The 71295-nt window shown below is 49.8% G+C and overlaps 2 protein-coding genes and 1 long non-coding RNA gene across 5 annotated transcripts; all 3 read right to left on the bottom strand.

Annotated features, from left to right (window-relative positions):
* Positions 1-23220: 23220 nt before the first annotated feature.
* LOC109946032 (uncharacterized) lies at positions 23221-28619 on the bottom strand. Of its 3 annotated transcripts, none has more exons than XR_002269127.2 (6): positions 26829-28592; positions 26698-26736; positions 26425-26495; positions 23942-26333; positions 23679-23738; positions 23221-23578 (listed from the first exon to the last, which is right to left on the bottom strand). It is a non-coding gene; the product is annotated as an uncharacterized lncRNA (long non-coding RNA). The 3 variants fall into 3 exon arrangements; XR_002269130.2 differs by having other exon boundaries at positions 26698-26726; positions 26829-27426; XR_002269126.2 differs by lacking the exon at positions 26698-26736 and having other exon boundaries at positions 26829-28619.
* Positions 28620-28731: 112 nt separating this feature from the next.
* Positions 28732-32125, bottom strand: LOC109946031 (cinnamoyl-CoA reductase 1). Its single transcript, XM_020552572.1, has 5 exons — positions 31812-32125; positions 31516-31670; positions 31177-31365; positions 30611-30966; positions 28732-29215 (listed from the first exon to the last, which is right to left on the bottom strand). Exons 1-5 carry the CDS (start codon positions 32005-32007, stop codon positions 28972-28974), a joined length of 1140 nt encoding a protein of 379 aa, XP_020408161.1. The 5' UTR covers positions 32008-32125; the 3' UTR covers positions 28732-28971.
* Positions 32126-32349: 224 nt separating this feature from the next.
* LOC109945764 (probable LRR receptor-like serine/threonine-protein kinase At3g47570) lies at positions 32350-50106 on the bottom strand. Its single transcript, XM_020552114.1, has 2 exons — positions 49608-50106; positions 32350-32396 (listed from the first exon to the last, which is right to left on the bottom strand). The coding sequence occupies exons 1-2, from the start codon at positions 50098-50100 to the stop codon at positions 32350-32352; spliced, it is 540 nt and encodes a 179-aa protein (XP_020407703.1). The 5' UTR covers positions 50101-50106.
* Positions 50107-71295: the final 21189 nt, after the last annotated feature.

Below are 71295 nucleotides of genomic sequence, written 5' to 3'. Positions count from 1 at the left end.
ATGAATTGGCTGACAGTTTAGCATATAATAACATAAAGGTATAAAAGTTAATTTTGTATTTTGAAAATGAGTTGTTTTATTTGCTTGTGTTTAATCCCGTCCTCCTCTTGTAGGGCTTAATCCTTAGCAATGCCCTTAGAGCACAGAAAAACATTGAAGATGAAGGGTATACAATGGCTCTGAACAACCTTCGTTCGGAGGTAATTGAACTAAGGAACGAAGGTCTTGAGAAGGATAAGATATTAATTTCATTGGTAAACAAAATAAAAGAAGACGAAGCAAGTTCCAAAGTTCAAGCTGAGGCCCAAAAGAGTGAAATTGAAGACCTTCGGAGACAATTAGCTGAGGCCAAAGAAAAATGCGCTGTTGCTGAAGCTAATCGAGATGCCAGCGAATATTGGAAAAATTATGTAGAAAAGATAGTTGCAGAGCTTCGCGCATCCAAGGAAAGATGTTTTGAAAAATCTGTGGGGTGCGTGAAAAAAGATAAAAACTAGCATCGCCAACGTGGGCGCCTATTCAAACGAAGACAACTTCATACGAGGCGACCCTGAGGGCGTTATCGAGTGGATCAGTGGAGAAGCCGAAGCTTTTGAGGAAATTTTAAGTGATCGTGGGGACGTCTGCGCATTCTCTGGTGCGAGAGGAGTTGCAGCCATCTTAGAGAAGGCGGGCTGCGATCATGTTAAAACCTTGGCCCAGGCTGAAGCTGCTTTCTCCGTGGATGACACGAAGGATCCCTCGGCCAAAGCAAGTTTTATGGGCAGAAAATTTTTCACTGATATCTGGGAAAATGGCGGCCGAGAAATGGCTCACGAAATAATGAAGAAAAGTGAAAAAGATATTCATGAGGCTCGAGAAGCGGCGAAAAAAGCTGAAGAAGCTGCCGAACGCGAGAGACGGATATGTATCGTTTAATAGCTTCTAGCTTCGTCATTTGTTTTTGTGACTTCGAACTAATTGATGTTTTCTACCGCAGCTGAACTACCTGCTCCACCAGAGCCATTCGACCCACTAGCCGACCCATAAACGAAGAAAGCAATAGAAATCATTAATATGGCCGAAGCTATTGTCGACGAAGTTGTTACCAAACTGCTTAACGAAGTTGCAGAGAAAGTTCTAAAGGAAGAATAGTAGTTATTGTAAAAACATTTCTAGGATATTAATGTAACATTTGCTGAACTAAGTCTGTAATATTTGATGCTTATAATTTTGAATCTAATATGTAAATTGTTTGTAATTCAGTTCATTGCGATGCATGAAACTTTGTGTACATACCGTTTTTGAGCCTTCGGCGAAAAAACACCTTCCCTTCTTTTCATGCTTCGTAAAGAAGAGTGTTTATGCTTCGTGAGAATATTCATACTTCGTAAAGAACATCCAAGCTCAGTAAAAACATCAGCGCTTCGTAAACATTAGATCTCTTCTTCCATATCAGAGCTGATGAAGATGTACTTCTTAGCTTATTTTGTGCCTTGGCACCTTTTCATTTTTGTAAAGCATTCTCCGAAGATCGACTTCATTTCCAATTCGTGTCATTGGTGTGATATGATGTATGATGTGATGCTATGCGATATTGTTGGGGACTTGTTCTCAAATGCTATGAATTAAGAACATGGCAACATAAAATGTTAAAAGTCAATGCCCTTCGTCCGCCGAAGCATTATCTCCACAAGGATTTAATGAACTTCGGACGAAGGTCACGAACATAAAATTACGAAGGTTTCACCTTCGTAATTAAATTTATAAGGATAATACAAAGTAAAGTTAAACATGGAACATTAAAGTTAAATATATTGAGAATAAATGACATCATTCACATATCTTATTATATGAATTTAAGATATTTGAATACGACGTTTAGGTACATTTATACCTTTGCCTTGACAAGCAATAATTCCTGAGTGATGCGTTAGCAATTACAGGAATGCGTGAACAGTAAAGGAATACTGTTCACTATTTATAGGCACAGGACACAGCTCATGAGGAATTACAATTATGCCCCTCATAAAAGTTTACAACAATGACTCAGACCTTTGAAGGCTAAAAGGTCATTTTATCTCTAAGTCGGTTCGACCCTTCGTCTTTGGATATGCTGTAGTTCCGAAGCTTTGTGAACGGTGTCTTCGGCATCATGTTCAAGCAGGTTCAGCTGAAGCTGTTTCTTTTTGCAGGACCTTCGGCGACGAAGCATGGTCCCAACAGTAGCCCCTTCGCGGTGCTAGATCGTTTTTCGTAACGAGCTTGATCCGTGAAAAAAGTCTTTTAGGCTTCAGGAAGCCGAAGGTCCGAAAAACACCTTCCCTGAGCTCGTTGTCGAGAAACGATACAACTTTCGAGCGTGTAGCGGTCCCACCATGCAGGTTCACTGTTCTGATTTTTGCGGCCCACCGTTCAGCGGGTGCGAGCAACTGTTTGCCTGGTGTAAAAATCCTGACGACTCACCTTCTTACCTGCAGCGCTATATAAACAGACGGGTAGGTGTGAAGTTACCACAGCATTCATTGTTATTGCACTGTTTTGCTGCCAAAATTTTTAACCATAGCCGAAGCTTGATTTCCGCATTCAAACGAAGCTCCAATTTGGTGTTTGCTTCGTCAGAAAAATAGCTTCGGAAGAGAAGGTTATTATTTTCCAAGAAACTTTTCAAGAAATTCAAAATTAAATGGCCAGAGTGCGCTCTACTGCTAGAGTTGAGCGCGAGGGGGACGAAGCCGAAGGTGCGGAAACTGTTCCTATCTCTGAAGCAATGAAGCGATCTGGATTGATGACATCAGAAGACACCCCTGCTGCTGAAGCAGAACAAGCAGATATTGAGGAGGCTGGTACTGACGATGATTACAATATCGCAGTACCGAGCAAGCCTAGTCATCTAGACTTCGGGAAGTCGACTATCTCGAAGGCTGATTTCCCAAAGATGGTGAAGTCGGGCTACTTCAGCGAAGATGAGAAAAAGATGATTCGCTTTGGTGGAGAAGAAATTACCCCGAAGCCACAAAAAGATGAAATAGTGATTTTTAAGAGTTTCCTCAAAGCTGGTTTGAGATTTCCTTTGAATAGGATGATTGCCGATGTGCTGAAAAAATTTGGGATCTATTTTCACCAACTAACTCCTAACGCTATTGTTAGGCTTAGTGTTTATATTTGGGCTCTCCGAAGCCAAGCAGTGGAGCCATTTGCCGAAGGTTTCTGCCGAGTACACGAGCTACACTACCAAACTAAGGCCAGAAAGGATGGGCTACATGAAAATTTTAGTTGTTACAACTTTGCATATCGGAAAACTACAAAATTTCCTGTGATCAGCTATCGAAGCAAGTGGCCGGCAGGCTGGAAATCAGAATGGTTCTACGTCAAAGTTGATGACGACAAGGAGAAGCTTGTACAGAGTCCGCTTGAACTAATCTTCGGAGAAACCCGACCCCAGTGCAATATGACACCAGAAGGTCCAACCCAAACGGCGTTGGCTGAATTAAGAATTATTGCAGAGCACATTGGCACCAGGGATTTGGTGCAGGAATTTTTGGCTTTCAAAGTATTTCCAACTATGAAGGAATGGGCTATGCCGAAGCTTAAAGGAGAGAAGAAAGAGGGGGAGCTTGTCCGACTACCCTATCATTATAAATTCAAAAAATATTTTAAGGCACCCTGCCAAGAATGGCTCGATACAATCGAAATAATGAGTACTGAAATTCTTGGAAATTATTCTAAAAAAGAGGACCAATTGATGATAGTAGCCTTCGGTACCCGGCCGAAACGAAGGCTAAACAGAGTACTTGATGCTATAGGCTTTGAATATCCTGACTATGGGCGACTGGGCGGAGATGCTGGCGGTCCGAAGAGAAAAAGAATTGCCAGTGCCGTTGACGAAGAAAGTACCAAAGTGACAAAAAAGAAAAAGGAGATTTCTGAAAAGCTGAGTCCTCAAAAGTTGAGCCCCGAGCCGAAGGTGGCCGCTGCAAGAAAAAGGAAAACTGCATCTCCAGAACCAAAAACGTTGGTTCGAGAAGAAGACACTCCTGCAACACCTTCTGCTGCCGAAGTAGAAGAGATTATGAAGGTAATGACTGAACCCTTGCCTGTCAAGCTAAGTCCGCTGGCGCCGGAACTGACGAAGTTTTTTCAGAAGGACAAAGCAGCTTCGGCAGAAGAAAGTCCTGCACCACCGAAAAAACGAAGAATTATTCAAATAGCAGATGTGATTCATCAGACGCCGCCACCGGCGACAGTGTCAAAAATTGCTTTTGCCAAGACCGCTGAAGCCGAAGGCGCCGCAACCGAAGCTTCCAGAGCGGAAACTACCGAAGCTGAAACCGGCGACGCCGAAGCTGCTGGGGCCGAAGGTGGGACCACAGAAGGTTCAAATCTGGAAACCACCCTTGAAGTTATTGACAATATTCTCCTGAAAATGGCTGAGGAAGAAGCTGTTGTGGCTGCGGTAACCACGGCAACTGGAAAGGAAAAGGAGCAGATCGATGACACTTTAGAAGAAGAAAATTTTAACTTTCAAGATTTGCTTGGACAAGAGCTAACAGGCGCCGAAAAAGAAGAGTTGAAAAAATATGCCATATCTTGCGGGTATAAGCCAGGGGCTACGCTATTTGGTGGGGTCAACGAAGGGAAGTTAAGATGCCTTCGGAACCGCACCGAGGCCAAAGTTGTTAGAACCCTCTCCAAAAGCGTTGGCCTACCGAAACTAGAAGCTGACCTCTGCAGATATCAACGACACCATATCGCCGGAAGCCTGCTCTATGCTAACTTTAAGGTAACAAATTTTATTATTATTATTTTATTTATGTTTTAGGTCATTTACTGATGAAGATTGTTTTGGAAGAGTATACTATTGAGTAAGGTTCTAAAAATGCAACAAGATCTCGAAGAAGAGAAGACCAAAACTATCATCAAAGATTTGGAAGAAAAAGTTGAAGATTACGAAGCTGTTCTGAAAAAGGACTTCACCATCCAGGACCTTGAAATCATGACTAAAGAACACGAAGGTGCATTAGAAAAGAAAGACTTTGTTATTCAGTCTTTGGAAGGCTCCTTGGCTGAGATCCAAGCCGAGAATAACAATTTAAAGGATGAATTGCTCAAACAACTAGAAAAATTTGAGCAGGAGAAGAAACACCTTGAAGCAAGTCTTAAAACTGAGATGGAAAAGAATTCAAATTTGCGAAAATCCTTGAAGGAGCTTCAAGAGAAATGTCTAAGTTTCGGCAGCCGATGCATGCAACGGCTGAAGGATGTGTTTCATTCTATTGGAGCCAGCTCTGAAAAATTTACACCTTCAGCTGAAAACTTGCCCAGCACATTAGATTATATTGAAGGCGAGGTTGATGCTCTTGATGAAGTTATTGGTGGCCATGCTGACTTCTGCGCCCTGGTAGCTTCTCGGGGCACAGCTACCACTTTTCTGAAGGCTGGCTGCACGCATGGAAAGATTGTTAATAGGCCCAACTTCAGCTTATCATCATCAGATCTGATAGATATTCCAAGCCTAGCCCGAAGTATCGGGAATAGATTTATGACCCAGATTTGGGTAAATGGCGGGCGGAAAATGGCGGGTGACGAAGCTCGAAGTCACCTTAAGCCGGTAAGAAGCTTATATTTGTTACTTTTACCTTCTCCTTGAAATTTGCACCTTTCTTATTCTGCTCTTTAATATTCGTAGGATGACGAAGCTGAAGTATAACAAAGCTGAAGTATGACGAAGCTGAAGCTTGACAGTTGCTACAATATTTTTTCCTGCAAAAATTCTGGAGAGACTTTTGTAATATTATTACGGAAAAACTCATGTAAATTTGTACATACCTTGTAATATATTTTGTTTCCGCTATCCGTGTACAATCTGCTTTGTTGTGGATGAAACTTCTTTTTGAGCCGAAGGCGAAAAACACCTTCCCTTCTTTTCGTACATAACGAAGCATAAAAAATTTTCCTTTTTCGAAGTCTTTCCTCATTGCTGAAGCGCCTATATTTTTTGTGTGATATGATGATGATTCTATATATGTCTAAATGAATGTTTATGAATGCAAATGATATGATGAAATGTATTGTGGAGATGAATATTGGGAATGATTCAAATCTTTTCACTTTTCAGCTTCATTGTTTACTTTTCAATGTATCAGCGTTGACTTTTCGCTGTAAGCCTCCCTTAGGAGCTTCTTCGCCTTTTACTTTCAGCGGAATCAGCGTTGACTTTTCGCTGTAAGCCTCCCTTAGGAGCTTCTTCGCCTTTTACTTTCAGCGGAATCAGCGTTGACTTTTCGCTGTAAGCTCTGCATTCCCTTAGGAACGACTTTTGAGCTTCTCCCTGATTTCTTTTCTTTTCCTTTAGCATTTACATTTACATTTTTTGGGGGATATCACTTTTATAGAATCGAAGTAAGGAAAGAAAAATTACATGTTGTGGCCCCATTAAAAACCTTTCTCCCCCTTTGGAAAGGAAAAGGGTGCCACAAAAAAGAATAGAAAAAATTACATCAAATTAAACATAATATCGCCGAAGCTCATCCGCATTCCATGACCTAGGGATGTCGTTGTCGTCCATATCCTTCAATCTATAGGAACCGGGTCTTGACGAAGACACTACCAAAAAAGGTCCTTCCCACTTCAACTGTAACTTGCCCACTGTCTCAGGGTTAGCTACTCTTCGAAGCACCAGATGTCCTGGTTCAATGTTCTTCAGCTTAACCTTTCTGTCACGCCATTTTATTGTTTCGGCTTGATATTTATTGATGTTTTCCACAGCCTGAAGTCTGATCCCTTCTATAGCATCTTTTTCCACAGAGCAATCAGCTTCGTCTTCACCTTCTGCCGAAGTTACCGTTCTTATTAATCCTGCTTTGGCCTCTTCCGGGGTTATTGCTTCATCCCCAAACAATAGTTTGAAAGGTGTAAAACCTGTTGATCTTGACATGGTTGTGTTATGGCTCCACACCACTTTAATTAACTCGTCTGGCCACTTTCCCCTGGGCTGATTGAAGATTGACTTCATTATTCCTGTCATTATGATCCCGTTAGCTCGTTCGACAAGTCCATTTGACTCCGGATGTCGAACTGATGCAAAATGGATTTTCGTGCCAATTTGATCACAAAATTATCTGAAAGCTTCAGAATCAAACTGTGTCCCATTATCCACAGTAATGGCCTTCGTCACTCCGAAGCGACAAACAATATTTTGCCAGAAAATTTTTTGAATAGTAACCGAAGTTATTGTGGCTAGCGGCTTTGCCTCAATCCACTTGGAAAAATATTCCACTGCCACTACAACATATCTCAAGTTTCCCTGTGCTGGTGGTAATGGACCTAGTAAGTCAAGACCCCACCTTTGCAACGGCCAAGTGGGTTGTATTAATTGAGTTAAAGACGAAGGTTGTTTTTGATCTCTTGCACATTTCTGACAACCTTCGCACTTTTGGACTAAATCCGCTGCATCCGAAGCTGCCTTTGGCCAATAAAATCCTTGACGAAAAACTTTCCCAAGCAAAGGCCTAGATCCAATGTGAGATCCACACAGGCCTGCGTGTATTTCCTTCATTAATTCTATACCTTCGGATCTGGATAAACACTTGAGCAACGGGGAGCAGAACCCACGCTTGTACAACTCCCCTTCTATTATGACATATGGTCGAGCTCTTGCTTCTATTCTTTTGTTGTAAGCTTCGTCGTCTGAAAGAAAATTACCCTGAAGGAAAGAGATGATTTCAGTTCTCCAATCTTCACTATAGACAGGGGATATATTGAGGACCGCTCTTTCAAGAAGCTCGACCGAAGGTGCTTTTATTGTTTCGAAAAATACTTCCGAAGGTAAAGGCAGCCCCTGTGCTGCTGACTTGGCCAATAGATCAGCATATTCATTTTCTCCACGAGGAATATTTCTAACAGAGAATCCTTCAAAGGAAGCCTCGATCCTTCGGACTGTATCTAGATATTTTTCAAGCTTCGGATCTCTTGCTTTATAGCTCTTGTCAACATGACCAGAAATAACTTGGGAATCAGTTTTTAGAATGGCCCTTTTGATCCCCATTGCCTTTAACTTCCGAAGACCCAAGAGCAGGGCTTCGTATTCAGCAATATTGTTTGTACAACTGAAATCAAGTCTTGCCGCATAACAAGTTTTAACCTTGGAAGGTGAAACCAACACAGCAGCTGCTCCTGCTCCGAAGGTTCCCCAAGACCCATCGCAAAACACTGTCCATGCTTCGGCATCTTTATTCGTTTCTTCCTCCTGAGCCCCTGGCGTCCAGTCAGCAATGAAGTCTACCAACGCTTGAGACTGATTCGAAGATCTGTGGACATAATCAATACAAAATTCATTGAGCTCTGCAGCCCATTTTCCAATCCTTCCAGTAGCTTCTCGGTTTCTCATAATATCCTTCAAAGGTTGTGAAGAAGGAACAATTATGTTGTAAGCTTGAAAATAATGCCGAAGCTTCCCGGAGGCCATCAAAACAACATACAGTACTTTCTCCAATTCTGTATAATTTTTCTTTGATAAACTAAGAACTTCAGATACAAAATATATTGGGGCTTGCTTCTTGACTTGACCTTCAAGCTTCTCTTGGACAAGTGCTGCACTTACCGCTGAGTGCGAAGCTGCCACATATAATAACAAAGGAGCCCCTGGCGTTGGTGGAGTTAGTGTTGTTAGATCTATCAAATATTGCTTCAGTTCTTCGAAGGCTCTCTGCTGGACTGGTCCCCATTGAAAAACTTCAGCTGACTTCAGCACTTCGAAAAATGGTAAATTTCTCTCTGCTGATCTAGATATGAATCTGTTGAGAGATGCCAGTCTTCCTGTCAATCTTTGAGCCCCCTTCTTTGTACTTGGTGGTTCCATTCGAAGTATAGCTTCGATTTTGCTTGGATTAGCCTCAATTCCCTATGTTGAAACTAGGCAACCAAGAAATTTCCCCTTCTTCACTCCGAAGACACATTTTTCTGGATTCAGCTTTAAACCAGCCTGTCTGAAATTAGCGAAGGTCTCCTGCAGATCAGCAATGTGATTATCTTGCTTCGTGCTTTTTACAATGATATCATCAACATAAGTTAGCACATTCCTGCCTATCTGAGAATGGAGGACCTTCGCTGTCATTCTGCTGAAACTTCCTCCAGCATTCTTAAGCCCCTCGGGCATCCGAAGGTAACAATATGTTCCACTGGGGGTTATGAAGCTAGTTTTCGGTTCATCCTCCTTCTTCATCCAGATTTGGTGATAGCATGAATAGCAATCTAGTAGACTCATAAGCTCTGATGAAGCTGCTGCATCGACTAAGGAATCTATCCTTGGCAATGGAAACTCGTTCTTCGGACAGGCCTTATTGAGATCAGTAAAATCGATACACATTCTCCATTTACCATTGGCCTTCTTTACCATAACAGTGTTAGTCAACCATTCTAGGTATTTTACCTCTCTGATAACTCCGGCACTGAGGAGTCTTTTCACTTCATTCCGAGCACCTTCGGCCTTGTCATCAAACATCTTCCGAAGCCTCTGCTTTCTGGGTCTGAAGGATGGATCAACATTGAGCGAGTGTTCAATAACATCCCTGTTGACTCCGCAGAGATCATTAGCTGACCAAGAAAAAACATCTTTGTTGTTGAACAAAAACCTTATCAAGGTTTTCTCCTGCTCTTCGGACAGTTGAGATCCCAAGAGCACCTTCTTCTCTGCTATATCCTCACACAAGAGCATGGGCTTCGGCTGATCAGCCGAAGCAGCTTTTTCCCTTCTGAACTTGTATTGCTCACAAGCTTCAGCTCCATCTATATTATGGATTGCTTTTGAATCTGTCCAATTTCCTTCGGCCCTTCTGGCAGCTTCCTGACTTCCATGAATAGCAATGGGCCCTTGGTCCGAAGGTATCTTCATGCAAAGATAAGCTGGATGAAGAATTGCTTCGAAGGCATTGAGAGTACCACGACCAATGATTGCATTGTAAGGGTATTCCATGTCAACAATATCAAATACAATTTGTTCAGTCCTTGTGTTGTTAATGAATCCGAAGGTTACTGGCATTGTGATTTTTCCATGTGCTACGATCTGTCTTCCTCCGAAGCCACAAAGGGGATGTGTGGCATCATGGATTTTGTCCTCGGGCTCTTGCATCTGTCTGAAGGCCTTAGCAAATATGATATCAGCTGCGCTGCCTGTATCAACCAAAACATTATGGACCAGGAATCCTTTGATCATACAAGAGATAACCATAGCATCGTTGTGTGGGTAATCCTTGAGTTGAAGATCCTCTTGAGAGAAGGTAATTGGAATGTGAGACCATCTTGACTTGATGAAGGGTCCTTGCACCCCGACATGATGTACCCTTCTCTGTGCCTCTTTCTTCTGCTTCTTGTTGGCTGGCTCTGAGCATGAACCGCCTGTTATCGGGAGTACCAGCTTCGGAGCCGAAGCAGTTCCAGCTTGATTGTTGACCGAAGCCATCAGCTCAAAAAAGTGGAAGTGAGTTCACCGGAGGTGGGCGCCAATGTTGGGGACTTGTTCTCAAATGCTATGAATTAAGAACAAGGCAACATAAAATGTTAAATATCAATGCCCTTCGTCCGCCGAAGCATTATCTCCACAAGGATTTAATGAACTTCGGACGAAGGTCACGAACATAAAATTACGAAGGTTTCACCTTCGTAATTAAATTTATAAGGATAATACAAAGTAAAGTTAAACATGGAACATTAAAGATAAATATATTGAGAATAAATGACATCATTCACATATCTTATTATATGAATTTAAGATATTTGAATACGACGTTTAGGTACATTTATACCTTTGCCTTGACAAGCAATAATTCCCGAGTGATGCGTTAGCAATTACAGGAATGCGTGAACTAGTAAAGGAATATTGTTCACTATTTATAGGCATAGGACACAGCTCATGAGAAATTACAATTATGCCCCTCATAAAAGTTTACAACAATGACTCAGACCTTTAAAGGCTAAAAGGTCATTTTATCTCTAAGTCGGTTCGACCCTTCGTCTTCGGATATGCTGTAGTTCCGAAGCTTTGTGAACGGTGTCTTTGGCATCATGTTCAAGCAGGTTCAGCTGAAGCTGTTTCTTTTTGCAGGACCTTCGGCGACGAAGCATGGTCCCAACAGATATGATGCGATGATATGATGCAAATAATGATGCTAATGCCGAAGACACACACCCATACTAAAACACAATCTCTGCGTCCCCTTAGGAACGATCAAAATATCTTTGCCGCTTATTTTTCGTCTTCACCGCTTATTTTTCGGTGTAAGTTCTGCATCCCCTTAGGAATGTCTTTTGAACTTCTTCGTCTTTTATTTCGGCGGTATTCACGTTGACTTTTTGCGCTTCGCCTTATATTTTGGTGGTATTTGGCTCTGCATTCCCTTTGGAACGACTTTTGAGTAGAAAACTTACACTGTGCTCCCTTAGGAACGACTTTTTGTAGCTTCGGCAAACTTACGTTGTGCTCCTTAGGAACGACTTTTTGTAGCTTCGGTGAAACTTGCAACGCGATTTTTAGCTCTGCATTCCCTTAGGAACGTCTTTTGAGCTTCAGCAATTTTTGAGCTTCGTGAGATTGTGAAGAAGATATATTTCATTCTGACAAGAGCGAAGCTATTACAAGAAATTAAAACTAAGTTTACATTGATTGTTCCTTATTAAAAACAAAATGACAATGAACGTAAAAATGTTTCAGAGGTAGGATATCTCTCAATAGATGTGTTTTGATTCTAGCACAGTACTGTTGATTGTGCGAGCTTCAGATTCCTCCCTGAATTCTCGTTGTTGTTGAGAGTACTGGCGCCCTTCTGGCTGCTGGCTTCGGGAATAGGTCGGTTGTAGTGGTGGCGGAGGCGGGAGTTGTGGCCAGGAAGCCTGTGAATGGCTAGCCGAAGCGACAGAAGCTGCATGATGATTGTTCACATACTCTGGTATGTAAGGAGAGTGACACGAAGCAGTGTGTAAGACCTGCTTCGGCTGGTTCTACCGAGCTTCGGCTTCTGCTATTTCCTTTTGTTTCTGAATGGTGACATGGCATATTCTTGTAGTATGGCCCTTGTCCTCACCACAGAATAAGCAGTAAATCTTTCTAGGTTGATCTTCAAACCTTCCTCCGAAGCCCCTAACACCTCTGCCCCTTGGAGCTGGTGGCCTGAAGGAGCTTTGTTGTTGCCCCGAAGATTGTGAGGCATATTGTGACCTCTGAGACTGACTTCCTTTGTCATCACTTTGAGTGGAGTTATGGATTGACCTGACGTGCCTCGGATGGACTCTTCCTCCAAAGCCCCTGGTCATTTCTGAAAATCTGTAAGCTTCCTCCCTTCTTTGGCGGAAGTCGTTGTCAGCTCGGATGTACTCATCCATCTTCTAAAGCAGCTTCTCCAGGGTTTGCGGGGGCTTCCTTGCGAAGTACTGAGCTGTAGGTCCTGGCTGGAGGCCCTTAATCATGGCCTCAATGAAAATCTCATTGGGCACTGTAGGCGCTTGTGCCCTCAGTCGCAAGAACCTTCGAACATACGCCTGGAGGTATTCCTCATGATCTTGCGTGCATTGGAACAGGGCCTGAGCTGTGACAGGTGAGAGCACCTAGAGGGGGGGGGGGTGAATAGGTGATCCTGTAAAAACTTAAACTTATAGCCACAAAACTTGATTAGGTGTTAGCACAGTTTATGCCAAGTGGCTAGAGAGGAGTCAAAACACAATAACCACAAGAATCCAATCACAGAGATGACACAGTGGTTATCCCGTGGTTCGGCCAAGTACAAAACTTGCCTACTCCACGTTGTGGCGTCCCAACGGACGAGAGTTGCACTCAACTCCTCTCAAGTGATCCAATGATCAACTTGAATACCACGGTGTTCTTGCTTTTCTTTTCTCAATCCCGTTTGCGAGGAATCTCCACAACTTGGAGCCTCTCGCCCTTACAAAAGATGTTCACAGAGAATCACAGAGCAAGGGAGGGATTAGCAACTCACACACGACACAAAGATCACAGCGAATACGCACACACAAGACCCAGACTTGAGCTCAAAAGACTAGCACACTAGAACGGAGCTCAAATCACTAGAATGTCGAACAAGTGCGCGAGATTGATGTGTGAGTGATCAAGAGTGCTTAAGGAATGCTTGGTGTGCTCCTCCATGCGCCAAGGGGTCCCTTTTATAGCCCCAAGGCAGCTAGGAGCCGTTGGGAACAAATCTGGAAGGCCATCTTTGCCTTCTGTCTCGTGGCGCACCGGACAGTCCGGTGCACACCGGACACTGTCCGGTGCCCGATTTGTTTCCATAAAAAGCGAAGCCAACCGTTGCCGACCGTTGCAGATCTGGCGCACCGGACAGTCCGGTGCACACCGGACAGTCCGGTGCACACCGGACAGTCCGGTGCTTCCTTCCGACCGTTGGCTCGGCCACGTGTCGCGCGCCGATCGCGCGGCCGACCGTTGGCCCGGCCGACCGTTGGCTCACCGGACAGTCCGGTGCACACCGGACAGTCCGGTGAATTTTAGCCGAAGTCGCCGGAGAAAAACCCGAGAGCGGCCTCTTCGGCCGAGGCAGCCTGGCGCACCGGACACTGTCCGGTGCACCACCGGACACTGTCCGGTGCACCACCGGACAGTCCGGTGCCCCAGACCGAAGCAGCCCCTTGGCTGTACACAGCCAAGTCTTCTCTTCTCTTCTTCTATCTGTTTCTAACACTTAGACAAATATATTAGTACACAAAACCAATGTACTAAGGCTTAGAAACATACCTTAACTTGTGATTTGCACTTTGATCATCCTTGGGCATATTTTCACATTTAAGCACTTGTGTTTGCACTCAATCACCAAAATACTTAGAAATGGCCCAAAGGCACATTTCCCTTTCAATCTCCCCCTTTTTGGTGATTTATGCCAACACAACATAAAGTAGATAGCACAAGTGCAAAATCACTTCAAATAAAAACTCAAATTGGTTTTATTCAATTTTGACATATATGGATCATCCTTTGCCACCACTTGGTTTGTTTTTGCAAATCAAACTCAAATCTCTATCTCTAAGTCAAACACATATGTTGAAGTATAAAGAGAGTCATTCCAAAAGAGATTGATCAAAGATTTCAAAAACTCCCCCTATTTCCCATACTCAATACTTCTCCCCACAAGAAGCCAACTTTTGACAATAGAGACAATAAGAGACAATAAAAGCTTTTGACAAAACAAAAACTCTATCCTACTATTTTCAAAATCTCTCAAGTGGTAGCTGATCCATTTATCGCTTTGGCCTTTATTTTCTCCCCCTTTGGCATCAAGCACCAAAACGGGATCAATCTTGGCCTTTTAACCCCATTGCCTCACCAAAGTCTTCAATTAAGAGCAAATGGCAATAAGATTTCATGAGATGAACTTGGAATTAGTTACCCTCTCATCGGAGTGCAGTGGAAGTCTTTCATGGTCCAAGTCCACCTTTTCCCTTTCAATCCTCCTTCGAGACTAAATCAAGCAAACTCAAGCAAATGGTTAGTCTCAAAGGGTCAAGTTGTAACACATCTCCCCCTAAACATGTGCATCACTTTGCAACGGACTTGTGAGGTCCAGGGAGTGTTGGTACAACTTGAGCACCACAATAAGCAACAAAATGCAGAATGAACCTGATCAAATGCATAAACACATGTATGCTACAATTCAATCCAAGTTCCGCGAATCTAAGACATTTAGCTCACTACGCAGCCTGCAAAAGGTCTTCTCATCTAGAGGCTTGGTAAAGATATCGGCTAGCTGGTTCTCGGTGCTAACATGAAACACTTCGATATCTCCCTTTTGCTGGTGGTCTCTCAAAAAGTGATGCCGGATGTCTATGTGCTTTGTGCGGCTGTGTTCAACAGGATTTTCCGCCATGCGGATAGCACTCTCATTGTCACATAGGAGTGGGACTTTGCTCAGATTGTAGCCAAAGTCCCTGAGGGTTTGCCTCATCCAAAGTAGTTGCGCGCAACACTGTCCTGCGGCAACATACTCGGCCTCAGCGGTGGATAGGGCAACGGAGGTTTGTTTCTTAGAGTTCCATGACACCAGGGACCTTCCTAAGAATTGGCACGTCCCCGATGTACTCTTCCTATCGACCTTACATCCAGCATAGTCGGAGTCTGAGTATCCAACTAAGTCAAAGGTAGACCCCTTTGGATACCAGAGTCCGAAGCAAGGCGTAGCAACTAAATATCTAAGAATTCGCTTCACCGCCACTAAGTGACATTCCTTAGGATCGGATTGAAATCTAGCACACATGCATACGCTAAGCATAATATCCGGTCTACTAGCACATAAGTAAAGCAAAGAACCTATCATTGACCGGTATGCTTTTTGATCAACGGACTTACCTCCTTTGTTGAGGTCGGTGTGTCCGTCGGTCCCCATCGGAGTCTTTGCGGGCTTGGCGTCCTTCATCCCAAACCGCTTTAGCAGATCTTGCGTGTACTTCGTTTGGGAGATGAAGGTGCCGTCCTTGAGTTGCTTCACTTGGAACCCAAGGAAGTAGTTCAACTCGCCCATCATCGACATCTCGAATTTCTGCGTCATCACCCTGCTAAACTCTTCACAAGACTTTTGGTTAGTAGAACCAAATATTATGTCATCGACATAAATTTGGCACACAAACAAATCACCATCACATGTCTTTGTAAAAAGAGTTGGATCGGCTTTCCCAACCTTGAAAGCATTAGCAATTAAAAAGTCTCTAAGGCATTCATACCATGCTCTTGGGGCTTGCTTAAGTCCATAGAGCGCCTTAGAGAGCTTACACACATGGTCGGGGTACCGTTCATCCTCGAAGCCAGGGGGTTGCTCCACGTACACCTCCTCCTTGATTGGCCCGTTGAGGAAAGCGCTCTTCACATCCATTTGAAACAACCTGAAAGAATGGTGAGCGGCATATGCTAGCAAGATTCGAATTGACTCTAGCCTAGCCACAGGAGCAAAGGTCTCCTCGAAATCCAAACCTGCGACTTGGGCATAACCTTTTGCCACAAGTCGAGCCTTGTTCCTCGTCACCACCCCGTGCTCGTCCTGTTTGTTGCGGAACACCCACTTGGTTCCCACAACATTTTGCTTCGGACGAGGCACCAGTGTCCAAACTTCATTGCGCTTGAAGTTGTTTAACTCCTCTTGCATGGCCAACACCCAGTCTGGATCTAGCAAGGCCTCTTCTACCCTGAAAGGCTCAATAGAAGAGACAAAGGAGTAATGCTCACAAAAATTAACTAATCGAGATCGAGTAGTTACTCCCTTGCTAATGTCACCCAGAATTTGGTCGACGGGATGATCCCTTTGAATCATCGCTCGAACTTGGGTTGGAGGTGCCGGTTGCGCTTCTTCCTCCATTACGTTATCATCTTGTGCTCCCCCTTGATCACACGCCTCCTTATGATGAACCTGTTCATCGTCTTGAGTCGGGGGATGCACCATAATTGAGGAAGAGGGTTGATCTTGCTCATCTTGTTCCTGTGGCCGCACTTCTCCAATCGCCATGGTTCGTATAGCGGCTGTCGGAACATCTTCTTCATCTACATCATCACAATCAACAACTTGCTCTCTTGAAGAGCCATTAGTCTCATCAAATACAACGTTGCTAGAGACTTCAACCAAACCCGATGATTTGTTGAAGACTCTATACGCCTTTGTATTTGAGTCATAACCTAACAAAAACCCTTCTACAGCTTTGGGAGCAAACTTAGAATTTCTACCCTTCTTTACTAGAATGTAGCATTTACTCCCAAATACACGAAAGTACGATACATTGGGTTTGTTACCGGTTAGTAGCTCATATGACGTCTTCTTGAGGAGGCGATGAAGGTAGACCCTGTTGATGGCGTGGCAAGCCGTGTTCACGGCTTCCGTCCAAAAGCACTCGGGGGTCTTGAACTCTCCTAGCATCGTCCTCGCCATGTCAATGAGCGTCCTGTTCTTCCTCTCTACCACACCATTTTGCTGTGGTGTGTAGGGAGCGGAGAACTCGTGCTTGATCCCTTCCTCTTCAAGGAACTCCTCCACTTGAAGGTTCTTGAACTCGGACCCGTTGTCGCTCCTTATCTTTTTCACTTTGAGCTCAAACTCATTTTGAGCTCTCCTGAGGAAGCGCTTGAGGGTCCCTTGGGTTTCAGACTTATCCTGCAAAAAGAACACCCAAGTGAAGCGGGAAAAATCATCAACAATAACTAAACCATACTTACTTCCCCCTATGCTTAGATAGGCGACGGGTCCGAAGAGGTCCATATGCAGCAGCTCCAGGGGTCTTGAAGTGGTCATCACATTCTTGCTGTGATGTGCTCCTCCCACCTGTTTCCCTGCTTGACAAGCTGCACAGGGTCTATCTTTTTCGAATTGAACGTTAGTCAAACCTATCACGTGTTCTCCCTTTAGAAGCTTGTGAAGGTTCTTCATCCCCACATGTGCTAAGCGGCGATGCCACAGCCAGCCCATGCTAGTCTTAGCTATTAAGCATGCATCTAGACCGGCCTCTTCTTTTGCAAAATCAACTAAATAAAGTTTGCCGTCTAATACACCCTTAAAAGCTAGTGAACCATCACTCCTTCTAAAGACAGACACATCTACGTTTGTAAATAGACAGTTATACCCCATATGACATAATTGACTAACAGATAGCAAATTATATCCAAGACTCTCTACTAAAAATACATTAGAGATAGAATGCTCATTAGAAATCGCAATTTTACCTAACCCTTTTACCTTGCCTTGATTCCCATCACCGAATACAATTGAATCTTGGGAATCCTTATTTTTGACGTAGGAGGTGAACATCTTCTTTTCCCCCGTCATATGGTTTGTGCATCCGCTGTCGATAATCCAGCTTGAACCCCCGGATGCATAAACCTGCAAGGCAAATTTAGGCTTGGGACTTAGGTACCCAACTCTTGTTGGGTCCTACAAGGTTAGTCACGATTTCCTTAGGGACCCAAATGCAAGTTTTATCACCTTTGCATTTTGCCCCTAACTTCCTAGCAATTACTTTTCTATCCTTTCTACAAATTGCAAATGAAGCATTCAAAGCACAATAAATTGTAGAAGGTTCATTTGCTATTTTCCTAGGAGCATGAATAACATTCCTTCTAGGCACATGATGAATAGCATTTCTTTTAGGAACAACATTTCTCCTAGTAACATTTCTATCATACACATAAGAGGAACTAGGAGCAAACATGGCATGAGAATCATAAACATATGAATCATAAGCATCATGACTTACATTTCTAGTTTGTCTTCTATCATGATACAAAAATGCATGGTTCCTTTTAGCACTAGTAGCCATAGGGGCCTTCCCTTTCTCCTTGGCGGGAATGGGAGCATTATGGCTTGTTAAGTTCTTAGCTTCTCTCTTGAAGCCAAGTCCATCCTTAATTGAGGGGTGTCTACCAATTGTGTAGGCATCCCTTGCAAATTTTAGCTTATCGAAATCATTCTTGCTAGTCTTAAGTTGAGCATTAAGACTAGCCAGTTCATCATTAAGCTTGGAAATTGAAACTAGGTGTTCACTACAAGCATTAATGTCAAAGTCTTTACACCTAGTACAAATTTCAACATGTTCTACACAAGAATTGGATTTGTTTGCTACTTCTAATTTAGCATTTAAATCATTGTTGACACCTTTCAAAGTAGAAATGGTTTCATGACAAGTAGATAGTTCAAAAGAAAGCATTTCATTTCTCTTAACTTCTAAAGCATAGGATTTTTGTGCCTCAACAAATTTATCATGCTCTTCATACAACAAATCCTCTTGCTTTTCTAAAAGTATATTCTTTTCATTCAAGGCATCAATTAATTCATTAATTTTGTCTATCTTAGATCTATCTAAGCCCTTGAACAAACATGAATAATCTACTTCATCCTCATCACTAGATTCGTCCTCACTTGAAGAAGCATAGGTAGAGTTGCGAGTACATACCTTCTTCTCTCTTGCCATAAGGCATGTGTGACGCTCGTTGGGGAAGAGGGTTGATTTGTTGAAGGCGGTGGCGGCGAGTCCTTCATTGTCGGAGTCGGACGAGGAGCAATCCGAGTCCCACTCCTTGCCTAGATGCGCCTCGCCCTTTGCCTTCTTGTAATGCTTCTTCTTTTCCCTCTTGTTCCCCTTTTCCTGGTCACTATCATTATCAGGACAGTTAGCAATAAAATGACCAAGCTTACCGCATTTGAAGCATGATCGCTTCCCCTTGGTCTTAGTCTTGCTCGGCTGTCCATTGCGACCCTTTAGCACCGTCTTGAATCTCTTGATAATGAGGGCCATTTCTTCTTCATTAAGACCGGCCGCCTCAATTTGCGCCACCTTGCTGGGTAGCGCCTCCTTGTTCCCTGTGGCTTTGAGAGCAAAAGGTTGCGGCTCGTTGATCGGTCCATTCAAGGCGTCGTCCACATACCTTGCCTCCTTGATCATCATTCGCCCGCTGACGAATTTTCCTAGTACTTCTTCGGGCGACATTTTGGTGTACCTGGGATTCTCACGAATATTATTCACCAAATGAGGATCAAGAACGGTAAAGGACCTGAGCATTAGTCGGACGACGTCGTGGTCCGTCCATCGCGTGCTTCCGTAGCTCCTTATTTTGTTGACAAGGGTCTTGAGCCGGTTGTATGTTTGAGTTGGCTCCTCGCCCCTTATCATCGCGAACCGTCCAAGCTCGCCCTCCACCAACTCCATTTTGGTGAGCAAGGTAGCGTCATTTCCCTCATGAGAGATCTTGAGGGTATCCCAGATTTGCTTGGCGTTATCCAAGCCACTCACTTTATTATATTCATCCCTGCACAATGAGGCTAGAAGAACAGTAGTAGCTTGTGCATTCTTATGGATTTGCTCATTAATGAATATAGGACTATCCGAACTATTAAAGTGCATTCCACTATCTACAATCTCCCATATGCTAGGATGGAGAGAGAATAGGTGACTACGCATTTTGTGGCTCCAAAATCCGTAGTCCTCCCCATCAAAGTGTGGGGGCTTGCCGAGTGGAATGGAAAGCAAATGTGAATTTGAACTATGCGGAATACGAGAGTAGTCAAAAGAAAAGTTAGAATTAACCGGTTTCCTTTGTTTGTCGTAGTCGTCGTCCTTTTGGGAAGAAGAGGACTCATCGCTGTCGTAGTAGACGATCTCCTTGATGCGTCTTGTCTTCTTCTTCTTCCCATCTTTTCGCTTGTGTCCCGAGCCCGAGTTGTTGGACTTGTCATCCCTTGGCTCGTTGACGAAGGACTCCTTCTCCTTGTCGTTGATCACAATTCCTTTCCCCTTAGGATCCATCTCTTCGGGCGGTAAGTCCCTTTGTGAAGAGAACGGCTCCGATACCAATTGAGAGCACCTAGAGGGGGGGGTGAATAGGTGATCCTGTAAAAACTTAAACTTATAGCCACAAAACTTGATTAGGTGTTAGCACAGTTTATGCCAAGTGGCTAGAGAGGAGTCAAAACACAATAACCACAAGAATCCAATCACAGAGATGACACAGTGGTTATCCCGTGGTTCGGCCAAGTACAAAACTTGCCTACTCCACGTTGTGGCGTCCCAACGGACGAGAGTTGCACTCAACTCCTCTCAAGTGATCCAATGATCAACTTGAATACCACGGTGTTCTTGCTTTTCTTTTCTCAATCCCGTTTGCGAGGAATCTCCACAACTTGGAGCCTCTCGCCCTTACAAAAGATGTTCACAGAGAATCACAGAGCAAGGGAGGGATTAGCAACTCACACACGACACAAAGATCACAGCGAATACGCACACACAAGACCCAGACTTGAGCTCAAAAGACTAGCACACTAGAACGGAGCTCAAATCACTAGAATGTCGAACAAGTGCGCGAGATTGATGTGTGAGTGATCAAGAGTGCTTAAGGAATGCTTGGTGTGCTCCTCCATGCGCCAAGGGGTCCCTTTTATAGCCCCAAGGCAGCTAGGAGCCGTTGGGAACAAATCTGGAAGGCCATCTTTGCCTTCTGTCTCGTGGCGCACCGGACAGTCCGGTGCACACCGGACACTGTCCGGTGCCCGATTTGTTTCCATAAAAAGCGAAGCCAACCGTTGCCGACCGTTGCAGATCTGGCGCACCGGACAGTCCGGTGCACACCGGACAGTCCGGTGCTTCCTTCCGACCGTTGGCTCGGCCACGTGTCGCGCGCCGATCGCGCGGCCGACCGTTGGCCCGGCCGACCGTTGGCTCACCGGACAGTCCGGTGCACACCGGACAGTCCGGTGAATTTTAGCCGAAGTCGCCGGAGAAAAACCCGAGAGCGGCCTCTTCGGCCGAGGCAGCCTGGCGCACCGGACACTGTCCGGTGCACCACCGGACAGTCCGGTGCCCCAGACCGAAGCAGCCCCTTGGCTGTACACAGCCAAGTCTTCTCTTCTCTTCTTCTATCTGTTTCTAACACTTAGACAAATATATTAGTACACAAAACCAATGTACTAAGGCTTAGAAACATACCTTAACTTGTGATTTGCACTTTGATCATCCTTGGGCATATTTTCACATTTAAGCACTTGTGTTTGCACTCAATCACCAAAATACTTAGAAATGGCCCAAAGGCACATTTCCCTTTCAACAGGCTTTGTCTGAAAGCCTTGGAAACTTGTCACTAGCATATCCTTGAGCTTCTGCCATGAATTGATAGTCCCTGACCGAAGAGAAGAATACCATGTTTGGGCCACATTCCAAACTGCCATGACGAAGGACTTGGCCATGACAGCTGCATTGCCTCCATACGAAGATATAGTTGCTTTATAACTCATCAAAAACTGCTTCGGATCTGAGTGCCCATCATACATGGGGAGCTGAGGTGGCTTGTATGATGGGGGTCATGGGATAGCCTGCAGTTCTGCTGCCAAGGGAGAAGCATCATCAAAGGTAAATATATCATGATTAAAATCATCTTACCATCCATCTTCGTTGAATAAGCCTTCTTGACGAAGCTCCCTGTGTTGGGGCCTCCGATCTTGTTCGTCTTGAGCAAGATGACGTACTTCTTCAGTGGCTTCGTCGATCTGCCTTTGAAGATCAGTCAGTCGCGTCATCTTCTCCTTCTTCCTTTGTACTTGCTGATGGATTATTTCCATGTCCCTGATCTCTTGGTCCAACTCCTCCTCCTGGAGTGTTGGACTGGTGGTCTTCCTTTTTTGGCTTCGGGCCTCTCGGAGAGAGAGGGTCTCCTGGTTCGGGTCCAGTGGCTGCAGTGCAGCAGCCCCTGGCGCTGAAGCTTTCTTCGGCGGCATGACGAAGGTTAGTGCTTTGCCGAAGGTGGTCGGAAAAAGGGTTCACCGGAGGTGGGCGCCAATGTTGGGGACTTGCTCTCAAGTGCTATGAGTTGAGAACAAGGAAACACAAAAATATTAACTGTTAATGCCCTTCGTCCTTCGAAACATTATTTCCCTTAGGATATAATGATCTTCAGACGAAGGTTATGAAGGACATACCTTCATCATCACAGTATATGTTAAATAAAAGAAGAAGTATATGACATATAAGAGACAATATAAAACAATCATATAACGTTATCAATTCATTCTTATTATATAATCATGGAAAGACAGAAACAATATTAGATTACAAAAGTACCTTTGACTTGATAGAAGGCAAAGAATACAAGTGTGACGCAGAAAGCAAGTACAAGACAGCGTGAACAGTACGGGGGTACTGTTCATCTATTTATAGGCACATGACGCAGCATATGAGAAATTACATTCATGCTCTTTACATTTATTATTGACTTATAGATAAATCTATAAGGACTAGATAGTCTTTTCCCCTTTAAGTCGGTTCTTTTTTTTGCGATTGAGCCGAAGCTCCCTTGCTCTCAGCTTCAGAGCAACGGCGACCTTCGTCACGGTAATGCTTTTCTCATCGTGTATGCTTTTATCCTGAGTTCGAAGGTATCTCTCCATAAGTCATGCTTAGAAGTCATTGTTAAATTACGTTTTTGAGGACCTTCGAAGGACGAAGACTCCCAACAGAATCGGTGAAGTCTCTCATCTGCAAATACGCAAGATCCAAAATCTGGATCTAAGTGGAAAATGGACCAACATTATGAACATCTTTATTACTAGGTGAGTGCCCGTGCGTTGCAACGAAAACATATAATATTATGATAACTTATGAACAAATGTGTGTTATACTGTTATGTGAAAATGTTTCGTAATTAATTTATGATTCTAGCTATCACTGCATTGCAACCAACAGTACCATGCAGACTTCTATACATGATTTTAAAAATGTCATGTCAGCTGCATCATTTAAATGCTAAGATTATCACAATAAATTACAAACTCATACAAACATTCAAAAACTACCACAAGGTCTTATAATTCAAACGAAGTCTCCTTTGAATAACATGCATATACCATGACTATTTAAGATTTGTAAATTTCCATTGCCTTAAACATTTACAATAGTCAAACAAAATATTCTTCTTCACGTGTGCTCTATTGGGAATACACTAAGATTGGATAAAAGATGATCGCTACTTGTCCATGAGCTCGATCTCACTTCATGGTCCAAGCTTTATTTGAGCATGCAGTCTTATCAATGGAGTTGCCCGTATCAATCTTGATGTCGCAGAAATCTATTACACAAATCTAAAGGTTAATGCTGAAAAAGAAGAGAAAAATAGAACCATGAGCTCCAAATAATTCAGGACAGCTCAACTTGAACACAACCCTTACAACGATAGTTGAAGACAAAATCCAAAAGAAAAGCATGATCCTCCAAAAGATTGAAATTACCTGCATTGGATGATACAATATTAGTATCAGATAAAAAGGGCCTTGTGTGGAGAACAAGTATCTTAGAAAAACATTTAATGATATCATGGGCAGATAATTGCGAAAGTATTCCCCCCCTAAATTGAGATTCAGTAACAAACAATCTGACATGGATGACAGTTTTGAGAGGAGGAACCAGCACAACAGCCTCACCACCAAAGTACCTGGATGCTGAAGGTGAGGGCCAGGATGTCCGCCCAGCCAAACACGGAGATGATGTCGTTGCTGGAGAGGATGGCGATGGGGTCGTTCTTTTCGACGCCTTTGGTCTCCTCCGTCAGGTGCGCAATGCGTTGTCGCGTACACGTACAGCGAATACTGGCTCACCAGGAAGGACATGATGACGGCGTAGGCACCGCATTGCTACTGACCCCATCATGTAGAGCGATGTCTAGAAGTGGGTGAACACCTACGACACCGGTTGCGTCCCACCAGCAGGAGCATCACAACAATGATGGTGCCACCGATCACCTGCATGCAAGCACCAAACATCAGCTGAAGCTGGAAGCTGGGCAACGAACAGGAGCATGGCGCCCCAAGAGAGGAATAGCTCAAAGCAGGATGATGCTTTGCAATTCTTGGAATCCCGCATATGCCTGGAATTGCAAAAGAGATAGGCAATATGAGTTAGGCATAGTAAGTTATGTGATTGGTTTAAGTTCATCTGAGTACTGAAGTGCACAATAAGTTTGCATTATTTGGATCCAGCTGAAATTTTTGAAAGACCTAATCAAATAGGATATTACAGGGTAAAATAGAACATTTAATTTGGTGCATTACGAGTTACTATGAGTTGTATGGACAACGTGTATGATTTATTATCTATGAGCAGTGAAATCGAGAGTTATCAGTTGCCATTGTTTTGGCTTAAGGATTAAATGGAAAATGCACACCAGAGCAGATGAAGATTCTTGCAGGAAACCCAACTATGAACAGAGAGTAAGGAAATGGGTAGCTAGGAGTTCCCTTTTGCTGTAAAGAATAGATGAAATTCAGAATGGAGAAAGATCACTGCACTGGCTGTAGCCTATTATAGACAGTTAGTTAAAACATGTGGCTAGATTAGTAGTAATAAACAAATAGAGAGTACCTCTGTAACTGTGTGACAATCCCGACAATGAGGTTGATGGCCTCCAGCCAAACGCGGCACCAAGATGCCAACAGACCCATACTGGACCAGCCAAATGGGCAACCCAGAAATACAGAGAACCAGTGGTCTACTCTCAAAAAGAAAAAACAGTGTAAGTATTCAGTTGCAAACACATATGGCTGATAGTAATAATTAATCAGATAGGCCAAATGGTTCCAAAGAACCATGCATTTACATGATAATAAAAAAGTACTTCTCTATGCAGCAAGTGAAGCTTCACTGGCCTCTTTAGGCAAGTCTAACTGTGTTACTTCATTAAATACATTAGATAATTAACACTTAATAGTTAGAAATAACATTAGATAATTAACACTTAATAGTTAGAAATATTGTTGATTTCTATAGATCTTAAACGTTGACCGGTGCCTAGACAAACAAATTGTTGTCCTTTCTTTTAGCTCATTTTAGAAAACAAAACTACTATTCATTTTTTATTTCACAAAATCACATAGTACTTATCCATAGTTGCTGCACTAAAACTGAATTACATAGTACTTCAGGCCACTGCTGCTATGGTTCAGAAAGCAATGGATTACATTGTTTGACACCAAACATTGACCCACGCATCAAGCTAATCAAATTAGTCCATGTTCTCAGATATTCTCTAGTCTATTCAGTTTTATCAAGAAGAAGTACAACTGAATCAGACCCTATATGGCCAGCTCATTCCTACAACTGGGGCATTTTGCTGTTTGCAAAATGTGTAGATTTCTATTCAGTTTTATATGGAGTAAGTAGAACTGAATCAGATCCTGACACAGCAAGACACATGGTTGAATTTGAAATTGAGGAAGATATTGCAACTGAATTTTGCAAAACAGTTTAAGGAGCATGGCGTACAAGTAGTTTTGAATATTTGAATCAAAACTTGCATCAACCGCTCCAACTTTTTCAGTACATAGAGGAAATCATGATTGGAGGATAATAAACAATCATTTAAAAAATATTTGCATTTACCGTACAAGCAGAAGCAAGCTGTCATCTGCCACACTGTATCAAGCAAGAAAGCATAGAATTGCTGCTATTTGTGGACAACAAAAATCCAAACGTACCTGTTTTTTTTTTGCAGCAAGAATACACATGTATGTCCCTGGCCATCACTGACCAGAGCAACATATGTAAGGAAGAAACATTACTTCTGAAAATTATAGTTTATCCATTAGTACTACTAAAACAAAAAATGTATTTCAAAACTTGATGATTGCAAGCTTTTATCAAACCAATAGTCATGCTGGTCTAAAGTGGGCATTAAATTCACATCAAAGGGGAGACACTGCATAGGTAGAAACACCATAGATATGATCCAAAGGGAGGAGGGTGCATACCTATAGCCATTGGAGAAAGCGCATAACATGTCGTCACAACGTGGGCAAGCCAGCTAGTTCCCATATATCTAAAAATCTAACCTGCAGAATAGTTTGGTGTTCGCAGGGTCATATAACAATGAAAAGACAGAAAGATTGCTCTTGGAAGACCATTTAAGAATAAGAGATGTACATGTAATAGAACTTCATAAGACACATGCCCCATTGAGAGAAATTTCTTAATATGCTCCTTGGTTTAAGGATCTGCAGAAATAAGAGTGACTCGAATACTTAGATATATATGATATGCCAAAAGAAACCCTTCACCATAACACAATCTATGATTAGCTTAATAATTCCAAGAGATTTGCTTAGTTGGAATGGTATATTGCATATTTTTGTACATGAAGAGATATGCTAGCTAAAATAATAATTGTAAGAGATATGCTTAGTTAGCACAATATACCATGTGGAAGGAAGAAGCAGCTTCCAGGGCTGCACAATTCTAAATACAACCAGCAATTCACCATTAACCAGAAATGTTGCCATGAGATATGAAAGCAAGAAAAGGAAGAAACATAAAGGAGCAATATGTACCTAAGTTCACGGAAAAAGAAGAGTTCCTGTGCTTTCCCTAATATCCTATGATCACGTTTCTTAGCTTCCTCTAGAAAATGTTTATATTCCTGCAAAGTGTCATGTAATAAACATAAACACAGAAGATGAGAATAATAACAAAAGAAAATGCAAGTGTATCATTCAGGGACAGTCAGACGGAATACGATAACACAGATCCGAAAGCGAAAGGTATGGCCTGACCCTACATTTACCTGAACTTATCAGTGCCTTAGAGACACGCTCAATTAAAAAAGATGTGTGTGTGCCATGCACATGCACATTTGTTATTTGTGCTCTTATGAAATTCTACAGGTATTTACTACACAAGTGTAATTTATACCATTGAGTGTCGGGTCGACAGTGGGGATGATATAAGAATTTGGCTGGAATGCTACGACTCACATGCTTGACATTTAATATAAGAAATTTGACAATATTGAAATGTTAGTTTTCTCACATAGTAAATAAAAGCATTTCAATATGAAATAACGAATAGCTAGAGATATATTTTTTCTGGATGTGTCAATTGAATTGCCACAACAAATTGGAATAGTTTAAACAACACAGCAAAAAAACCTAATTTGTTAAGAGGCTTGACCTGCATCTAAACATATAGGACAGTACATTTTAAATCCAGTTAGAGAGAAGCAAATAAGCATCAGCAAGCAGGAGCCCGACAAGTATTGCGGTGTGAGCAAATAATATAACCTTCTGAGTGGATAAGCAAAATTTGGCTGGAATGCTACGACTCACATTCTTCTGAGCGGATAAGCATCAGCAAGCATTAGCAGGTTCGATCAGCAAGCAATGCACAAGAGAATGTTCCGCCTACCCCGGAGCCAGAACTCGCGAGGCTTGGCCCGAAGGAGCGTGACAAGTGCGTCGTTGAGGTGGTAGTCCAGATCTACAGGGTAGAGGAATCAGGGAGGGGAAGGGAGACGCCACAGCGGCAACAAACTCACAGACATACGTAGCACACGAACTTGCGGGCTGTCCAGATCGTTTGCTCCAGGTCCCGCTGATTCAACTAAACGAGAGGAGGATGAAACTGGGGCAGCCTTGCCTGTGCTCTCGACTTGTGGAAGGGGAGCAGATGGTGCTCTTGACTTGTGCTCTCGGCTGATTCACATATGGAAGAGCGCCTAGGATGGAAGGGGCCGCTAGTGAGGAGTGGATTTTGGCGATCCACATCGCCCACACCGCAATTTGCGCAGCGCCGAGGATGGAAGGGGGAAGCACGCGTTCCTTCCATCGACGGATTGATTCCCTTCCATCGCGGCAGAGGATGGTGGATTTTGGAATGCGACGCTACGCCGGAGATGGTGATTTCTGGAAGCGAGCCATGGATGGAAGGGCGCTGTGCGATGGAAAGGCTGCAGCGGCGGAGGCACGGATTGCGGGCGCGAGCCAGAACTCGCGAGGAGCACGGGATCTAGGAGTTGATTGCGGGGTGGCCGCGGCGACGCCATGGATGGAAGGGCACCAGTGGCGGATGGTTGTCTCGTCGTCCTCGTCGTCATCCACGTCAACCTCCTCATCCTCGTCGTCGCCGAAAACCGAAGCGGCAGCGCGGGACGGCGAGCGCGCCGAGGCGAGGTGGAACTTACAGGCGCGGGAGGGGAGAAGGGGAGGAAGAGGTGGCGTCTGGGTTTTGGCGATAGCGCATGACGGGAGGCGGTCGGGAGTGGGAGGAGGAGCAGGGGGGCGATGCAGTGCATGGCGGGAGGTGTGGTGCTTCGGGGTGGAAGAGCTGGGGAGGGGGATCGCGGGGAGATGAGCACGGGATCTGGGAGTTGATTGCCGGGGCTGCCGCAGCGACGCCATCGATGGAAAGGAGTGCTACGGGTGGGCGGGCGCTCAGGGCAGAACCGTGCACCACAGCTAATGTGAAGTCTACAATAGACACTTATATAGTATAGAGATTCACTCGCTAGAGTAGTTCACAAGACCGAACACGACGTTACAAGCCTTAGGGTGGGCCGAGGTACGTATCAGACAGAGAAATTAATTAATTAAAAAAACACTAGTTTGCTTACACACAGCAGGCCGGCCGCGGCATGCGCTGGGCAGTACGAACGAACACGCGTACTTGCCATGCTGCATACCTGCATGTCTCTCAGTCTCACGCGCGGATGGCGATTCCTCCCTGCTGCTGCAGGTCGGCGGCGGGGCACTCCTCGCGGCCGGCCTCCGTCGTCGTCGTCGTCGTTTGCTCTCCCAGCACCGCTAGGTGGCCCTTCTCCTGGAGGTTCTTCACCGTGTCGTACAGCGACTGGCTCACCGGGCGGAACACCAAGCCCAGGTCCCGGAGCTTCTGGTTCGAGAACCTGTACGGGCGCTTCCGCGGGTTCACCTCGTCGGAGCACCTGCACCACACGCACCAAACGCTCGCACAGTCAGCTAGGCAGAGCAGACATTACAAGAAAACGTCGAAGAAGGTATCAGCCCCAACACTTTTAATATAGATAAAAGTGTGGGTTTGACTGTACCGACACTCTTAATATAGATAAAAATGTGGGTTTTCTTGTAGTGAGGTTCCAGTCGTGATCATCGCCGGCTAGTACATGTCAAGGCCATCCGTACGTACGTCATCCTACAAAAGGTAGGAACACTCAAGCAGACCAGGCGATGATATCTATCTATCTATATAGATGTTGTTGCAGCTGGCCGGCTGAGACAGGCTTATTCTGATGGACATGCCAACCGCTAAGTGCCGTTAAAAAAAGATATTATTATTAGCTAGCTAGGTCATGAAGGTATATATATAATATACCTCCAAGCTATTTTTGTGACCAATATCAAACTGTTTCCCATATCTGCTCTTGATTGCTAGCTTGTGTATAGACCAAGTGTTGTTGTAGCTGACCTGAGACAGGCTAATTGGGATGGACATGCCAACCGCTAAATGCCGTTAAAACAAGAAAATGTGGTCGGTATAAACACGGATCAAAGCAAGGCTGGGCGGATATTATTAGCTAGGTCATGAAGATATATATAATATACCTACAAGATATCTGCTCTTGATTACTTGTGTAGTTGTGTGTCAGTGTGTATGTGTGTATTAGACCTAGTGTTATTGTTAGCTAGCTGACCTGAGATAGGCTTGGGATGGACATGCCAACCGCTAAATGCCATCAACAAAAAAAATGTGGCGGTATAATTTATGCGCATTCATTAGTATATACGTGCGGAATTAGACGCGTGTGCCATTAACAAAAATGTGGTCGGCCGGTACAAGCACAGAGAGGCCGATCGAGGAACGGACGGATGGTCGGATGGACATTAGTATTAGCTAGCTAGGTCATGAAGACACACATATATATAAGAGCATTATTTCAACCATGCATGTGCCATAAAATAGTGTCCCGCAAATCAAAATACTACTCGCTATATTTTAAAGTGTTTAGGATACTACTAAATATAAATTCAATTCCAACTGTGTTAAACTATAAATAAGCATGTCTATGGAAATAAACTATATTATTTAAAAAAGGTTGATGATCATGTAGAAAATAAGAATATGACATTAATCCGGTATGTATGTATATTTGGGTCACTTTCTATTATAATGCCTATATTGTTTGATAAGAATATATGTGTAAAATAGATTATTGCTGGAGCTGTTTTAATTTAGGGGTCAAGAGTCTACAATAGAACACACGTTTAAGATAATATCGGAGACGCGTATGTATGTTTTTTGTATAAGTTGAATCCTATTTTATTTTGAGGTACCGTTCGAGATGCCCTGTAGCTAGCTATACCTTGTGGGTACGGGGTACTCGGGGAAGAGCTTGGCGAGGATGCGGACGACGTCCTCGCGGTGGAGGACGGACTCGGCGCAGAGGTAGCGGCCGCCGGACGCGCGGGGGCTCTCGAAGACGCGGAGGTGCGCGTCGGCCACGTCGCGCACGTCCACGTACGCCTGCACAGCGTTGGCGAAGGTGCGGGCGGAGCCGTCCAGGTACTTGAGCACGTGCCCGATGCTGGCGTTCACCGCCGGCTGCAGCAGCGGGCCCACCACCAGCACCGGGTTCACCACCGCCAGCTCCAGCCCGCGCTGCCGGCACAAGTCCCGCGCCGCCTGCTCCGCCACCGCCTTGCCGTAGCAGTACCAGTTCTGCATGCGTATATATTAGCATCATATCCTCTCTCGTCGTGCGTGCGTGGCCGGATGAGAGATGTGGGCAGGTGAAACTGTGTCCAGTGAAGAAGAATAACAACAATAATACTAATACTAATGGTGTGTCGTCGTCGCCACGGTGACGCAACGCAGTTGTTGCGTAGTAGTACGTGAGAAGACGAAAGCTACTAGGGCCGGCCCACTCACCCTCGTTCTCTTGCAGAACTCGAGGTCGCTCCAGCACGACTCGTCGACAACGACGTCGGGCCCGCGGCCGGGGTCCATGGTGACCGCGCCGATGGAGGACGTGAACACCACCCGCCGCACCGTGCCGGCCTCCGCCGCCGCGTTGACCACGTACTGTGTGCCGCGCACCGCCGGCTCCACCATTTGCTCCTGCATGCATGCATGCATGCATGACGCATCGTCGGTTAGTGGTTAGTCGATCCGATGATGTGTGCGTGCGTGCGTGCGTAGGTCACACGGTGGCACAGCTAGCGACAAAAAGGGGCCGGGGGTCATCGGAGCAGCCATGCACTAGCTCACCGGGTCGTCGGTGACGGGGGAGGCGGTGTGGAAGACGCCCTGGCAGCCGTGCACGGCTCGGCGGATGGCGTCGTAGTCCAGCAGGTCGGCCTTGCAGAGGACCAGCCGCTCGGCGGCGCCGTCCAGCGCCTTGAGGTGCGCGCTCTTCGGGTCATCTGCCAGTGCCACCATGTGCATGCATATGGCGACCAATGACACAAACGTTGTTAATCCCTGCCACGCTCAGCTCGCGTCGTCGTCGTCGTATATGTATGTATAAATGCATATATATACACCAGATTAAAAGGCCTACGTGCCTGGGTTCCTGACGGTGCCCTTGACAGTGTACCCCTTCTCGAGCAGCAGCTTGACCAGCCACGAGGCGATGTAGCCGGCCGCGCCGGTGACGCACACGGTCTGCCCGTTCCCCGGCCGCACCGCCGGTGCCGCGGCCGCAGCAGCAGGGGCGCCGGCCGCATCGGTGGGGACGACGGCGTCGACGACGACGGTCATCCTGTGGCGTGTGTGCCGACGACGACGATGATAAGAAGACTAGTTGTGCTCTTCTAGCTCGCTCTCGCCCGTCCTTCTCTTGTTATGACCCTCCTTTAGCTGGCTGGCTAGTTTCGTCACGAAAGCTAGCTAGCTAGCCAGTATATATATTACCTGGCGGTGTCGTCGTGAACGAACGAAGCTATAGGAGAAATGCCGATGCTGATGCCGATGCGCGTGTGAGTGACGGGTAGCAAGCAGGCCAGGACGACGACTGAGAGACAGCGACACATACGATCGTGACCGCGGGTTAGGTGAGGCAACTCGGCCCCCAGCCGTCTTCCACGACGTACGTACATTACATCACGCAAACGTAATGTACGCGTACGTTGGGAGGTTGGGTGCTGCTGCTGCCAGTACAGGTACAGTACGCGTGTGTAAACTGAGAACCGGGAGAGACTCTCGCCGCGCAACGTGCGTCGTCGTGGGGCTGACGTACGTACTACACCAGTACACCTGTATGTGAGGGTTCTCGTTTACCCGTTACACTGTGCCGACCGGCTGCGGGTCATGATCAGTCGTCTACTCCAGAGCCCGGCGGCTTCGCATGCAGGTCGTCCTTAATTACTTAGAGCAAGTTTAATAATAGAGTATATTGTTAGCAGGGTCGGGCCAGAGAAATTTGAGGCCCTGTGCCAAATCTAGGAAAAACATTTAATGCAGCAGACTGCAAATTAGAATGTTCGTAGCACCTCACAAAAAATAAGGATTGATCCCACCTGCAGGTTCTTCGGATAACGTTTTAGTTGTGTTATTGCTGCTGCGGGTGGGGTCAATCGTTGTCGGGGACCATAATTAGGGGTACCCTCAAGACGCCCAATTCTCAGCTGGTAACCCCCATCAGCATAAAGCTGCAGAGGCCTGATGGGTGCGATTAAGTCAGGGATCAGTCCATACGAGTGACTCGATCACGCTTCGCCCGAGCCTAGCCTCGGCCAAGGGCAGCCGACCTCGAGGGACTTCCGTCTCGCCCGAGGCCCCCCTTTTAACGGCGGACGCATCTCCGGCTCGCCCGAGGCCTTGGCTTCGCTAAGAAGCAACCCTGACTAAATCGCCGCACCGACTGACCGAGTTGCAGGAGCATTTAACGCAAAGGTGGCCTGACACCTTTATCCTGACGCGCGCCCCCCGGCAGTGCCGAAGTGACCGCCGTCACTCCGCCGCACCACTGACCGGTCTGACAGAAGGACAGCGCCGCCTGCGCCACTCCGACTGCAGTGCCACTCGACAGAGTGAGTCTGACAGGCAGTCAGGCCTTGCCAAAGGCGCCATAGGAAGCTCCGCTCCGCCCGACCCAGGGCTCGGACTCGGGCTAAGACCCGGAAGACAGCGAACTTCGCTCCGCCCGACCCCAGGGCTCGGACTCGGGCTAAGGCCCGGAAGACGGCGAACTCCGCTCCGCCCGACCCCAGGGCTCGGACTCGGGCTAAGACCCGGAAGACGGCGAACTCCGCTCCGCCCGACCCCAGGGCTCGGACTCGGGCTAAGACCCGGAAGACGACGAACTCCGCTCCGCCCGACCCCAGAGCTCGGACTCGGGCTGAGACCCGGAAGACGACGAACTCCGCTTCGCCCGACCCCAGGGCTCGGACTCCGCCCTGGCCTCTGCCGAACGACCTCCGCCTCGCCCGACCCAGGGGCTCGGGCTCGGCCTCGGCCACGGAAGACAGATTCGACCTCGGCTTCGGAGGAGCCCCCACGTCGCCCGACCTAGGGCACAGGCCCGCCACGTCAACGGGAAGCGCCATCATCATCCTACCCCGAGCCGACTCGGGTCACGAAGAACAAGACCGATGTCCCCTCTGGCTAGCTCCGCCAGATGGGCAATGATGGCGCCCCACAAGCTCTGTGACGACGGCGGCTCTCAGCTCTCTTACGGAAGCAGGGGGACGTCAGCAAGGACTCGACCGCTCCGACAGCTGTCCCTCCGCCAGGCTCCGTTGCTCCTCCGACAGCCACGACATCACGCCAGCAGGGTGCCAAGATCTCTCCGGCTGCCACATTGGCATGTACTTAGGGCGCTAGCTCTCCCTCCGCTAGACACGTAGCACTCTGCTACACCCCCATTGTACACCTGGATCCTCTCCTTACGCCTATAAAAGGAAGGACCAGGGCCTTCTTAGAGAAGGTTGGCCGCGCGGGGACGAGGACGGGACAGGCGCTCTCTTGGGGCCGCTCGCTTCCCTCACCCGCGTGGACGCTTGTAACCCCCCTACTGCAAGCGCACCCGATCTGGGCGCGGGACGAACACGAAGGCCGCAGGATCTCCACCTCTCTCACGCCCGTCTCCGGACACCTCGCCTCTCCCCCCTTCGCACTCGCCCACGCGCTCAACCCATCTGGGTTGGGGCACGCGGCACACTCACTCGTCGGCTCGGGGACCCCCCGGTCTCGAAACGCCGACAGTTGGCGCGCCAGGTAGGGGCCTGCTGCGTGCTGACGAACAGCTTCCCGTCAAGCTCCAGATGGGCAGTCTCCAGCAACCCTCCGGCCCGGGACGGTGCTCCGTTTCGGGAGTCTTGAGTTCATGTCCTTCGACGGCAGCTACGACATGATACTCCTTCCACCGCCGCGCGACAACGACAATGGCGGCCGACATCCCGCCCGCCGGCGGCGGAACCGACGACATCTTCCCCGCGCGGTGGAAGAACAACATTCGAGCTCGCCCCGTCCTCTCCCCCGCCAATGGAGGAGGAGGCGGGGCAACCAAGGCCAAGCGGGAGGCCGCGCTTCGTCGGCTGTCGAGCGAATCGACGTCCCCAGCGCCCCGACGGAGGGCACGCCGGGCGTCGACCTCGTGTTCGAGATGAAGGCAAGCGCCGTCCCCCCGCGACACGCTGATCCCGAGCAAGAAGACGACGCCAGCACGCTCGCGGAAAGCCTGCAGGACGTCGCCCTCGTACCTGAGATGACGGTGCAACGAGTCCCCGATGTGACTACGTCGCTCCGCGTCGACCAAAAGGTACTAACTAACTCCCATCTTACGTCATTTCGACTCGGCCTCGACCCGCCAAGCGACATCGCTTTGGCGGGCGCTCTCATTGAGGCGAGTGCAACCCCACTGGGGTTTCGTATGCGGTCGCCTTGGGACCGATTGACGGACGTCTCGACCTACGGGCCCTCTGGGTCCGAGGAAGATGACGATCCCAGCATCTGTTGGGGTTTCTCTGGACTTGGCAACCCCAGTGCCATGCGGGACTTCATGACCGCATGTGACTACTGCCTCTCCGACTGTTCCGACGGAAGCCGCAGCCTTGACGACGAGGACTGCGGCCCAAGCCGCGAATGTTTCCACGTCGAGCTAGGGGATCCCTCCGAAGGCAACCATCTTGGCATGCCGGAGGACGGTGATTTTCCTAGGCCGGTGCCTCACGCCGACATCCCGCGGGAGCTAGCTGTGGTCCCCGTTCCAGCGGGGGGTCACGACCCACAGCTCGAGCAAGTCCGCGGGGCGCAGGCCAGGCTCGACGAGGGAACAGGGGCGCTTGAGACGATCCGCTGGGACGTCGGGCAGGTATGGGCGGGCCAACCCCCGGCCGGAGAAATACGTCACCTGCCCCAAGGTCTCCGGCACCGCGTCGCCAACGATGTCAGGCTCAGGCCGCTGCCCGCATCCAGCGGGGTTGGTCAGAACCTGTCAGCCGCAGCGATGCTCCTCCGCACGATGCCGGAGCCATCAACCACCGAGGGTCGGCGAATCCAGGGAGAGCTCAAGAATCTCCTGGAAGGCGCTGCGGCCCGACGGGCCGAGAGCACTGCCTCCCGGAGGCAGGGATACCCCTCGGAACCTCACGCCGCGACTTCTCGATTTATGCAGGAAGCCTCGGTCTACACCGGACGCACGCGCAACACCGCGCCTGCGGCCCCGGGCCACCTCGGCAACGAGCACCATCGACGCGACCGTCGGGCCCACCTCGACGAAAGGGTGCGCCGAGGCTACCACCCCAGGCGTGGGGGGCGCTACGACAGCGGGGAGGATCGGAGTCCCTCGCCCGAACCACCCGGTCCGCAAGCCTTCAGTCGGGCCATCCGACGGGCGCCGTTCCCGACCCGGTTCCGACCCCCGACTACTATCACGAAGTATTCGGGGGAAACGAGACCGAAACTGTGGCTCACGGACTACCGCCTGGCCTGCCAACTGGGTGGAACGGACGACGACAACCTCATCATCCGTAACCTCCCCCTGTTCCTCTCCGACACTGCTCGCGCCTAGTTGGAGCACCTGCCTCCGGGGCAGATCTCCAACTGGGACGACTTAGTCCAAGCCTTCGCCGGCAATTTCCAGGGCACGTACGTGCGCCCCCGGAAATTCCTGGGACCTTCGGAGCTGCCGGCAACAGCCAGGAGAGTCGCTCCGGGACTACATCCAGCGATTCTCGAAGCAGCGCACCGAGCTGCCCAACATCACCGACTCGGATGTCATCGGCGCGTTCCTTGCCGGCACCACCTGCCGTGACCTGGTGAGTAAGTTGGGTCGCAAGACCCCCACCAGGGCGAGCGAGCTGATGGACATCGCCACCAAGTTCGCCTCTGGTCAGGAGGCGGTTGAGGCTATCTTCCGAAAGGACAAGCAGCCCCAGGGCCGCCCATCGGAAGAGGCTCCCGAGGTGTCTACTCCGCGCGGCGCCAAGAAGAAGGGCAAGAAGAAGTCGCAATCGAAACGCGACGCCGCTGACGCGGACCTTATCGCCGCCGCCGAGTACAAGAACCCTCGGAAGCCCCCCGGAGGTGCTAACCTCTTCGACAAGATGCTCAAGGAGCCGTGCCCCTACCATCAGGGGCCCGTCAAGCACACCCTCGAGGAGTGTGTCATGCTTCGGCGCCACTTCCACAGGGCCGGGCCACCCGCGGAGGGTGGCAGGGCCCACGACGACGACAAGAAAGAAGATCACCAAGCAGGAGAATACCCCGAGGTCCGCGACTGCTTCATGATCTACGGTGGGCATGCGGCGAATGCCTCGGCTCGGCATCGCAAGCAAGAGCGCCGAGAGGTCTGCTCGATGAAGGTGGCGGCGCCAGTCTACTTAGACTGGTCCGACAAGCCCATCACCTTCGACCAGGCCGACCACCCCGACCATGTGCCGAGCCCGGGGAAATACCCGCTCGTCGTCGACCCCATCGTCGGCGACGTCAGGCTCACCAAGGTCCTGATGGATGGGGGCAGCTGCCTCAACATCATCTACGCCGAGACCCTCAAGCTCCTGCGCGTCGATCTGTCCTCCGTCCGGGCAGGCGCTGCGCCCTTCCACGGGATCATCCCTGGGAAGCGCGTCCAGCCCCTCGGACGACTCGACCTCACCGTCTGCTTCGGAACGCCCTCCAACTTCCGAAGGGAGACCTTGACGTTCGAGGTGGTAGGGTTCCGAGGAACCTACCACGCGGTACTGGGAAGGCCATGCTACGCGAAGTTCATGGCCGTCCCCAACTACACCTACCTAAAGCTCAAGATGCCGGGCCCCAACGGGGTCATCACCGTCGGCCCCACGTACAAACACGCGTTCGAATGCGACATGGAGTGCGTGGAGTACGCCGAGGCCCTCGCCGAGTCCGAGGCCCTCATCGCCGACCTGGAGAGCCTCTCCAAAGAGGTGTCGGACGTGAAGCGTCATGCCGGCAACTTCGAGCCAGCGGAGACGGTTAAGGCCGTCCCTCTCGACCCCAGTGGCGACACCTCCAAGCAGATCCGGATCGGTTCCGGGCTCGACCCCAAATAGGAAGCAGTGCTCGTCGACTTTCTCCGCGCAAACACCGACGTCTTTGCGTGGAGTCCCTCGGACATGCCCGACATACCGAGGGAGGTCGCCGAGCACTCGCTGGATATTCGGGCCGGAGCCCGACCCGTCAGGCAGCCTCTGCGCCAATTCGACGAGGAGAAGCGCAGAGTGATAGCCGAGGAGATCCACAAGCTAATGGCAGCATGGTTCATCAAAGAGGTATTCCATCCCAAATGGCTTGCCAACCCTGTGCTTGTGAGGAAGAAAGGGGGGAAATGGCAGATGTGTGTAGACTACACTGGTCTCAACAAAGCATGTCCGAAGGTTCCCTACCCTCTGCCTCGCATCGATCAAATCGTGGATTCCACTGCTGGGTGCGAAACCCTGTCCTTCCTCGATGCCTACTCAGGGTATCACCAAATCCGGATGAAAGAGTCCGACCAGCTCGCGACTTCTTTCATCACGCCGTTCGGCATGTACTGCTATGTCACCATGCCGTTCGGTTTGAGGAATGCGGGCGCGACGTACCAGCGGTGCATGAACCATGTGTTCGGCGAACACATCGGTCGCACAGTCGAGGCCTACGTCGATGACATCGTAGTCAAGACAAGAAAGGCTTCCGACCTCCTCTCCGACCTTGAAGTGACATTCCGATGTCTCAAGGCGAAAGGAGTCGAGCTCAATCCTGAGAAGTGTGTCTTCGGGGTGCCCCGGGGCATGCTCCTGGGGTTCATCGTCTCCGAGCGAGGCATCGAAGCCAACCCGGAGAAGATCGCAGCTATCGCCAGCATGGGACCCATCAAGGACTTAAAAGGCGTACAGAGGGTCATGGGATGCCTCGCGGCCCTGAGCCGCTTCATCTCACGCCTCGGCGAAAGAGGTCTGCCTCTGTACCGCCTCTTAAGGAAGACCGAGTGTTTCGCTTGGACCCCTGAGGCCGAGGAAGCCCTCGGGAACCTGAAGGCGCTCCTTACAAAGGCGCCTGTCTTGGTGCCCCCCGCTGATGGAGAAGCCCTCTTGGTCTACGTCGCCGCTACCACTCAGGTGGTTAGCGCCGCGATTGTGGTCGAGAGGAAAGAGGAAGGGCATGCGTTGCCCGTTCAGAGGCCAGTCTACTTCGTCAGCGAGGTACTGTCCGAGACCAAGATCCGCTACCCACAAGTTCAGAAGCTGCTGTATGCTGTGATCCTGACGAGGCGGAAGTTACGACACTACTTCGAATCTCATCTGGTAACTGTGGTGTCATCCTTCCCCCTGGGGGAGATCATCCAGTGCCGAGAGGCCTCGGGCAGGATCGCAAAGTGGGCGGTGGAGATTATGGGCGAAACAATCTCGTTCGCCCCTCGGAAGGCCATCAAGTCCCAGGTGTTGGCGGACTTCGTAGCCGAATGGGTCGACACCCAGCTACTGACGGCTCCGATCCAACCGGAGCTCTGGAACATGTTTTTCGACGGGTCGCTGATGAAGACGGGAGCCGGCGCGGGCCTGCTCTTCATCTCGCCCCTCGGGAAGCACCTGCGCTACGTGCTACGCCTCCATTTCCCGGTGTCCAACAATGTGGCTGAGTACGAGGCTCTGGTCAACGGGTTGCGGATCGCCATCGAGCTAGGGGTCAGACGCCTCGACGCCCGCGGTGACTCGCAGCCCGTCATCGACCAAGTCATGAAGAACTCCCACTGCCGCGACCCGAAGATGGAGGCCTACTGCGTTGAGGTTCGGCGCCTGGAAGACAAGTTCTACGGGCTCGAGCTCAACCACATCGCTCGGCGCTACAACGAGACTACGGACAAGCTGGCTAAAATAGCCTCGGGGCGAACAACGGTTCCCCCGGACGTCTTCTCCCGGGATCTACATCGACCCTCCGTCAAGATCGACGATGCTCCAGAGCCCGAGGCACCCTCGGCATAGCCCGAGGCGCCCTCGGCACAGCCCGAGGCACCCTCGGCTCAACCCGAGGCACCCTCGGCTCAGCCCGAGGCGTCCGCGGTTCAGCCCGAGGTACCCTCGGCCCCCGAGGGTGAGGCACTGGACATCGAGGAGGGGCAGAGCGGGGCCACGCCTGATCGAGATTGGCAGGCCCCGTACCTGCGATATCTCCGCCAGGGAGAGCTACCCCTCGACCAAGCCGAGGCTCGGCGGGTAGCTCGACGCGCCAAGTCGTTCGTCTTGCTGGGCAATGAGGAGGAGCTCTACCACCGGAGCCCCTTGCGTCCTCCAGCGATGCATCTCCATCGCCGAAGGTCAGGAACTCCTGCAAGAAATACACTCGGGGGCTTGCGGCCATCATGCAGCGCCTCGAGCCCTTGTCGGGAATGCTTTCCGGCAAGGCTTCTACTGGCCAACGGCGGTGGCTGACGCCACTAGAATTGTCCGCACCTGCGAAGGGTGCCAATTCTATGCGAAGCAGACCCACCTGCCCGCTCAGGCTCTGCAGACGATACCCATCACCTGGCCCTTTGCTGTATGGGGTCTGGACCTCGTCGGTCCCTTGCAGAAGGCGCCCGGGGGCTACACGCACCTGCTGGTCGCCATCGACAAATTCTCCAAGTGGATCGAGGTCCGATCCCTGAACAGCATCAGGTCCGAGCAGGCGGTGGCGTTCTTCACCAACATCATCCATCACTTCGGGGTCCCAAACTCCATCATCACCGACAACGGTACCTAGTTCACCGGCAAAAAATTCCTGGATTTTTGCGAGGATCACCACGTCCGGGTGGACTGGGCTGCCGTGGCTCATCCCATGTCGAATGGGCAAGTAGAGCGTGCCAACGGCATGATTCTACAAGGGCTCAAGCCTCGGATTTACAACGGCCTCAACAAGTTCGGCAAGCGATGGATGAAGGAGCTCCCCTCGGTGGTCTGGAGCCTGAGGACGACGCCGAGCCGAGCCACGGGTTTCACGCCGTTCTTCCTGGTCTACGGGGCCGAGGCCATCTTGCCCACTGACCTGGAATACGGCTCCCCGAGGACGAGGGCCTACAACGATCAAAGCAACCAAGCTAGCCGAGAAGAATCGCTGGACCAGCTGGAGGAGGCTCGGGACAAGGCCTTACTACACTCGGCGCGGTACCAGCAGTCCCTGCGACGCTACCACGCCCGAGGGTCCGGCCCCGAGACCTCCAGGTGGGCGACCTGGTGCTTCGGCTGCGGCAAGACACCCGAGGGAGGCACAAGCTCACGCCCCCCTGGGAGGGGCCATTCGTCATCGCCAAAGTTCTGAAGCCCGGAACATACAAGTTGGCCAACAATCAAGGCGAGATCTACGGCAACGCTTGGAACATCAAACAGCTACGTCGCTTCTACCCTTAAGATGTTTTCAAATTGTTCATATACCTCGCACCCACGCAAAGTTTAGTCATCAAGGAAGGGTCGGCCTCGCCTCGGCAAAGCCCGACCCTCCCCCGGGGGCTAAAAGGGGGGAGACCCCCTCTGCGTCGAAATTTTCCTCGAAAAAGGATCTCTTTTTAGCAGAACTTCTTTCGTGCTTTTTGACTACTTCAAAAAGCGGATCCTGGAAACGACGGAGTACACGTAAGCAGCCAAGGCTGACCGAGCCGAGGGACTCCTACGCCTCCGGGATATGGATACCTCACTCATCACCTTCTGCGATAAGTAACCCGCGTTCGGATAAAGCGACTCCGTGGACCGAACAAGTCTTCACGTTCGGAAGCTCTTCTGCCGAGGCGGTCTTTCAAGCCTTCTCGACTGAATCGGTGACAGGGCCTCATGGACGGGCAAAAGTACGCGTAAGCGGCAAGGCCGACCGAGCCGAGGGACTCCTACGCCTCCGGGATACGGATACCTCACTCATCACCTTCCGCGAGAAGCAACTCTCGCCCGCACAAACATCCCTGACATCGACAAAAAAGTCCAGATGCTCGGAACAAGAGGAAAAGAGACGCGGCTTTACAACGCAGCGAGGGTGTGTTTTCTGGCCTCGGCGGCCGCAGAAGGCACACGCTACAAGATAATCTGATCCTGCAGGTTCGGGTCTTCACGCTGAAGGGGGCTGCAGCACCCTCGGCATCGATGACGCCTTCAGCGAGGTCCGACCCAGCCTCGGACGGCGACGCGGTCCAGGGACTTCTCCGGGAATCCGGCCCGAGCAGGCGGCTCGGCCGGTTACCCCTGGAGCCTCAGCCAACCATCTTCCAAGGGCGCCAGCCCGACCCGAGGCCTCGGCTGATCGACTCCGGCGCCGGCCCTGCTGACGGGCAACCCGGCTAGGCTCCGGCCAACCAGGTTCCCATTTTTGAGCCAACTCCGCCTCTGTTCGTACTGATATCGCTACCCCTGGCCTCGGCTCATCGAAGAGCGGCCAAGGGGTCCCTTTAACTAAGCTAGAGGAGCCTCAGACAACAAGGCCGATCGAGCCGAGGGACTCCTACGCCTCCGGGATACGGATACCTCACTCATCACCTTGACATGGGGCGACTCATGCTTGGTGAAGCGGTTCAGATAATCAACAGGCGAGACTTAGTGCTCGAAAATGAAGAAAAAACACGGCTCTGTGCCGAAATTACATACATGTTCAGGCCTCGACAGCCACAATGAACAAAAGCACTGGCATTCGAAGTGCCATTACAAACGGAACTCCGGTTCCCCCTCCGCAGGTACGAACAACCCCACTCCGAGGGGGAAGGCCTGCGGAGCAACGGAAGGCCGACGAACGGCGCGCCGTCACCTGCTCCAGCAGTGGCGACGACGACGACTTCTGCTCCGGGGGGTCGAACAGCGGCAGCACCGACCTCAGGGCGGGTGCTGCTACCAGAAGGCCCCCGCCCACGCCAAAACTTGTGAGGCAAGGGCGGGCAGAAGTCCGCAGAGTTGAAGGTCGGTCCGTGGCCAGCCTTGGCTATCTCACCGGCAGAAGAACCTCTTCAAGCTGTCGTGGCGGACGCCGGCGCCGCGAGCGGCTCCGAAGCCACTCGCGTCCGAGAGCCAGGCACGGTGCAGCTGCCAGCGCCGCGGACGACGACCGCCCTTCCCTCTGATCACTGAGTGAAGGAGCGGGCCGCCGCCCACGCGGGGGGCCGACCTCAACTCGGCGCACTCCCCTCCCCAGCCCTGGTGATGAAAATCCTTGGGGCTGAGGGAGGGGCAGAGGCCGCAACCCGGCTCGCTTTCCCCCACTATCAAGCCGGAGGTCACCATCCTGGGTGACCGCCGGTGGAGGGGTGCGGCCGGGCTGCATGATGAAAATCCTTGAAGCCGAACGATGGCTGAAAGGTACCAACTCCCACGGAGTTGCGTTCCTCCAACGAGGAGGCGGAAAGACGGCGGATACCCCCCATCCGGGGGCTTGGAAGATGGAAAGACACGACGCATAAGGGAGGAAGAAGACATGGTTGCCTTCCGAAAGGGGTCGCCCTCCTTTTTGAAGGCGACTTTCCCTACGTGCGCCCCCAAACGCCACGGGCCGAGTCTTCTCCAACACGCTCCAAGGCCCTCCCCTGCGGCTCGGGGGCTGGGTCCCGCATGTCATGCAAACCAGCTCAGAGCAGAAGAAGCCAAACCGCCGCGCGTGGTGCACGCAACCGCCCAGTGGTTACAAGCGACCCCCACTTTTGCCCAGACCAACGGGCGGAAGGGGCGGGCAGCCATGCAGGCGGCATGCAACCGCGCCAGGTGGACGCGCTTCTCCGACTTCTGACACGCCAGCTTGGAGGCCCAGGCCCACGCATCACGCAACCAACGCGCCAGTTGCTGCATGCAAGCAACCGCACCGCCACTTGTACCACCGTCGCACCTCTTCGGTTGCGGAGCCTATGCCGCGACTCGAGGCGACCCAGCGCACGACCCAGCAGTGCCAGCCTGGCACAACAGTCAATGCGGCCGAAAGTGGGCCGGCAGTAATGACGGTGGCAGGCGGGCGGGAGCAGCGGTCACGTCGTCCGCCAGGCTCACATCCCATCCAGGGACAGCAAGAGAGCCTCCTCCCATGGCGTGAAGACGGTGCGCCCGTGACCCGTTCCCCGAACGGCTCGCGCACGCGAAACGGCCGCCCCGCCAACCACTCGCCCCGTCGCATTAACTCCGCGGCGGGACAGGCGGCGCCTCTGGCAGGAGAAGCGGACGACGCTTCGCCTTCGCCGTAATAACCGCGCCAAAAAAGGTACGCCACATTGTTCGATTTCGTATCCTTTTCCTTTTTCCTCTTTCTCTATCTCTTGCAACAGGGACCGGGAAAGGGGGATACCCCGAAAAGGATCCTTCTCTGCGAAGGAACCGGGCTCCGAGCCCCCCCTACTGATCAGAGGTTCGAAGGCTGGCCCTCCGAAGGGTTCAACAGTCGCCTCAGATCGCGTGGGCCCGACACCCACTACTGGTCAGGGGTTCGAAGGCCAGCCCCCCGAAGGGCTCCATGGCCGCCTCAGGCTACTCGGGCTCCGCGCCCATTACTGATCAGGGGTTCGAAGGCTGGCCCCCGAAGGGTTCACAGTCGCCTCAGACGCCGAGCGAGGGATGACCGGGGGTACGTTCGATACATAACCGAGGCTCGGGCTGCGCTCCCGAGGTACCCTAGGACATTTTCGAGACCAGCGGGAACGATCTTGTAACGGAATCCCATCGGAGGGAGGCATCGAGCCCTCGGACCCCGTCGCCAGGGGACCGGGTCCGGAAGATCACCCGCAGGTACTTTTGGGCGTGCCTCTGGGCCCCTAGCCGACCCCCAACGAACGGGGCACGGACGTCCACTCGGATCACCCGCTTGCAGCTCACCGGAGACACCATGTTCGGTGCCCATCGAGGGTAACATGGCGCTCTCCCCCCCCCTCCTCCTTGCGGAAAGGCGACGCATGGGCGTATGTAAAAAAGCCGAGTCTGTCCCTGATCGTCCTCTCGCCCTGTGCGGAGGCTCGGGGGCTGCTCTCGCAAACCCGGCTCCGGCCAGACCGTTGACAGCGTCAACATACCAGCCCGAGAGCTTGGGCCCCGACCGTGCACCCGGGCTACGGCCAGTTCGCATGAGGGAACAACCAGACCAGCCGAAGCATTACGCAAGGCATTAAGACCTCGAAGGAGTGAAACCACTCCTCCGAGGCCTCGGGGGCTACACCCGGCGGGTGCGCTCGCGCGCACCCACCGGAACAAAATGCAACCGAGAAAGGCTGGTCCCCTTGCAAAAAAGTGCAACGAAAGCCTCCAAGCGAGTGCTAACACTCCCTTCGAGGCTCGGGGGCTACTGTCGGGGACCATAATTAGGGGTACCCTCAAGACGCCTAATTCTCAGCTGGTAACCCCCATCAGCATAAAGCTGCAGAGGCCTGATGGGTGCGATTAAGTCAGGGATCAGTCCATACGAGTGACTCGATCACGCTTCGCCCGAGCCTAGCCTCGGCCAAGGGCAGCCGACCTCGAGGGACTTCCGTCTCGCCCGAGGCCCCCCTTTTAACGGCGGACGCATCTCCGGCTCGCCCGAGGCCTTGGCTTCGCTAAGAAGCAACCCTGACTAAATCGCCGCACCGACTGACCGAGTTACAGGAGCATTTAACGCAAAGGTGGCCTGACACCTTTATCTTGACGCGCGCCCCCCGGCAGTGCCGAAGTGACCGTCGTCACTCCGCCGCACCACTGACCGGTCTGACAAAAGGACAGCGCCGCCTGCGCCACTCCGACTGCAGTGCCACTCGACAGAGTGAGTCTGACAGGCAGTCAGGCCTTGCCAAAGGCGCCATAGGAAGCTCCGCTCCGCCCGACCCAGGGCTCGGACTCGGGCTAAGACCCGGAAGACGGTGAACTCCGCTCCGCCCGACCCCAGGGCTCGGACTCGGGCTAAGGCCCGGAAGACGGCGAACTCCGCTCCGCCCGACCCCAGGGCTCGGACTCGGGCTAAGACCCGGAAGACGGCGAACTCCGCTCCTCCCGACCCCAGGGCTCGGACTCGGGCTAAGACCCGGAAGACGACGAATTCCGCTCCGCCCGACCCCAGAGCTCGGACTCGGGCTGAGACCCGGAAGACGACGAACTCCGCTTCGCCCGACCCCAGGGCTCGGACTCCGCCCTGGCCTCTGCCGAACGACCTCCACCTCGCCCGACCCAGGGGCTCGGGCTCGGCCTCGGCCACGGAAGACAGATTCGACCTCGGCATCGGAGGAGCCCCCACGTCGCCCGACCTAGGGCACAGGCCCGCCACGTCAACGGGAAGCGCCATCATCATCCTACCCCGAGCCGACTCGGGTCACGAAGAACAAGACCGGTGTCCCCTCTGGCTAGCTCCGCCAGATGGGCAATGATGGCGCCCCACAAGCTCTGTGACGACGGCGGCTCTCAGCTCTCTTACGGAAGCAGGGGGACGTCAGCAAGGACTCGACCGCTCCGACAGCTGTCCCTCCGCCAGGCTCCGTTGCTCCTCCGACAGCCACGACATCACACCAGCAGGGTGCCAAGATCTCTCCGGCTGCCACATTGGCATGTACTTAGGGCGCTAGCTCTCCCTCCGCTAGACACGTAGCACTCTGCTACACCCCCATTGTACACCTGGATCCTTTCCTTACGCCTATAAAAGGAAGGACCAGGGCCTTCTTAGAGAAGGTTTGCCGCGCGGGGACGAGGACGGGACAGGCGCTCTCTTGGGGCCGCTCGCTTCCCTCACCCGCGTGGACGCTTGTAACCCCCCTACTGCAAGCGCACCCGACCTGGGCGCGGGACGAACACGAAGGCCGCGGGATCTCCACCTCTCTCACGCCCGTCTCCGGACACCTCGCCTCTCCCCCCTTCGCGCTCGCCCACGCGCTCGACCCATCTGGGCTGGGGCACGCGGCACACTCACTCGTCGGCTCGGGGACCCCCCGGTCTCGAAACGCCGACAATCGTCATTTTTTGCGAGGAGCTGCAAACATTCTGGTTTGCAGACAGCTGCGGCAACTTTTTTCCCCAAATCTAAAGCAGTGTAATAAATGTTTTTATTAAAAACCAGTAATAACAATCTGCAAGTTACAGTAATATATATTGCAATATAATATCTAAAGAAACATTTCTATTTTATTTGAATAACATCGCTCTTTTGGTGGGTTTTAAAGAAAATTTGTACAATATGCTTATATTCGATCTTCTCCAAAGCTTCACTCTCGAATGCTATTGTGGCTAAATAATACGTCTTTTTTTATCATAGTAGAACACAAATATGAATTTAGTAGCTTTAATTTAGAGAACTTCATTCACGCGGACAAATATGTTAAGATTCTATGAAGATTTATTCTTTAGTGGAGCGCTCGGTAGTTTCGCTTCAGCGTAGTGGTATGGTAGGGAGAAAAATATGTGCTATATATTAACATGTGTAGAAGATCATAAAACTAGAATATATACGTCTACTAAGTTTTGAGGCCCTCAATTTTTGGAGGCCCTGTGCGAGCGCACGGCTCGCACGTGCCTTGGCCCGGCCCTGATTGTTAGCACTAACTCATTACCATTGCCATATAAAATCCAACAATAAACACTCATATAATAAAGCTAGCTCTGGTTGGCTATTTGTCTTGAAGCCCGTGTAGCAACTGGCTTTTGCATTAGAACTCCCTCCTAATTTTTACTTGTCTTACTTTTCCACATAATAAAAAATACCACGTAAACAGGCTTAAAGCCCATTATTGTACTTACACTCTTAGTACTGCATATGCATCGCGCCCACTTGCATTGGTCGACGACCGACCAGACCAGGCCATTCATTTTCTCGATCGGCATGTTGCTTCAGTTACTGCACATGAAAAAGATCGTCATGGACATCGATAGTCGTACTTAACCGCCTTAATTAATTGTCTCATTCCAAAACCCTGAAGTATATAGCTCTTTGTTCTAGCGTGTCGCGCGCCAGAATTTACGAGTTACGACCAGCATCAGCACTGGCCGGTACTGGAGGCCATGCATGGAAGGAGCGAGGTCTCGTGCGCAAGCCTCAGGCACTACCGGAATCCGAGACTTTGCCGAGTGCCGGCCGCTTTGCCGAGTGCCTTTTCTCGGGCACTCGGCAAAGACGGCTTTGCCGAGAGCCGCACTCGGCAAAGCTTGGCTCTCGGTAACGAGCATCTTTACCGAGAGTAGGACACTCGGTACAGGTCCACACTCGGCAAATCCATGTTTGCCGAGTGTCGAACACTCGGCAAACGGGGCTCTCGGCAAAGGGCCGTCAGCGGCCGTCCCAAAGCTGACGGCCGTCAGTCTTTGCCGAGCGCCAACGGTTAGCACTCGGCAAAGAGTCTTCTTTGCCGAGTGTCGCCCAGTTGACGCTCGGCAAAGAACTCTTTGCCGAGTGCCATACCTAGACACTCGGCAAAGTATATTTTTATTTCTTTTATTTTGTCTCCCAAACTTTTTGTGGTATGTTCCTACACTATGTAGACCTACATGTATCATTTGTGGACAATTTTAACAGAGTTTCAATCGTTAGTAGATTTAGTTCGTTTATTTGAATTTCTTCGGAAAATTTAGATATGAACTGCAGGTCACTCGAAACTTGGAAAACCGTGCATGAAAAAATGATATTCATGTTACTTAGCATAAGTTACGACCGATTCCAGGAGCGGACCAAAAACGTCGAGCAACATGCTCACTAAACATGGCCGTGAACTTGCCATCCACATGTTTAAAAATTGTATAAAACACAAACAAAAGTCAGAAAATCATGAAACTTGTCCACGTGTCATGATATCATATGTACAGGTTGTGATAAAAAATTGAGAATGTTTGGACAAAGTTGTGAGACACTATGTGTAGAAACTTAAGAGAACTACACATGAAATCATAGAGTTTCAATGTGGATCTCTTAGGTTTGTACACATAGCGCGTCATAGTTTTCTCGAAATTTTTTCAATTTTTTATCACAACCTGTACATATGATATCATGACACGTGGACAAGTTTCATGATTTTCTGACTTTGTTTGTGTTTTATACAATTTTTAAACATGTGGATGGCAAGTTCACGGCCATGTTTAGTGAGCATTTTGCTCGAAGTTTTCGGTCCGCTCATGGAATCGGTCGTAACTTATGCTAAGTAACATGAATATCGTTTTTTCATGCACGGTTTTCCAAGTTTCGAGTGACCTGCAGTTCAAATTTGAATTTTCCGAAGAAATTCAAATAAACAAACTAAATCTACTAGCTATTTCAAACTCTGTTAAAATTGTCCACAAATGATACATGTAGATCTACATAGTGTAGGAACATACCACAAAAAGTTTGGGAGACAAAATAAAAAAAATACAAATGCACTTTGCCGAGTGTCTAGGGCTGACACTCGGCAAAGACTTCTTTGCCGAGTGCTAGATGTGTGACACTCGGCAAAGAGGAAGTAAAGAACCTTTGCCGAGTGCCGGAACGGGGGACACTCGGCAAAGAACTCTTTGCCGAGAGCCGTTGATCTGGCACTCGGCAAAGAATATTTTAATATTTTAAAAAAATCTTTGCCGAGTGCCGGATCACGGGCACTCGGCAAAGAAAGGAAATAAACTACCCGCGCGTTCTTCTTTCTCCTTCTTTCTCTCCTCTCACTCTCTCTGTCACGCGCCGCCGCCTGCGCCGTTCGCTCGCCGCCGCCTCCCCGTGCCTCCCCACGCCGCCGGCTCGCCGCGCCGCCGCCTCCCCGCGCCCGCCGCGCCCGCCCGCGCCCGCCGCGCGCCGCCGGCTCGCCGCGCCGCCGCCTCCCCGCGCCCGCCTTGCCCGCCCGCGCCCGCCGCGCGCCGCCGGCTCGCCGCGCCGCCGCCTCCCCGCGCCCGCCGCGCTGAGACAACCCGTGGCCGCCGGCGCGCCACCGCCGGGGCGTGAGTTCGTCGGAGCGTCAGCGAGTCGCAACAATTCAGGTGAGTTTGTTACGGATATGATTCTCTGGATTATTCTCATTGTGGTTTGCGCACTAGTCCCTCTCACACCGACGGAACTAGTTGGGTCTACCGCCGGCGACGGTGCTGACTTGGAGTCAGCGTAAAACCTCGCGATGCCGAAATCTCCCAGAAGGGCGTTCAGGTCGTCGTCCAGGAGGATGTTGCTGGGCTTCAGGTCGCAGTGAACAGTCGGCCTCCCGCACTCGTGGTGCAAATAGTCCAGCACATCGGCTACGTTGACGATGATGTTCACTCTCTGAGAGAACCCTAGACGCTTCGGAGCTTTCTCGCCCGCCGCCGGCGCCGCTCTAGGGTGCAACCACGTGTCGAGGCTCCCGTTAGGCATGAACTCGTAGAGCAAGGCCTTGAACATGCCGCCCCTGTTGTCGACCGCCGAGCACGCGGTTCTGATGGGGAGAAGGTTGCGATGCTGGATGCTCCTCAGCGCTTCGCACTCGGCCAAGAAGCTCCTCTCCGCGCCTGGCATCTCGAGGTCGAAGACCTTCACTGCCATCTCCTCCTCCATTCCGTGCCCCTTTAACCTGCATCTGTGCTGGTTGTGCTCAGCAGCCGCCCTCTCCTCTCCGCCGCCCGACCGGGTCGCGGGCGGGGGAGTGGTGAACTCCATCGATCTCCGATCGACGACCGGCGATCGGTCGAGATCGAGCCGGCCGTCCGTCGAGGCAGCAAGTCGAACGTAGGCCGCAGCAAGTTGAGATTTTTTGTTACTGTGTGCATGTCAGCCATCGTGCTGTTAGTGTTATTTGCAGGTTTTAAAAACCTCAACGTACAGTGGAGGTGCTGTCGATTTTTTTTTGTATTAATAGACTTGTGTTTCTTTTTTACAGAGAAGATACTTGTCTTCCTAGCCGCTGCGGGTCTGCCTGCACCGCGTCGCGTCGCCACTGCACCGACCCGCCACAGCCCCACTAGCCTGACTCCACCGCCACCCTAGGTATAACCTCTATTTCCGCATCATGGTCGTAGATCACGTAACCCAGTTAGGCGTCTCCCGTTCGAAAGTGATACGGTGTAGATATGCAGATCTTTGCATATCTACAAATGTATCAGTTTCGAATTGTCCACGTTTTTTGGACAGCCCGCGGTTGCGTAGATGGTGTTAGTTTCCATGCTCTACTCCGGTCCGAGAAAGAGTTTCGGCGTCACCTCCCTGTTGTTCTCCGGACAGTACACTCTCCCTGCCAGGACGTGTATCCGGAGAACAGCGGGGAGGTGCTGCCGAAATTCTATCTCGGATCGGAGTAGAGCATGGAAACTAACTCCATCTACGCAACCGCGGGTGGGATTAGGACCTATCCTCACCTATTAGAAGGTAGGAACGTAGTGTACATGCATTACATGTCTATATTAAACTATACTCGGTTATATATGTTAGAGGATGGAGGACCGTGAGTGGATGTACACGGGCCGCGTTCGACGTAATGATGTCACCCCAGAATGGATTAGGAAGACCGATGCTTTCGTGGAACGGGCATATGGCGAAGCTGCTAAAGGAGCTAGCCTAGTCCCTTGTCCGTGCAGCAAATGTGACAACCGGAAAAGAAAACCAAAGAAGGCCATGGTAGAACATATTTGGAAGAATGGATTTACGCCGGACTATACTCGGTGGATCTTCCATGGTGAAGCGCATCGCACGAGAGAGGAGGTGGTGAGACAACGCGTCGAGGATTACGATGCTGATGCCGGGGTAGCAGACATGTTGAACGACTATCACGAGGCACAGTTCGCCGAAGGACGTACGGAGGACGAGCCAGAGGCGACCGCAAAGGCATTCTACGACATGTTTGACGCGGCACAGAAACCCCTTCACGGCAAGACAAAGGTTTCTCAACTGGATGCCATTGGGCGTATAATGGCGTTGAAGTCGCAGTATAGCATGAGTCGAGACGCCTTCGATGGTTTGTTGACAGTTATTGGCAGCCTGCTTCCGGAGGATCACGTTCTGCCAAAGAGCATGTACGAGGCACAGAAACTCCTTCGTGCACTCAAGATGACGTATGAGCAGATACATGCTTGTCCGAAGGGCTGCGTCCTATTTAGGAAAGAACACACTGAGGCAAAGTACTGTCCGAAGTGTAAATCGTCTAGGTTCATGGAGGTAGACTCTGGTGATGGACAGAAGAAGCAGCTCGACATCCCCGTGACAATCCTACGCCACCTTCCGTTCATACCGAGGATCCAGCGTCTATACATGACAGAGGAATCCGCGAAACAGATGACATGGCACAAAAAAGGCAAACGATACAATCCTGACAAGATGGTTCACGCATCCGATGGTGAAGCATGGACCCACTTTGATGCCATTCACCATGAGAAAGCCAAAGAGGCTCGACATGTTCGTGTTGCGCTGGCCACAGATGGGTTCAATCCCTATGGAATGACCGCTGCCCCATACACATGTTGGCCCGTGTTCGTTATCCCCATCAATCTCCCCCCCGGCGTATGCTTTCAAAGACAGAACATATTCGTGTCGTTGATAATTCCTGGACACCCGGGGAATAAAATGGGCGTGTACATGGAGCCTTTGATTGATGAATTGGTCCGTGCTTGGGAGGAAGGGGTATGGACGTACGACCGAGCTACGAAGACAAACTTCAAAATGCATGTTTGGTACCAGTACTCCATGCATGACTTTCCGGCGTACGGGCTATTTTGCGCCTGGTGTGTTCACGGTAAGTTTCCATGCCCAGTTTGCAAGGAAGCTCTTAGGTTCATTTGGTTGAAGAAGGGTGGCAAATATTCGTCATTCGATAAACATCGACAATTTCTCCCTCCTGACCATGCATTCCGACAAGACATCAAGAACTTTACGAAAGGTGTTGTGGTGACAGACCGCCCACCTGCAATGATGACTGGTGCCGAAGTTCGCGAACAGATAGATGGTCTCGTGGCCAACCCAGAAGGTGGTTTTGTGGGATATGGTGAGCAACATATGTGGACACATAAGTCGGGCTTGACTCGGCTCCCCTATTATGATGACCTGCTCCTTCCACACAACATTGACGTGATGCACACTGAAAAGAATGTCGCCGAGGCACTTTGGGCGACAATTATGGAGATTCCTGATAAGTCAAAGGACAACGTAAAGGCAAGAGTGGATCTGGCAGAGTTATGTGATAGACCAAACCAAGAGATGAAGCCGCCTAGTGGTGGTAAGACATGGAGAAGGCCTAAGGCCGATTTCGTCCTGAGCAGGGCCCAGAGGAAGGAAGTACTACAGTGGATCAAGATGTTAATGTTCCCTGATGGGTATGCAGCTAACCTTAGTAGGGGGGTGAACTTATCTACTCTGCGAGTCTTAGGGATGAAGAGTCATGACTTCCACATATGGATTGAACGAATTCTTCCGGCGATGGTTCGAGGCTATGTCCCTGAGCATGTCTGGCTAGCGCTTGCAGAGTTGAGCTATTTCTTTCGCCAGCTTTGTGCAAAAGAGTTAGCTCGGACCATGATTGCAGACTTGGAAAGGATGGCACCCGTGTTACTGTGTAAGCTGGAGAAGATCTTTCCACCCGGCTTCTTCAATCCGATGCAGCATTTGATTATTCATCTCCCATATGAGGCACGAATGGGGGGGCCCGTGCAGGGACGTTGGTGCTATCCAATCGAGAGATGTCTAAAGAGTATCCGAAAGAAATGTAGAAATAAATGCAAAATCGAGGCTTCCATTGCAGAGGCATACATACTGGAGGAGGTGTCAAACTTCACAACAACTTACTATGGTGACAAACTGCCGAGCGTGCATAATCCACCCCCTCGTTACAATGATGGCGGCAATGAATCGAACCTCAGCATTTTTCGAGGGCAACTCGGAAGCGCGAGTGGTTCGACCACCAAGACCCTGAGACATGAAGAGTGGCGCCATATCATGCTATATGTATTGACCAACCTTGAAGAGGTGACGCCATACATGGAGCAATTTATTCATGAATTCTGGCGTCGATCAAGGGACCCAACTCCACAGGAATATGATACCCTTCTTAGAAAGGGTGCGGGAAATGGATTGCCCGATTTCATTTCCTGGTTTAAACATAAGGTACGTGCTTAGTTTGTTATTCCAAATTGCTCTTACGTGCGAATAATATAACAATCTAGCGTGTTTGAACTTGCAGGGCCAAAGAGAGCCGTCTATGAGTGCCGAGTTGAGACAAGTAGCCAATGGCTTTGCCTATAGGGTCAGGAAATTTTCTGGGTATGACATCAATGGATACCGTTTTCGCACAACAAGCTACGACCAAAGTCGGCCCAATCGAAAAACCACGTGTTCTGGAGTCTTTACGCCCGGGCTTGACGAGGTCGAGTATTATGGAAGAATTGAAGAAATATATGAACTCAATTTTTATGGTTCCAAACCTCTTACTCCAGTGATATTCAAATGTCATTGGTTTGACCCTGAAGTTACGAGACGGACACATTCTAATCTTGGGATAGTCGAAATTCGACAGGATTCCACCTTAACAGGAGACAATGTCTACATTGTGGCCCAACAGGCCACACAAGTGTATTATCTTCCATATGCGTGCCAAACGAAACAACATCTTAAGGGTTGGGATGTTGTGTATAAGGTATCACCGCACGCTAAATTACCTGTTCCAAACGATGAAGATTATAACTTAGACCCGGACACATATGACGGAGAGTTCTTCCAAGAAGATGGGCTCGAAGGGCAATTTGAGATAGACTTAACCGAAGCGATCGGAATGGAAGTAGATATTGAAATGGTTGTTGATGACGAGGATGATGAGGTGCAAAATGAGAATGACTTAGAAATACTTGAAGGCAATGCCAATGACGAAGTTGTGCCTTCAGATGATGTTGACTATGAAATGGTTGATAGTGATGATGACACTTATGATCCGGCTAACCCGGACACATATGAAGATTATTTTTAATCGATGTAATGCTATATTTCATTTATTTTGCATATGTTTCTAAATACATATTTTTTTATCTGTGCTTAATTGTTTACTCTTAATTGCAGGTTGTTGGACAAAGATGGTGGGCGGTGGGACGAGAACGAGGAGGGGGAGGGGGAGGGGGAGGAGGAGCACCCGTAGGACGGAGGAGGAGGCGCAGCAGGACGACGCTGTACAGCAGCAGGTGGAGCAGCAAGCCGCTGTCGATGCGGCACAGCAGGACGACGACGATGCGGCGCAGCAGGACGACGACGATGCGGCGCAGCAGGACGACGACGACGACGCCGCCGCTCAGCAGGGCGTCTCAGGTTCTGGCTCCTCAGGTTCGAGGAGTATCTACCTGCGAGGTCCCGCGAGCCTACCTAAGCGACCCATTCTTCGTGACAGACGTCCCCTCATACGACCCGATGGAGAGAGGTAGGTAACTTTAGATGTTGTTGCTGCTTTTTCATATTATATGTTCAAATTAATAATAGAAACTAATACTTCATCTTAATCACTTCGACAGGTCTTGGATGGTTTTGGAGACTGCAGGGGGTCACGGCCGCAACCCCAATGGCATCCTCGGCCTTCTATGCCGGGAACACTTCCCTGGGCTTGTCGAGTACGCCGGAGTGACGAGCCCAGCGTACACCTTCGACCACTACGCCGTCGCCCCCGATGCAGTAGATCGGGACGGCAGACAATTCAACAACAAGGCGGAGCGGGTCAAGCAAGAGCTGTGGGTAAGTCTTTCTCGCACTATATTGTTTAATAAGTCGCATTTGTTGCATATTCTTTAAATAATGTATGGATACATCGTCTTTGTATGTAGGATTTCTTCAGGTGCGATGCTGGATACGAGGCCAGGGCGGATGTGGTGTCTACGACGTGCTGTAAGAAGCTCGTCGTGGACATGCACTACGAGGCGCGCATCCAGGCCATCGTCACTTACCACGGCTCCGTCCTTGGGGAGAAGGTGACCAAGAAGGACGCCCGAACCATGTCATTGACTGCGGACCAGTACTTGCAGGTAAATACAAAACTTTATTATTGGTACTAAATATGCTTATTCTTATCTTCTGATATGCGGTGTACTTATATTTTTTTAGATGATTCCTCATTGGTGCGCCGCGCATCCTGAGTGCTGGGAGAAGATGGTGCAGAGGTGGTGCTCGGCTGAGTGGGACGAGGCGCACAACGCTAGCCGGGAACGGCGTTTGCTGATGCAAGGTCCCTCCCACCATCAAGGCAGCCGCAGCCTGGGCAAATACGCGGAAGCATGGGTACGCGCTCTTTTTTATTTAGGTATATAACTTTCGATTAGACATGATTTCTAACCATATCGTTGGTTTTCTCGCAGTCGGCGGCACATGGTGGCGCGCCTTGCTCCACGTTCTCGGCATATGCCATGGCCCACAAGGGGAAGGCGACGTCCGACGTCACCTACAACCCGGATGACGGGCCCGAGGCGTACACCAACCCCGCCATCCACAGCCGACTCAGTGAGTACACCGCAATGGCCAAGGAGGTCCATGGGCCAGATTACGATCCGAGGACCGAGGACATCGACGGAGATGTCCTCATGAGGGTCGGAGGAGGCAAGAGGCATGGGCGGTACTGGATTGCCGACGGGGCAATCGACTCGTCCTCCACTCCCACTCTCTCTCAGGTGCGAGCAAGGAGCACGAGCGCGAGCCCAGCCATACGACCTCGGCAGGACACCTCACAGCATCGTATCCAGCAACTCCAGGTTATTCCTTATCTATTCATCGTTCATTAATTTTTATATATCTTCTCTTTGCATTATCGTAACATTAGGGCGAAATATTACAGACTCAGCTAGATGATGAGAGGAGGCAACGTGAGGAGCTGGAGAAGAGGATGTCGGATTTGTTCGCGTACGTGCAGAGCCTTGGCGCCGCACAGGGTCATGCTCCACCACCTCCGTTGTTCCCTGCAACTGACCCTGCTGAGTTCACTACTCCTGTGAGTATCAAAATTTTAGTACTGCATGATATATATTCATATGTTCTCACACATACAATCTATTCTCTGTGCAGCGTCAATCGGCGGCGTCGAACAACCCTCATGCTTCGTCCAGCCCTTCGCCGAACCAGTCCAGATGCCCACCTCGTTGATGATCCAGACTTGGTCTTGTGAGTGTTGGTGATGTTTGGCTAGACTTGGTCTTGTGAGATACTTGGTGATGTTAGTGATGATCCAGACTTATATCTGTTTTGTGATGATCCAAACTTATATTTGTGAGTGTTGGTGATGTTAGTTATACTTGGTCTTGTGAGATACTTAATGAGACTTATGTGCTGTGAAACCTGATTTATGTGGTGATATTTGTGATATATATGGTGTTGATGATAAATGTGTTGATTCTGTGATGCGAATGATATATAATGTGATGTGAATGATATATATCTTTTGTTTGTTTGGATGGAACAGCAAAAACAAATAAAAAAGGGACATCCTGGTCACTTTGCCGAGTGTAACACTCGGCAAAGGTCGCTTTGCCGAGTGCTATGACCATGGCTCTCGGCAAAGAAGGAAACCTGGGAACCGGTAAAGCCATCTTTGCCGAGTGCTGACCATGGCACTCGGCAAAGAAGGAAACCTGGGAACCGGCAAAGATGTCTTTGCCGAGTGCCGTTGCCAAGGCACTCGGCAAAGGGACTGGCAAAGGGGCCCACTGGAGGGTTCTTTGCCGAGTGCCAGTCCACTAGACACTCGGCAAAGAAACCTCCTTTGCCGAGTGCCTACTAGGGCTCTCGGCACAGAGACTGGCTGTGGGGTCCACTAGACCAGTCTTTGCCGAGTGTCGCCGTTGGCACTCGGTAAAGGATCCGTCACCGTCACTTGGCGCCGTGACGGTGACTTTTCTTTGCCGAGTGCCAAATGGCACTCGGCAAAGTCTTTGCCGAGTGCCCGACAAAAAGTACTCGGCAAAGAAGCTGTTGCCGATGTACAGTTCGCCGAGCGTTCTTTGCCGAGTGTTACACTCGGCAAAGGCTTTGCCGAGTGTAAAATAGCCTTTGCCGTGTGTTTAGAACACACGGCAAAGAAGCTGATTCCGGTAGTGAGGTGAACGGGCGCACCGACGAGGGAGGCGGAGGAAGGAGAAACCACTTGGGAGAGAGAGGGAGAGGACGACAGAGAACGGGAAGGGTAACAATATGATTAGGGGTTTGCGCCCTTACGTTGGCTAATTTTTCTGGTTTTCTTTTTTTCTTATACCTAGAGCCTTCGCCGCTGGTTGCTGAACGATATTAGATGGCTCATATGGATCGGGACAATAGATTCATCCCAAGCGGGACCGCAGATTAATGACCTACTAGACCTAGTTTACGACATGCATGGTACTGTGCGTGGGGGGAGATCGAGCAGGCGGACATGCCACATATAGGACCGAGGCTGGTAATAAGCCCGGTCGACTGGGAGCATCTAGGCCAGTTTCGGCCAAAGAACATTAATTAGTATATATACATTGAGATTGTTTTGTTCGATTCCTTTGTTTGCATTTTCCTTAAGGGCAATAATGATACAAATATTTGTGTACCTTATTAGTACTGATTTAAGTTCATGCTTGTTAGAAGATTTTTTTAACATAAATTGGTTTCTCTATTTTATTAAGAAATATGAAATGAGTTTCAAACACGACCAACAAACCAACCAAAAACAACAACTTAGAAGGCTGTCAACAGAAGGAAGCTAGCGGAACTAATACTAGATAGAAATCCTTCATGAAAAGGAAAATGTGTCAAACCATCAATGACCACTTCTAGCTAAGTCTGAGGGGGAAACACACACCCCGACGGGTTATAGCTAACCATGCTACACTTAGTCGCAAACTTTTTACGGGAGAATTCTGCATCATCCGCCATCCAAGTAAGATAATATGCAAGGTTCCGAAGGTACAAGTCTGCGAGAAGAACATCAAGAAGCAGACATCATCTGGATCATTAACATTTTTTAACCGCAGGTGCGTCTGTCCACCGGTCTCCATCCAAAATTTCTGTTGAAAATTTCTTTAACCAGTCTTTGGATTTGCATCCTTCCTTCCTCCAGGGTCCTTCCTTCCATCTTTGTCTGGATTAGGGCCCAAATATTCATCCAAAAGCCACACATGAGGAAAATAGCATGAGTGTACACTATGGTCTTTTCATTGAAACAAACATCACTCCTAATCCTTCAGAGGGTCCATAATACCGCACTCTAGCCCACCACTAAAGGGTTTCTACTTTTGTCGGGTACCGTAATTAGGGGTACCTCCAACACTCCTAAACACGGCTGGTAATCACCATCAGCACAAGCTGCAGAGACTGATGGGCACGATTCAGGTCAAGGCTTCGTCTGTTCAAGGGACGTGATCTTGCCCCGCCTGAGCCCAGCCTCGGGCGGAACAGTAGTCCCAGACGAATTCTTCAAGCAACGGACGCACCCTCGTCTTGCCCGAACCCCAGCTCGGGCAGGCTTCGTTGTGAAGCAACCTTGGCCAAATCGCCTCACCAACCGACCGTATCGCAGGCGCATTCAATGCGAGGATCGCCTGACACCTTATCCTGACACACGCGCCTCAGTCGGCAAGGTCGAAGTGACCGCAGTCACTTCGCCCTTCCACTGACCGACCTGACAGGAAAACATCGCCGCTCGCCCCTCTCCGACTGCTGTGCCACCCGCCAGGGTGAGGCTGACAACAGCTAAGCCCAGCCTCAGGCACAACAGGTAGCTCCGCCTCGCTCGACCTTGGGCCTCGGCCTCAGGAGGAGGTCTCCGCCTCGCCCGACCCCAGGGCTGGTCCCCCGCCTCGGCCTTGGAAGGTGGTCTCCGCCTCACCGACCCCAAGGCTCGGCCTCAACCTCGACCTCAGAAGGTGGTCTCTGCCTCTCCCGACCCCAGGGCTCGGCCTCAACCTCGACCTCGGGAGGAATCACGTCCTCGCCCGACCCCGGCCTCGGCCTCAGGAGGAGTCTCCGCCTCGCCCGACCTTGGGCTCGGACCGACCGCGCCACGGAGGATGCATCATTACCCTACCCCTAGCTAGCTCAGGCTACGAGGGAACAAGACCGACGTCCCATCCAGGCTCGCCCCGGTAACAAATAATGATGGCTCCCCGCGTGCGTCCATGACGACGGCGGTTCTCAGCCCCCTACGGAAGCAAGGAGACGTCACCAACATCCCAGCAGCCCCGACAGCTATGCTTCTACAGGACTCGGGCGCTCCTCCGACGGCCATGATACTGCGTACACAGGGCTCTAGCACCTCTATGATAGCCACGTTGGCATGTACACAGGGCTCAGGCACCTCTCTGCCGGACACGTTAGCGCATAGCTACACCCCCATTGTACACCTGGACCCTCTCCTTGCATCTATAAAAGGAAGGTCCAGGGCCCTCAAGCGGAGGGTCGTGCGGGAGGACGGGCTGACAAACAGGCTCACTCTCTCTCTCTCTCTCCCTCGCGAGCGCTTGTAACCCCTACTGCAAGCGCATCCTGATAGTCGCCTAGAGGGGGGGGGGTGAATAGGGCGAAACTGAAATTCTCAAAAATAATCACAACTACAAGTCGGGTTAGCGTTAGAAGTAAAACCGAGTCCGCGAGAGAGGGCGCAAAACAAATCGCAAGCAAATGAAGAGTGTGACACGCGGATTTGTTTTACCGAGGTTCGGTTCTCGCAAACCTACTCCCCGTTGAGGAGGCCACAAAGGCCGGGTCTCTTTCAACCCTTCCCTCTCTCAAACGGTCCTTCCGACCGAGTGAGCTTCTCTTCTCAAATCAAAGTCGGGAACAAAACTTCCCCGCAAGGGCCACCACACAATTGGTGCCTCTTGCCTTGATTACAATGGAGTTTTGATCACAAGAACAAGTGTGAAAGAAAAGAAGCAATCCAAGCGCAAGAGCTCAAAAGAACACGACAAATCTCTCTCGCTAATCACTAAAGCCTTGTGTGGAATTGGAGAGGATTTGATCTCTTTGTATGTGTCTAGAATTGAATGCCTAGCTCTTGTAAGTGGTTGAGAAGTGAAAAACTTGGATGCAATGAATGGTGGGGTGGTTGGGGTATTTATAGCCCCAACCACCAAAAGTGGCCGTTGGGAGGCTGTCTGTTCGATGGCGCACCGGACAGTCCGGTGCACACCGGACATGTCCGGTGCCCCCGCCACGTCATCACTGCCGTTGGATTCTGACCGTTGGAGCTTCTGACTTGTGGGCCCGCCTGGATGTCCGGTGCACACCGGACATGCACTGTTCTTTGTCCGGTGCGCCAGTATGGGCGCGCCTGACTTCTGCGCGCGCTGCGCGCGCATTAATTGCGTCGCAGGTAGCCGTTGGCGCCGAATAGCCGTTGCTCCGGAGTTGCACCGGACAGTCCGGTGCCCACCGGACATGTCCGGTGAATTATAGCGGACTAGCCGTTGGAGATTCCCGAAGCCGGCGAGTTCCTGAGGCCGCTCTTCCTTGGCGCACCGGACACTGTCCGGTGTACACCGGACAGTCCGGTGAATTATAGCGCGAGTGCCTCTGGAAATTCCCGAAGGTGGCGAGTTCGAGTTGGAGTCCTCTGGTGCACCGGACACTGTCCGGTGGCACACCGGACAGTCCGGTGTGCCAGACCAGAGGTGCCTTCGGTTGGCCCTGTGCTCTTTTGTTGAACCCAACTCTTGGTCTTTTTATTGGCTAAGTGTGAACCTTTAGCACCTGTATAACTTATACACTAGAGCAAACTAGTTAGTCCAAATATTTGTGTTGGGCAATTCAACCACCAAAATTAATTAGGGACTAGGTGTAAGCCTAATTCCCTTTCAATCTCCCCCTTTTTGGTGATTGATGCCAACACAAACCAAAGCAAATATAAAAGTGCATAATTGAACTAGTTTGCATAATGTAAGTGCAAAGGTTGCTTGGAATTGAGCCAATATAAATACTTACAAGATATGCATGGATTATTTCTTTCATTTTTAACATTTTGGACCATGCTTGCACCACATGTTTTGTTTTTGCAAACTCTTTTGTAAATCCTTTTCAAAGTTCTTTTGCAAATAGTCAAGGGTAAATGAGTAAGATTTTGCAAAGCATTTTCAAGATTTGAAATTTTCTCCCCCTGTTTCAAATGCTTTTACTTTGACTAAACAAAACTCCCCTAAATGAGATCCTCCTCTTAGTGTTCAAGAGGGTTTTGATATATCATTTTTGAAATACTACTTTCTCCCCCTTTTGAACACAAGGGGAGGGGATACCATTTGAAAAATTATTCTTTGAAAATCTAAGTTTTTGAAATTGGTGGTGGTGCGGTCCTGGTGCGGTCCTTTTGCTTTGGGCTCATACTCTCTCCCCCTTTGGCATGAATCGCCAAAAAACGGAATCATTAGAGCCCTCGAAGTAATTTCTTCCCCTTTGGTCATAAACAAATGAGTTAAGATTATACCAAAGATGAAGTCCTTTTGTTCTCTCCCCCAAAGATGGAGAGTGGCTTGGAGCGACGGCGAAGGATGAGTTACGGAGTGGAAGCCTTTGTCTTCGCCGAAGACTCCAATTCTCTTTCAATATACCTATGACTTGGTTTGAAATAGACTTGAAAACACATTAGTCATAGCATATAAAAGAGATATGATCAAAAGTATATAAATGAGCTATGTGTGCAATCTAACAAAAGAAGTTGCGGGAATCAAGAATATTGAGCTCATGCCTAAGTTTAGTAAAAGTTTGTTCATCAAGAGGCTTGGTAAAGATATCGGCTAATTGATCTTTAGTGTTAATGTAAGAAATCTCGATATCCCCCTTTTGTTGGTGATCCCTAAGAAAATGATACCGGATGGCTATGTGTTTAGTGCGGCTATGCTCGACAGGATTGTCGGCCATTTTGATTGCACTTTCATTATCACATAGCAAAGGGACTTTGGTTAATTTGTAACCGTAGCCCCGCAGGGTTTGCCTCATCCAAAGCAATTGCGCGCAACAATGGCCTGCGGCAATGTACTCGGCTTCGGCGGTGGAAAGAGCGACCGAATTTTGCTTCTTTGAAGCCCAAGACACCAAGGATCTTCCCAAGAATTGGCAAGTCCCCGATGTGCTCTTCCTATTGATTTTACACCCCGCCCAATCGGCATCCGAATAACCAATCAAATCAAATGTGGATCCCCTAGGGTACCAAAGCCCAAACTTAGGAGTATAAGCCAAATATCTCAAGATTCGTTTTACGGCCGTAAGGTGGGATTCCTTAGGGTCGGATTGGAATCTTGCACACATGCAAACGGAAAGCATAATATCCGGTCGAGATGCACATAAATAGAGTAGAGAACCTATCATCGACCGGTATACCTTTTGATCCACGGACTTACCTCCCGTGTCGAGGTCGAGATGCCCATTGGTTCCCATGGGTGTCTTCATGGGCTTGGCATCCTTCATCCCAAACTTGCTTAGAATATCTTGAGTATACTTCGTTTGGCTTAGGAAGGTGCCCTCTTGGAGTTGCTTCACTTGAAATCCTAAGAAATACTTCAACTCCCCCATCATAGACATCTCGAACTTCTGTGTCATGATCCTACTAAATTCCTCACATGTAGATTCGTTAGTAGACCCAAATATAATATCATCAACATAAATTTGGCATACAAACAAATCATTTACAAGAGTTTTAGTGAACAAAGTAGGATCGACCTTTCCGACTTTGAAGCCATTTGCAATAAGGAAATCCCTAAGGCATTCATACCATGCTCTTGGGGCTTGCTTAAGCCCATAAAGCGCCTTAGAGAGCTTATAGACATGGTTAGGATACTCACTGTCTTCAAAGCCGGGAGGTTGCTCAACATAGACCTCTTCCTTGATTGGTCCATTGAGGAAGGCACTTTTCACGTCCATTTGATAAAGCTTAAAGCCATGGTAAGTAGCATAGGCCAATAATATGCGAATTGACTCAAGCCTAGCTACGGGTGCATAGGTTTCACCAAAATCCAAACCTTCGACTTGGGAGTATCCCTTGGCCACAAGTCGAGCTTTGTTCCTTGTCACCACACCATGCTCGTCTTGCTTGTTGCGGAAGACCCATTTGGTTCCTACAACATTTTGGTTAGGACGTGGAACTAAATGCCATACCTCATTCCTAGTGAAGTTGTTGAGCTCCTCTTGCATCGCCACCACCCAATCCGAATCTTGAAGTGCTTCCTCTACCCTGTGTGGCTCAATAGAGGAAACAAAAGAGTAATGCTCACAAAAATGTGCAACACGAGATCTAGTGGTTACCCCCTTATGAATGTCGCCGAGGATGGTGTCGACGGGGTGATCTCGTTGAATTGCTTGGTGGACTCTTGGGTGTGGCTGCCTTGGTTCTTGCTCATCCTCCTTTTCTTGATCATTTGCATCTCCCCCTTGATCATTGCCGTCGTCTTGAGGTGGCTCATTTGCTTGATCTTCTTCTTCATCATCTTGAGCCTCATCCTCATTTTGAGTTGGTGGAGATGCTTGAGTGGAGGAGGATGGTTGATCTTGTACATTTGGAGGCTCTTCGGATTCCTTAGGACATACATCCCCAATGGACATGTTCCTTAGCGCGATGCACGGAGCCTCTTCAATACCTATCTCATCAAGATCAACTTGCTCTACTTGAGAGCCGTTAGTCTCATCAAACACAACGTCACAAGAAACTTCAACTTGTCCAGAGGACTTGTTAAAGACTCTATATGCCCTTGTGTTTGAATCATATCCTAGTAAAAAGCCTTCTACAGTCTTAGGAGCAAATTTAGATTTTCTACCTCTTTTAACAAGAATAAAGCATTTGCTACCAAAGACTCTAAAATATGAAATGTTGGGCTTTTTACCGGTTAGGAGTTCATAGGATGTCTTCTTGAGGATTCGGTGAAGATATAACTGGTTGATGGCGTAGCAGGCGGTGTTGACTGCCTCGGCCCAAAACCGATCCGAAGTCTTGTACTCATCAAGCATGGTCCTTCCCATGTCCAATAGAGTTCAATTCTTCCTCTCCACTACACCATTTTGTTGTGGGGTGTAGGGAGAAGAGAACTCATGCTTGATACCCTCCTCCTCAAGAAAGCCTTCGATTTGAGAGTTCTTGAACTCCGTCCCGTTGTCGCTTCTTATTTTCTTGATCCTTAAGCCGAACTCATTTTGAGCCCATCTCAAGAATCCTTTTAAGGTCTCTTGGGTTTGAGATTTTTCCTGCAAAAAGAATACCCAAGTGAAGCGAGAATAATCATCCACAATAACTAGACAGTACTTACTCCCGCCGATGCTTATGTAAGCGATCGGGCCGAATAGATCCATGTGTAGGAGCTCCAGTGGCCTGTCACTAGTCATGATGTTCTTGTGTGGATGATGAGTGCCAACTTGCTTCCCGGCCTGGCATGCGCTACAAATCCTGTCTTTCTCAAAATGAACATTGGTTAATCCTAAAATGTGTTCCCCCTTTAGAAGCTTATGAAGATTCTTCATCCCAACATGGGCTAGTCGGCGGTGCCAGAGCCAACCCATGTTAGTCTTAGCAATTAAGCATGTGTCGAGTTCAGCTCTATCAAAATCTACTAAGTATAGCTGACCCTCTAACACACCCTTAAATGCTATTGAATCATCACTTCTTCTAAAGACAGTGACACCTATATCAGTAAAGAGACAGTTGTAGCCCATTTGACATAATTGTGAAACGGAAAGCAAATTGTAATCTAAAGAATCTACAAGAAAAACATTGGAAATAGAATGGTCAGGAGATATAGCAATTTTACCAAGACCTTTGACCAAACCTTGATTTCCATCCCCAAATGTGATAGCTCGTTGGGAATCTTGGTTTTTCTCGTAGGAGGAGAACATCTTCTTCTCCCCTGTCATGTGGTTTGTGCACCCGCTGTCGAGTATCCAACTTGAGCCCCCGGATGCATAAACCTACAAAACAAGTTTAGTTCTTGACTTTAGGTACCCAAATGGTTTTGGGTCCTTTGGCATTAGACACAAGAACTTTGGGTACCCAAACACAAGTTTTTGATCCCTTGTGCTTGGCCCCAACATATTTGGCAACTATCTTGCCGGATTTGTTAGTCAAAACATAAGATGCATCAAAAGTTTTAAAAGAAATATTATGATCATTTGATGCAATAGGAATTTTCTTCTTAGGCAACTTAGCATGGGTTGGTTGCCTAGAACTAGATGTCTCACTCTTATACATAAAAGCATGGTTAGAACCAGAGTGAGACTTCCTAGAATGAATTTTCCTAATTTTGTCCTCGGGATAACCGGCAGGGTATAAAATGTAACCCTCGTTATCCTGAGGCATGGGAGCCTTGCCCTTAACAAAATTTGACAATCTTTTAGGAGGGGCACTAATTTTGACATTGTCTCCCTTTTGGAAGCCAATGCCATCCTTAATGCCAGGGCGTCTCCCATTATAAAGCATGCTACGAGCAAATTTAAATTTCTCATTTTCTAAGTTGTGCTCGGCAATTTTAGCATCTAGTTTAGCTATATGATCATTTTGTTGCTTAATTAAAATCATGTGATCGTGAATAGCATCAACATCAATATCTCTACATCTAGTACAAATAGTGACATGCTCAATGGTAGATGTAGAGGGTTTGCATGAATTAAGTTCAACAATCTTAGCACGCAAGATATCATTATTATCTCTAAGATCGGAAATTGTAACATTGCAAACATCTAGTTCTTTAGCCTTAGCAATTAAATTTTCATTTTCTACTCTAAGGCTAGCAAGAGAAATGTTCAATTCTTCAATCCTAGCAAGCAAATCATCATTATTATCTCTAGGATCGGAAATTGAAACATTACAAACATGTGAATCAACCTTAGCATTTAAACTAGCATTCTCATTCCTAAGGTTGTCAATCATCTCACGGCAAGTGCTTAGCTCACTAGATAGTTTTTGACATTTTTCTACTTCTAGAGCATAAGCATTTTTAACCTTAACATGTTTCTTGTTTTCTTTAATTAGAAAATCCTCTTGGGAATCCAAAAGGTCATCTTTTTCATGAATAGCACTAATCAATTCATTTAATTTTTCTTTTTGTTCCATGTTAAGATTGGCAAAAAGAGAACGCAAGTTATCTTCCTCATCACTAACATTATCATCACTAGAGGATTCATATCTAGTGGAGGATTTTGATTTAACCTTTTTCTTTTTGCCGTCCTTTGCCATGAGGCACTTGTGGCCGACGTTGGGGAAGAGAAGTCCCTTGGTGACGGCGATGTTGGCGGCGTCCTCGTCGTCGGAGGAGTCGCTTGAGCTTTCGTCGGAGTCCCACTCCCGACAAACATGGGCATCGCCGCCCTTCTTTTTGTAGTACCTTTTCTTCTCCTTTCTTCTCCCCTTCTTGTCGTCGCCCCTGTCACTGTCACTTGATAATGGACATTTAGCTATAAAGTGACCGAGCTTACCACACTTGTAGCAAACCTTCTTGGAGCGGGACTTGTAGTCTTTCCCTCTCCTTTGCTTGAGGCTTTGGCGGAAGCTCTTTATGACGAGCGCCATTTCCTCATTGTCGAGCTTGGAGGCGTCGATTGGTTGTCTACTTGGTGTAGACTCCTCCTTCTTTTCCTTCGTCGCCTTGAATGCGACGGGTTGAGCTTTGGATGTGATGGGATCATCAAGCTCGTTGATCTTCCTCGAGCCTTCGATCATGCACTCAAAACTTACAAAATTCCCGATAACTTCCTCGGGGGTCATTTTAGTATATCTAGGATTACCACGAATTAATTGAACTTGAGTGGGGTTAAGGAAAATGAGTGATCTTAGAATAACCTTAACCACCTCGTGGTCATCCCACTTTACGCTCCCAAGGTTGCGCACTTGATTCACCAAGGTCTTGAGCCGGTTGTACATGTGTTGTGGCTCCTCCCCTTTGCGAAGCCGGAATCGACCGAGCTCCCCCTCGATCGTTTCCCGCTTGGTGATTTTGGTGAGCTCGTCTCCCTCATGCGCGGTTTTGAGCACATCCCAAACCTCCTTGGCGCTCTTCAACCCTTGTACTTTGTTATACTCCTCTCTACTTAGAGAGGCGAGGAGTATTGTTGTCGCTTGGGAGTTGAAGTGCTCGATTTGGGCCACTTCATCCGTATCATAATCCTTATCCCCTATGGATGGTACCTGTGCTCCAAACTCAACAACATTCCATATACTTTTGTGGAGTCAGGTTAGATGAAATTTCATTAAATCACTCCACCTAGCATAATCTTCACCGTCAAAGGTTGGCGGTTTGCCTAATGGAACGGAAAGCAATGGAGTATGTCTAGATGTACGAGGATAGTGTAAGGGGATCTTACTAAACTTCTTACGCTCTTGGCGTTTAGAAGTTACGGAGGGCGCATCTGAGTCGGAGGTCGATGTTGATGAAGTGTCGGTCTCGTAGTAGACCACTTTCCTCATCCTCTTGTGCTTGTCCCCACTCCGATGCGGCTTGTGAGAGGAAGATCTCTCCTTCTTCTCTTTGTGGTGAGAAGAAGATTTCTTCTCCTTCCCTTTGTTGGAGGAGTTCTTCTTCTTCTCCTTCCTCTTGGTGCGGGACTCTTCCGATGAAGTGCTCCCGTGGCTTGTAGTGGGCTTTTCGCCGGTCTCCATCTCCCTCTTGGTGTGATCTCCCGACATCACTTCGAGCGGTTAGGCTCTAATGAAGCACCGGGCTTTGATACCAATTGATAGTCGCCTAGAGGGGGGGGGGGGTGAATAGGGCGAAACTGAAATTCTCAAAAATAATCACAACTACAAGCCGGGTTAGCGTTAGAAGTAAAACCGAGTCCGCGAGAGAGGGCGCAAAACAAATCGCAAGCAAATGAAGAGTGTGACACGCGGATTTGTTTTACCGAGGTTCGGTTCTCGCAAACCTACTCCCCGTTGAGGAGGCCACAAAGGCCGGGTCTCTTTCAACCCTTCCCTCTCTCAAACGGTCCTTCCGACCGAGTGAGCTTCTCTTCTCAAATCAAAGTCAGGAACAAAACTTCCCCGCAAGGGCCACCACACAATTGGTGCCTCTTGCCTTGATTACAATGGAGTTTTGATCACAAGAACAAGTGTGAAAGAAAAGAAGCAATCCAAGCGCAAGAGCTCAAAAGAACACGACAAATCTCTCTCGCTAATCACTAAAGCCTTGTGTGGAATTGGAGAGGATTTGATCTCTTTGTATGTGTCTAGAATTGAATGCCTAGCTCTTGTAAGTGGTTGAGAAGTGAAAAACTTGGATGCAATGAATGGTGGGGTGGTTGGGGTATTTATAGCCCCAACCACCAAAAGTGGCCGTTGGGAGGCTGTCTGTTCGATGGCGCACCGGACAGTCCAGTGCACACCGGACATGTCCGGTGCCCCCGCCACGTCATCACTGCCGTTGGATTCGGACCGTTGGAGCTTCTGACTTGTGGGCCCGCCTGGATGTCCGGTGCACACCGGACATGCACTGTTCTATGTCCGGTGCGCCAGTATGGGCGCGCCTGACTTCTGCGCGCGCTGCACGCGCATTAATTGCGTCGCAGGTAGCCGTTGCTCCGGAGTTGCACCGGACAGTCCGGTGCCCACCGGACATGTCCGGTGAATTATAGCGGACTAGCCGTTGGAGATTCTCGAAGCCGGCGAGTTCCTGAGGCCGCTCTTCCTTGGCGCACCGGACACTGTCCGGTGTACACCGGACAGTCCGGTGAATTATAGCGCGAGTGCCTCTGGAAATTCCCGAAGGTGGCGAGTTCGAGTTGGAGTCCTCTGGTGCACTGGACATGTCCGGTGGTGCACCGGACACTGTCCGGTGGCACACCGGACAGTCCGGTGTGCCAGACCAGAGGTGCCTTCGGTTGGCCCTGTGCTCTTTTGTTGAACCCAACTCTTGGTCTTTTTATTGGCTAAGTGTGAACCTTTAGCACCTGTATAACTTATACACTAGAGCAAACTAGTTAGTCCAAATATTTGTGTTGGGCAATTCAACCACCAAAATTAATTAGGGACTAGGTGTAAGCCTAATTCCCTTTCACATCCCCCTGGCGCAGGATAACACGAGCCGCGTTTTTCCCCCTTGTGTTCCATCTCGCGCCAACCCATCTGGGCTGGGACACGCAGCGACAATTTTACTCGTCGGTCCAGGGACCCCCCCCAGGGTCGAAACACCGACAGTTGGCGCGCCAGGTAGGAGCCTGCTGCGTGTTGATGAACAACTTCCCGTTGAGTTCCAAATGGGTAGTCTCCAGCAACCTCTTCAGCCCGGGACGCTGCTCCGTTTTGGGAGTCTCGAGTTCATGTCCCTCGACAGCAGCTGCGACATGGTACTCCTTCCCCCGCAGCGCAGCAGCGACAACGACGGCCATCAGCCCGCCCGGCGGCGGCGGACTCGACGACATCTTCCCCCCGTGGCGGAAGAGCAGCATCCGGGTTTGTCCCGCCGCCTTCCTCGCCGCAGAAGGAGGAGGCGGGGCAACCGTGGCCAAGCAGGAGGCGGCACCTCGTCGGCTGTCGAGAAAGTCGACGACGCCGACACCCCAGCGGGGGACATGTCAGGCGTTGACCTCGCGCCTGAGACGACGGCGAGTGTCGTTTCCCCGCAACATGCCAACCCCAAGCGGACAGATGACGCCAGCACTCTCATGGAGGACTTGCTGGGCGTTAGCCTCGTACCTGAGATAACGGTGCAGTCCGTCCCCGACGCGACTTCGTCACCATCCATCGATCGAGAGGTACCGTCCGTCTGCCACCCTGTGCCTTTTAGATTCAGCTTCGATCCACCAAGCGACCCCGCTTCGGTGAGCGCTTTCATAAAGGCATATCCTAACCTTCCAGGGTACCATATGTGGTCAACCTGGGACCGACTGATGGCCGTCTCAACCTACGGGCCCCCGGGTTCCGAGGAAGACGACGAGCCCGACTCTGGTTGGGATTTCTTTGGGCTCGGTAATCCCAGTGCCATGCGAGACTTCATGACCGCATGTGACTACTACCTCTCTGATTGCTCCGATGATGACCACAGCCTTGACGAGGAGGGTTGTGGCCCAAGTCACGAATGTTTCCACGTCGATCTAGGGGGTCACGACGAAGGCAACCACCTTGGTATGCCGGAGGATGACGATCCCCCTGGGCTTGCGCCTCGCGTTGACATCCTACGGGAGCTAGCTGTGGTCCTAGTCCCTGCGGGGGGCCAGGACACACAGCTCGAGCAAATCCGCGAGATGCAGGCCAAGCTCGACGAGGAAGCAGGACAACTTGTGCAGCTCCAGCAAAACATCGAGCAGGAGTGGGCAGGCCGAGCACTCGCCGGAGAAGCGTGTCATCAGGCCCGGGACGTCCAGCGCCGTACCGCTGAAAATGCTAGGGCAAGGCTGCCCCCGGCCTCCAGTGGGGTCGGCCAGAATCTGGCTGCAGCGGCAATGCTGCTCCGAGCGATGCCGGACCACCACCGAGGGGTGGCGTATCCAGGGAGAACTCAAGAATCTCCTGGAGGATGTCGCGGTCCGACGGGCCGAGAGCTCTGCCTCCCAAAGGCAAGGGTGCCCCCCGGGGCATCGCGCAGCAACTTCCCGATTCATGCGGGAGGCCTCGGTCCACATCGGGCGCACGTGGGACGCGACGCCTGCGGCCCCGGGTCGCCTCGGCAACGAGCACCACCGCCACGACCGTCGAGCCCGCCTCGATGAGAAGGTGCACCGAGGCTACCACCCCAGGCGTGGGGGACGCTACGACAGTGATGAGGATCGGAGCCCCTCGCCCGAACCACCTGGTCCGCAAGCCTTCAGCCGGGCCATACGACGGGCGCCGTTCCCGACCCGGTTCCGAGCCCCTACTACCATCGCTAAGTACTCGGGGGAAACAAGGCC

The sequence above is a fragment of the Zea mays genome, chromosome 4 (assembly GCF_902167145.1).
Source record: "Zea mays cultivar B73 chromosome 4, Zm-B73-REFERENCE-NAM-5.0, whole genome shotgun sequence".
Classification (NCBI taxonomy): domain Eukaryota; kingdom Viridiplantae; phylum Streptophyta; class Magnoliopsida; order Poales; family Poaceae; genus Zea; species Zea mays.
Note: the sequence above shows the minus strand (reverse complement) of the source record. Positions and strands in the feature narration are given on the sequence as shown.

Excerpts from the sequence above, each read along its gene's own strand:
- LOC109946031 (XM_020552572.1), bottom strand. The coding sequence starts at position 32,007 with ATGACCGTCGTCGTCGACGCCGTCGTCCCCACCGATGCGGCCGGCGCC. Across the intron at positions 31,366-31,515 it reads CCCCCGTCACCGACGACCCG|GAGCAAATGGTGGAGCCGGC; the intron begins GTGAGCTAGTGC and ends GCATGCATGCAG. Across the intron at positions 29,216-30,610 it reads GAGTACCCCGTACCCACAAG|GTGCTCCGACGAGGTGAACC; the intron begins GTATAGCTAGCT and ends CGTGTGGTGCAG.
- LOC109945764 (XM_020552114.1), bottom strand. The coding sequence starts at position 50,100 with ATGGAGGAGGAGATGGCAGTGAAGGTCTTCGACCTCGAGATGCCAGGC. Across the intron at positions 32,397-49,607 it reads CGTCGGTGTGAGAGGGACTA|CAGCAGCACCCAACCTCCCA; the intron begins GTGCGCAAACCA and ends CTGTACTGGCAG.